Source organism: Rhinolophus sinicus, chromosome 14 (assembly GCF_057876585.1).
Source record: "Rhinolophus sinicus isolate RSI-liver-muscle chromosome 14, RSI-T2T, whole genome shotgun sequence".
NCBI classification, from domain to species: domain Eukaryota; kingdom Metazoa; phylum Chordata; class Mammalia; order Chiroptera; family Rhinolophidae; genus Rhinolophus; species Rhinolophus sinicus.
Window position 1 is genome coordinate 114,729,451 of NC_142514.1, and position 57,842 is coordinate 114,787,292.

Below are 57,842 nucleotides of genomic sequence, written 5' to 3' on the forward strand. Positions count from 1 at the left end.
CTACAGTGTCCCTCAAAACAGAGCGATCTAAAAAGAAAGAGTGTTAGATAAGAAAATATTTGATTCTGGTGAAAAATGTTTCCATTCCTAATAGCAGAACTGCTTCACTGGAACACATACTTCCTGGGACACAGCCCAGAGCTGTGTAATGGGGGCATGTGTCACAGCTGATCAACTTCTCCAAATGTAATAGATCGAATGTCTGTGTTTCTCATATGTGGAACACCTAATGGCCAAGGTAATAGTATTAGAAGGTGGGCCTTTGGGAGTTGAATTGATCATAAGGGTAGGACCCTCATGAATAGGACTGGTGCCCTTATAACAGAGACCCCAGAGAGGTACTTCACCCTTTCCTCCATGAGAGGACATGGTGAGAAGTTGGCAAGCTGTGACCCCGAAAAGGGCCTTCACCACAATGCAACCATACTGGCACCCTGATCTTGACTTCTAGCATGCAGAACTGTGGGAAATAAATGTCTCTTGTTTATAAGCCACTCAGCCTATGTTATTTTGTTATATCGCCCTGTAAAAACTAAGACACCAAAGGTTGAATTACTTTTCCAGATCATACTTCCTAAGGAATGGAAGATTCATTATTGTGTGAATTTAATAGTATACATACTTTCTCATTCCGTTCTTTTTCTCTAAGCCTTACTCCCTTCCTACTCTGACTTGATCCAAGTGCTGAAGAAGTAAATTTCCCAAGGATATACTCCCTGATGCAGTCGAAGATTAAGCAATCTGATCATGTCTTTGGAAATAAACATAAAGGCATGCAAATGCATCAGCAGTGGGTGTTTCTCAATATACATGCCCTGCTGAAAAGGCAGGTGGGACATGCTTTCAGTTTCTTACCACACACGAAGACCAAGAGTGAAAAGCCATGGCCGGTGAGATTTTTTTTATTTTTTTTTTTTTCTTTATTGTAAAAGGGCATTTCTTGGGGAAGAAATTTTGGGTCTGGCTTTTTCAGAACCCATAATTAGGTTCTGTGAGTATTTGGGTGAGCAGAACCCAGGGAGTGAGAAGAGAAGGAGGGAAGAAGTGAAGCGGCCCAGAAGACTTTCGCTGCTTTTAGACAGGATGGCAAGGGCTGGAAAGGAACTGGGGTTTTAGTGGTATTCTGCTGTCATTTTGCAATCTTAACTGAATTCTTAAATGTCACTATGTGACAGAGGGTGCAGAATTGGCATAAGATGGGTATCAGCAACTGTTATTCCCGGAGAAATGGGTTATCTGTTTTGTTATTTTATTATGCAGAGTTGAATAAACATGGGCCACTGCCAGAATCACTCCTGGTTTTCAGACACTTAACGTACCGTAAATCTCAGGCTTCAGACCAGGCAGTGAACATGCACGGGTAATACTGAGGGAAGATAAGAGATGTAGTCCAGGATGACTGAACTGTGTGGAGAGGGACATTTTACGGATTAAGTCTAAAGGAGGCTATTTCCTCTCATGTTGCTGGGAGGGAAATGAGGCTGTTTTCATGACTTGAGGGATCCTTGTGCTTCCAACAGACAAGGTCCTGAAGGAGAAGAGGAAGCAGTTTGTCCATTCAGTGGGCACAGGCACAATAAATGGCTTGCTGGATGAACTATTAGAGAAGAAAGTGCTGAACCAGGAGGAGATGGAGAGAATAAGAGATGGAAATGCTACAGTTATGGATAAAGCTCGAGTTTTGATTGACTCTGTCATTCGGAAAGGGCCCGAGGCAAGCCAAATACTTGTCAGTCAGATTTGTGAAGATGACTGCCACCTTGCAAAGATGCTGGGTCTCTCCTCAGGTAAGGTCAATGATTCAGACTCAATCAAGTTCACGAGGCCCTGTGTCTTTGTGACCATATCTTATATCCTCATTGGTTATTTTAGTTTGCAGACAACTTCCTTGCATCTGGTATCAGGACCCCACTTCTGTGTCAGTGTCTCCATTGCTCGTCTCTTTTCCTCTTTTTATCCTGGTTCTTTGGCCTCAGTAGCCTTCTTTTGATTAAAACTCATCTCCCATCCTGAGTTTGTGGTAGCTCATTTGTTGAAGTTCATGAGAACAATCTGCAAAGCTTCATACTGTATTCTCTAGTCCTCCTGGCAAGGCACATGATTTATGTAGTTAGTTAGTTAGTTAGTTAGTTAGTTAGTTAGTTAAATCAAGGGCTCCCTAGGAACTTATGTAGTTATAGGACATAAAGACTTAAAGTCTATAATCAAAAACTTTTTACAACTTCTCTCTCAAATTTTATTCTCCAGAAGGAATAAAACATATTTCAATGATGGTGAAGCATTCAGAGAATAAATTCAATGCTTACAGAAACGCAAGGAGACTCTTCTATTTTTCCCCTTGCATTTTAGTTTGAGCGAGTGTCCACTAGCATGTAACTATGCTATGGGCCATTCTGTAAGCCCCCTCCCCCCAACTCCTGTCCTCCTGAGGGCCTGATACAGGGCTTAGGAATCTGACCTGTGACTTTTGTGGTCCCTTAGTCCCACCACACAGCAAAGATAGGAGCTCTGGTGAACTCCCAGACACTGTTCTCTTTTATGCTACTAAAAGCCATTAAGGAGAAGTTGTTCTTCAAAAGCAAGAAGCCTTCTTCAAAGGGTTTGGGGGAAGCCTACATCTGTCTGAGTGACATAGGAAATGCTCTCTATGGGTAATGAATTTCTTGTTTTTCTTTGAATACCTCTTTTGCATTTAACACACCCCGCCCCAAAAAATAAAGGTAATCAATAAATAACAATAAGGGTCCAGAATTAATGTGTAGTAGTCAAAGTGTCTTCTTGTTGCTCCATTCCTTTCACTCCATAGTTCTTGAATCCTAGAGGTGCTTGTACAATCTACTATGATAACTCTAACACCTGGAGTGTGCCTCTCGACATGGCATGTGATGCCTCCTCAGTCAGTGTTGTTATGCCTTTGTCTCTCCCTCTTCTACTTGACAATTTCTTTTCAGTGCCACAAAATATGGTAATTAAATGTAATATTTGAATGACTCTCAATGGAGAGATCTTTAGAAAAGTTAGCATGTACACTACTGCCATAACAAGGCCTCCTCCAGAAAATGTTTTTGAATTTACTGATGGTTAATTTAGTCCAGCAGTCCAGATGGGAAGAATGGAACAAGCTGCAGCATGAAGTGTTGGGCTTGATATTTTGTGGGGCAACCTCTGGCTCTCCTTCATTCAGAGCATGGAATAGACCATATTTTGTCTATGGAAATCTTGTCTTCAGCAGGTACTATAGTATGAAGATTCAGAGTATTTCACATTTGTTAGCTCACTCCAATTCTTAAAGTCTCCGGAATAATTATATTTGCATCATATTTCACATAGATTCTGTTTTCTAGTCAACTCCTTTGTTTCTTATTTTGTGTAACAATGTTCACTTGCATGTGCCAGTCCACAGATGGTTCTCTGAGGGCTACCATCTCCACCACCAGTCCGCCTAAGAACACAGTTACAGGTTCTAGTATCTGAGCTGGTCCATTCTTATAACCCTTTGCTCCCTCAACAGTGTGAAGATGGGATCTCAGAAGGACAACCGGTGCTAAAATACTTGCACTTCCCAAAGCCACTTCAGAAGGACAAGATGTTAGTTATTGTGGGAGAAAAAGAATCTGCTGCTGTTGAAGCTGATTAATGTTTCCAGTGGTCATCTATTTTTCTTTTAATTAATGTTTATTGGGGTGACAATTGTTAGTAAAGTAACATAGATTTCAGGTGTTCAATTCTGTAATACATCATCTATAGATATCACATTGTGTGTTCACCACCCAGAGTCAGTTCTCCTTCCATCACCATATATTTGATGCCTTTATTCGTCATCTATTTTTAATAAATCTCTCACTCTGTTACAACACTTATTTCTTATTCTTTCCCTTCCCCATCTCAACCAAGATAATCCATCAATAGCAGTGAAGGCCAGGGATGATTGTAATCTAATCGAGAATGGCCCTCCACCTCCCTTTACTGTTTGTGCAGTTCCCTTGCAATCCTTGTGAAGACATATATACAGCCCACTTTGGTGTTTTTAACACCTGGTTTCTGCTCTGCAGGGAAACAAATGACGCCCACAGTCACAGGTTTCAGTAGCATTGCCTCTTTGTAATGCAGTCTGCTTTCTGCTAGTTTTTCAGAGCCAGATCTATGACAGTTACCCAATGTACGTGTATAAACGAAACTTCCTCACTGGGAGAACACTACAGAAAACCCATGGGCAGATATTCCATTGCCAGAAACCAAGCTTCCTCAAACAATATTCATGAAAGTACTGATAGTAAATATAGCATTTCAAGTCCAAATGGATAAGGGGGAACAAGGCATGGCTTGCTGCCTGAGGAATGAGGATTTGTGGAGTCACCACAGCATGAGGGCACAGCATGGCCCAACAACCTGCAGAGCAAAAAGATAGCTTAATATGTCCCAGAATTAAATATCCTCTCATTCAATCTTCACATAAACCTTAAGAAGTTACTACAATTATTATCCCATTTTGAGAAGAAACTAGCCCAATCCCACAAGGTTAATAAGTGATAAAGTAGAGACTCTAATGCCTGTGTTCTCAAACCCAGCAATACGAATGGTCGGACAATTAAGTTTGTGAACTTTCCACCTCTTAAGCACACATATACAATCTAAATTGTACCATTTACCTCATTATCATAACACTTATTTAGGTTAGATAAAGTTTTTAAAAATTTAATGTGATTATTTGTATATTTCCCTCCTAAACTATACATATACTGTGTTTTCCCGAAAATAAGACCTAGCCATACAATCAGCTCTAATGCGTCTTTTGAAGGAAAAAATTAATATAAGACCTAGTCTTATACTACGTTGTGTTAGATAAGGCCTGATCTTATATTATATAGTAAAATAAGACTGGGTCTTATATTACTTTTTGTTACTCATATTACTCTTTTGTCAAAAGACGCATTAGAGCTGATTGTCCGGCTAGGTCTTATTTTCTGGGAAACATGGTAGTTTAGGGGGAAAATTGGACACTATGTCCACTTGTATTCACTATTTTAACTTCATTGACAAGCACAGTATCTGGCATATCATAGACACCTTAGGAAATAATTACTGAAAAAGATGTTTGAATAATTTTTTACATCTTTGTGGTAAATTTTATTGATTTGCACAAATATTGTGATTCCGGAATGAAAGAGGTATTTCTACTAAACATCTTTGCCCAAAAGCAAAGTAAAAGACTTTTTAGTGTTGCACCATTTCTATAATTCCTGATGTACCTAATTTATAAACAGGTTCCTTTGAGTAAATTCACACATTGATCTCCGTCTTGGTGTTGAGCTTTGTACCCTACAATTGGGTAAAGGCAAGAGGATCACTTAACTAAGTGCTTCTGCAATAAATCTTTGTAAGGCTGGGTTCCCAGTGAAGATGCATTTTATTCATATTTCTTTCCCATAGCCTAATCATCTCTGAGCTGGACAGCTTCATGTTGAAGATAATTGTCATGCATTGGTGGTCATTTCTGGAGCCACCAAGAAATACCCATTTCAAGAGATGCATCTTATTTTAAGATATCAACAAGTTCCATTATTTCCAGATAGTCATACCCTGAAATGTATTATTAGCCAACCTATGAGAAGAATTATCAGCGAGGAATATCCAGTGCATTTGGGAAAATAATCTTCAGAATTGACAAGTGACTATTTAAATGGTTTTCATCTTTCCTCAGAATCCCATTCTGGAGGTGACCATAATATAAAGGGTCTCCAGCACTGGTCCCCCCTTGCCAGCAGTAAATAGTGTTTCCAAAGCAATTACATCTTTTGAAGCCCATCTCCCTTTGTATTAACCATTGATCCATGAAGTTAATCCATGGTGAGAAGACAATGGAGATTTTTCAGGTATTGATTCTAAGCCTTACTCTGAGGTGCTCTCTCTGAACTATCTCATCCATTCCCATGGCTTAAGTTTTCATCAACATACTACCTTTTCCTACATCAAATTTTCAAGCCCAGACCACGTTTCAAATTTCCCAACATGTCTGTTTAACTAGACATCTTTAATCACCTTGAGTTAAACATGCCCAAAGCTAAACTCATTATCTTCCCTCAAAGCTCTTCCTTTTGCAATTTATCCTATCTACAAATGCACCAGCCTTTCAAACAGAAACTTTAGATTCACCCTGATTTTTCTTTCTACTGCATTCCTAGCATTCAAGCAGTGGCAATTTTTTGATTCTTTAATCACATGTATCCCACCTTTTCCATCCTCCTTAACATCACCCTATTTTAGAATCCATGTTCCTACAGTATCATGCATTTCCTCTGGCATAACATTCATTCAGTTTTATTTTTAAATCCATTCGTCTTCACGAGACTCTTAAGTTCTATTGAGGACAATAAACATGTCTGCCTTATTTGCAGCCACAGCCCCATGTAGGTATTTACTGTTATGCACTTCCCTCTTAGTTCTGCTTTTACTGTATCCAATAAGTTTTAGTACGTTGTATGTTCACATCCCTTTGTCTCCAGACATTTTCTAGTAATATGGTGACGACGTATTTAAATGCTCTTTTTTTTTTTCTTGTGTTCTCCTGATATCAGTTAAAAAAATAAAGCAAGGATATTTTCTGTAATGAAAAGGGCGATGTTTGCAAATAGTTATTTATTCATACATACCTATGTGAGAAAACCACACAACACTTTTGTCAATGAGAATTATCAGACCCTGATCATCCCGAGAGAGAGAGAGAGAGAGAGAGAGAGAGAGAGAGAGAGAGAGAGAGAGAGGAGATGGAGGTGGTAGAAACAGAGAAACAGTAGGGTGATGATAATGGAGAAGAAAAGAGACTATGAGAGATACAGGAAAAAAAAAACTGATTCTTTTTAGTGGCTAGTAAGTAATAAAAACAATCTGCTCTGTGAGAAAACATGTGTGGATGAAGAAGTCTCTAGAAAACCTGGGATTACTTTATGGGGTTCAGATGATTTCATTAACAAAGCCCATGGGTGGAAGTTTCTTCTTTCTTTCTTTCTTTTTTTCTTTCTCTTTCTCACTTTCCTTCCTTCCTTCCTTCCTTCCTTCCTTCCTTCCTTCCTTCCTTCCTTCCTTCCTTCCTTCCTTCCTTTTCTTCCCTCTTTCTTTTAGTCTCATGAAAACAATTTTCTAGACAGATATTTATGAGTTGTTATCACCAATACCTGGATTTCAAAAAATCCCAAAATAGAAGGAGCAAGAGGCCATGCAATATGTACACCTAAATAAAGAAGTTTAGATAGCTGAAATGAGTGTCTTAGTTTTTACAGTGATTTTTCCATATTACTTTATGTATTCCACTCTGTGCTATATCAGATTCTATTTATCTACAGAAAACAAGCCTACCATGTACAGTTTATCTGTCATTTAATGATCTCTTCAAGGAGTAGTAGAAGAATCACAGATAAATATATAGAGATCCCTCAGACAAAAACAAGACAAAATGCAAATAACGAAAATCTTATGGTCAGACAAGACAACTACTTTAGGAATTATTTAGCAGGTTGGTTAGCCTAAAGTTAACAAACGAGTATTGTGGAGAGCAATGGGGAATAAGACTGATGAGATCTATTAGGAACGTAGTGTCAGCTTCAAAAACTAAGGTAAAAAGGTTGTACTGCGATACATGGGCTATTAAAAGTAAACGGATTGCCACGGAGACACCGAAGACAGTTTGGGGAATATAATGAATAATGTTGTAAAGATTTTGTAGGGTATGAGATGGACACTTGTTTTATTAGGGAGACCACTTCAGGGACTGTATAGATGCCTGATCACTGCACTGTACCCCTAAAGCTGAAGCTGAATAATAATGAATGTCAACTATAATTTAATATGTATAGTCACAACAAGTGGTGTACAGTATGAGGAATAGAGACAGTGGAAATGTAATGGCTGTATGAGATGTCAGGTGGGTAGTAGATTGGGGGAGAAGGGTTATCACTTTGTGAGGGGTATAAATGTGAGGGGTATCATTGTTTTGTACAGCTGAAACTAATAAAATAAATAAATAAATAAATAAATAAATAAATAAATAAATAAATAAATAAATAAATGAAATGGATCTACTATTCTGTAGTCTAATACTCTAGTATGAGATTTGACTTTGGGAATTAAGCTTATCTGGGTATGTGTTCAGATCAATTTTTACCTCATCCTTTTCATTAGATGCGTGATTATATACGTAATTAATCTTAGCTACAGATTTTTATCTGTTAGGAGAGTCAATACTACCTACCAATCTTATTGTGCAATAAGCATCATATGAGATGATATATGTAGAAAATTAACAGTGCTTTCTACAAACAGAGTGCTCAGAAAAGAGGATGGTGGTGATTATGATGATGATGACATTGATGAGAATGATAATCTCAATGGTCTCAATATAGATGCTCCTGAAAGTAGAGAAAGAGTCTTGGACTTGCACGCAGGTAGCTTATTTGGAAGGTGTCATGTGGAGACCCTGCTTGCTCCGCCATTTGTCATGTGAGGTGGTCTGTGGTGTCTCTGGTCCCACTCCCTGCATAAGAACACAGGATATGGCTAGACCAAAAAGGAACACCCACGGAACCATAGGTAGGGGAGTCATACTACTATAGTCTCACTGGAGGCTGGAATCACATGAGCTGCAACCTGTTGTAACTGCTTCTCTGTCTGCCAACCAACCGACTGACTTGACTCTCCAACCCACGCAGCCACAGCAGTTATATCAGTGGCTCATTGGCTAACTGGTTACAGCTGACAGCTAACTAGCAACAGCCGAGCCAGCAACTTTCCACGTGAGGCCAAGAGCCTGGAAACTGCTCTCTAGGATTCTGTCCCCATAGAAGGGGTTCCCAGGAAGCAGTAGTGAGGGAGTTGGAAAGGGAACTGAAAAGGATGAAATCCCTCTGCAAATTTCATTAATGAATTCATTCCTGTTCTTTGCAACCAGATTTCAATCTTCCTGGGGGAACCTCCAAAATCACATAGAATCTACCTTAGTATGAGATGGGGAAGGAGGGGCATTTATCAACTGACTCCTGCCCTTCATTGGTTAAAGCTTGCCCCCTGGGGCAGGCCCTTACCTGTGCCCAAACTTCTGCATGTGCACGCTCACAGCTGAGCAGCCCTCAGTACCTTGGTGAATATCTCCAGGCAGCAAAGCAGGAAGAACCTGAGACGCTATGGCTTGATGTGGGACACCGGCCACGTGCATCTATCTCTCCACCATGGCAGCATTTAAATCAGGTGAGCTAAAGGGCTGTGGCACGTGATGATAATGATTTCTCAGATTCATAGTGCAAATTATCATCACACAATACATTGCTTATTAAACTCATTTATGCCTTAAATTACTTTTCTTTTTGAATCAGTATATTCTGCATGTCACACCACTCTCCTTCCACCCTTGAAACGGATGCAATTTTTCACTCTTTTAGACTCCTTGAGGAAATATGCTGTTTTTCTCTTATGAAATCTTTCTCTTACGACATGTCTCATATTATCCTAGTATTATAGCTACTTGAATAATTATGTTAAGGTAATTATTAACATTACTGGATGTCGACTGTTTAACAGGCGATACTGGTTTTCAAGCATTAAATTTGATCCAACAACTTCTCCAAGTCAGGTACTTTACAGATAGGGAATTTGACCGTTCAGTCAGGTAACTATCACATCAATAATTACACCAGTGTAAAGTGTTGATATTATTAAGAATGACTGAGTCCAAAGTCTGGCTTTCAATCTCCCCAGCAAAGTTTACAAATGTAAATACCATATAGGATTGGCTAAAAATGTCAATTAAGTTAATCAGGTTATGTGGGAACAGGGAAAATGGGAGAGCATAAGAACGCAGGAACGTTAGTATTATGGACTCAGATAATTATTATCTAATGGAAATTGAGGCAAGAGAGACCTGTCATCAAAAATTTCATTTGAAATCTTACAATTTTTAACTTCTGAAAAACAATCAATGCCAAAAGAAATTATAACTCTGAGGGTCAAAGAAAACACATGATGTAGTCTGCATGTCACCAATTTTTGACTTTTGTTCTAACCCATATGGTTTCTGTCCTACCATTTGATTATAAATCCAGGAGACCGAGAGTGTTCCTCACTCGCTTGACCAAGAAGTTCATCTGTTTGTGACTCTGTTCTAATCTGCAAAATGAAATAAAAAATGCCTATATTCCCTTTCCAGGGCTGCTGTACTAAAATATCACAAACTGGGAAGCTTAAAACTGAAATGCATTCTTTTGCAGTTCTGGAGTTAGAAGTTTGACATCAAGGTGTCAGCAGGGCTATGGTCTCTCTGCCAGCTTCTAGTTTTTCTTGGCATTCCACAACATTCCTCGGTTTACACTTGCATAACTCCAATCTTTGCTTTCATCACCATATTGCTGCCTTCTCTCTCTGTGTATCTATGCTTTCTATGTTTTACTCTCTGTCTCTCTCTGTTCCAGAGCATCTTTTCTTTTTATAAGGACGTCAGTCATAATGGGAGAAGGGTCCACCACTTCCATATAACCGCATCTTAACTAATTACATTTGCAAGGACCTCTTTTCCAAATAAGGGCACATTCTGAGTTATTGTCAGTTAAGACTTCAACATATATATGTTGTGTAACACAATTCAACTCATAACAATGCTTCACTCACAGGGCTGCTTTAAAGCAGTTATTTTTTGGATTTATCTTGTTCGAAGCATTAGGTATTTCTTAATTCAGTGGACTCATATTTTTCTAAGTTTGGGGTAATTTTCTTTAATACTGTTCTCTCCTCTTTTCTCAATTATCTTTCTGGAATTTAAGTCAGGTATATCTTAGAACTTCTCATTTCATGTGAAGGCCAAGGACATTACTGGACACTACTGTAGGCTTTATGCACACTATCAAGCCCTCCCCCTGCTTCCTTTCAACAGGGTCAGAAATAGAACATTGAAGCTGTCAGTGCTGCTCCATGAACAGAAATATGGACTGGATTAATTGGAAATATGGAGGGGAAACTGGCTGGGTAAGGCACAGATCCCCATAACAGTGACTGTCAGGAGGGAGTGAAAGGTGGCCTGAGAATCAGTAGGAATAAGAAATCTAGATGAAGAGATAAAGAAGCATAGGGTTTGTCGTGGCGATGTGGTTTTGGCTATTGCATGTTGGAACAGTGGTTAGATTAAGCAAATTGGTGGTATTCATTAAAAAAAAAAAGAAAAAAGAAAAAAAAAAGATGTTTAACATGGAGAGGGTATAGAAGTGAGGACTCAGTATTTTGACTTTGGAAATTTGATTTGGTTTCACGGACCCTATTTGGCTCAAAGGGCTCTCTCTGGCATTGAGTTGAGGAAAGAAATAAAACCTATCTCTGCTTTACCTCATTACAACCTGAAAATACTTCCAAAGTTCAGGGACAGGCTGGCTCCACACCACCACATAATGCTTTTATTAAAGTGACAGTGACACTTAATTTCTGGAAAGGTAGCTCCTATGGATTTGTGTCCTTGTGCAAGATCTTAGGTCCTTACCGAAGTATTTATAGCAGTGTACATTGAGGACCTGAATGTGTAGTGACTGGGGAAAGGGCGTCTCTGTGCGGAAACAGGTCAGTGACTGACTGACTAGGATGTAATCAGGTGCTGTGAGTGAGAAGGATTCCACTGCCAAATTCCACAGATATAGCTTCTGTCAGAGAAAACCAAGTTCCTCCTGTACCACACAGACTTCCATTTTTTACAGGAAATTCAGCTCCATTAAAATCTTATGGAATCACTGTCCTCTATGTGACCTATCGTTGATGTAAATGTCATTATGTGGCACATGAATGTGGAAGAGAGCTGGCTTCTTGTGTAAGGTCTGCACTGTGTGTTTGCCAAGTCTCTGAATCAACCGTTTACCTGGTATTCTTACTCATAAAATGGGATCAATGTTACTTACCCTGTTTAACTTACATGCTTGTCGTGAGAGGCCGTGAAATACAGCATAATAAAATTTCAGCAGCACTTTACAAAGAAGTATATTTTGACACTGCCTTGCTTCTGGAATACAGCTCATGATAGAAAGTACTGGGGCCTGGTCCTTGCCCACACCATTCCATCCCAGAAAGTAAGACTGATTATGACCCCCCACCCACCCTCCACACACACTGACTGAGGAAAAAAGCTTTGAGACGCTAAACACACTGTCTAAGACGTAGAGATAATGGATGGAATCTTATCCCAGGGCTATTGGAGCTCAAAGTCCATGCTGACAAACTGTAGAGAAGAAAAGTTTTTAGACAAAGGAAAAATAAAATAAATTGCTATATTTGGTTAACGTTCTCACTAAGATATATTATAACCATGTTCTAACAGCCCTAAAATTAGAAAGAAGCCTAAGAGAAAAATAAACTGAGAGGGTAAGTGGCTTTCTAAGAGTTGAAAATAGCACAACCAGAACACAAGCACAGGATCTTCTGCTTTCTGTATAAGAGATTTTCATACTACCTACTGTTATTAAAAATGGGATCATTGCACAGACTGGCTATCACGGGCAATTATGACATGAGGATTTTTAAATGAGTATGCTTCCTTTAAAACACTACTTTGGACGGCTCCATTAATTTATTTTGTGATGATTTTTTCTATGTAATAGTCTATCTATGTGAGATTATTTTCTAGATACATCTGTGAGTTGATAAACTGATCATTTCTATAATTTATTTCCATTTTGTTGACAAATCTCCACCAACTGTAGGTTATTCTATTTCAGTCACTACAGAAAGCTCTTTCTCTTAACCAGGGTTTCAATTGATTTGTTGAGTATGTCCAGAAAAACAAGAAAAGAAAATCCTCTCCAATCCAGTGTATCATTACAACCATTTAATTTAGTTTTTGAAATTCAATGTTATTGTGGTATAATTTACATAGCATAAAGTGCATCCCTGATTATTTCTGAGAAATGTATGATGTAGAATTAACACTATCACGATGCAGAGCATTTCCATCACCCCAGAAAGTTCTCTTATGCCCTTTGCACTCAATTTGTCTCCACCTCCTCCTCAGGCAATTAGTGATCTGATTTCTATCACAACACATTAGTTTTTCCTATTCTAGAACTTCATATAATTGGAATCATATGTATTCTATAATATATGGCTTCTTTCACTTAATATAAGAGTAATGTTTATCAAGATTATTACATATGTTAATAAAAACATAAAGGAATGCATATGCATGAGCAGTGGGTGTTTCTCAACATACATGCCCTGCTGAAAAGGAAGGTGGAACATGCTTTCACTTTCTTATCATACACGAAGACCAAGAGTGAAAAGCCATGGCCGGTAAGCTTTTCTTTAATTCTTTTTTTCCTTTACTGTAAAAGGGCATGTCTTGGGGAAGAAATTTTGGGTCTGGCTTTTTCAGAAGCCATAACTAGGTTCTGTGAGTGTTTGGGTGAGCAGAACCCAGGGAGTGAGAAGAGAAGGAGGGAAGAAGTGAAGCGGCCCAGAAGACTTTCGCTGCTTTTAGACAGGATGGCAAGGGCTGGAAAGGAACTGGGGTTTTAGTGGTATTCTGCTGTTATTTTGCAATCTTAACTGAATTCTTAAATGTCACTATGTGACAGAGAGTGCAGAATTGGCATAAAATGGGTATCAGCAACTGTTATTCCCAGAGAAATGGATTATCTGTTTTGTTATTTTATTATACAGAGTTGAATAAACATGGGCCACTGCCAGAATCACTCCTGGTTTTCAGACACTTAACGTACCGTAAATCTCAGGCTTCAGACCAGGCAGTGAACATGCACGGGTAATACTGAGGGAAGATAAGAGATGTAGTTCAGGATGACTGAACTGTGTGGAGAGGGACATTTTACGGATTAAGACTAAAGGAGGCTATTTCCTCTCATGTTGCTGGGAGGGAAATGAGGCTGTTTTCATGACTTGAGGGATCCTTGTGCTTCCAACAGACAAGGTCCTGAAGGAGAAGAGGAAGCAGTTTGTCCGTTCAGTGGGCACAGGCACAATAAATGGCTTGCTGGATGAACTATTAGAGAAGAAAGTGCTGAACCAGGAGGAGATGGAGAGAATAAGAGATGGAAATGCTACAGTTATGGATAAAGCTCGAGTTTTGATTGACTCTGTCATTCGGAAAGGGCCCGAGGCAAGCCAAATACTTGTCAGTCAGATTTGTGAAGATGACTGCCACCTTGCAAAGATGCTGGGTCTCTCCTCAGGTAAGGTCAATGATTCAGACTCAATCAAGTTCACGAGGCCCTGTGTCTTTGTGACCATATCTTATATCTTCATTGGTTATTTTAGTTTGCAGACAACTTCCTTGCATCTGGTATCAGGACCACACTTCTGTGTCAGTGTCTTCATTGCTCGTCTCTTTTCCTCTTTTTTTCCTGCTTCTTTGGCCTCAGTAGCCTTCTTTTGATTAAAACTCATCTCCCATCCTGAGTATGTGGTAGCTCATTTGTTGAAGTTCATGAGAACAATCTGCAAAGCTTCATACTGTATTCTCTAGTCCACCAGGCAAGGCACATGATTTATGTAGTTAGTTAGTTAGTTAGTTAGTTAGTTAGTTAGTTAGTTAGTTAGTTAAATCTAGGGCTCCCTAGGAACTTATGTAGTTATAGGACATAAAGACTTAAAGTCTGTAATCAAAAACTTTTTAAAACTTCTCTCTCAAATTTTATTCTCCAGAAGGAATAAAATATATTTCAATGATGGTGAAGCATTCAGAGAATAAATTCAATACTTTCAGAAAAGCAAGGAGACTCTTCTATTTTTCCCCTTGCATTTTAGTTCGAGCGAGTGTCCACTAGCATGTAACTATGCTATGGGCCATTCTGTAAGCCCCCTCCCCCCAACTCCTGTCCTCCTGAGGGCCTGATACAGGGCTTAGGAATCTGACCTGTGACTTTTGTGGTCCCTTAGTCCCTCCACACAGCAAAGATGGGAGCTCTGGTGAACTCCCAGACACTGTTCTCTTTTATGCTACTAAAAGCCATTAAGGAGAAGTTGTTCTTCAAAAGCAAGAAGCCTTCTTCAAAGGGTTTGGGGGAAGCCTACATCTGTCTGAGTGACATAGGAAATGCTCTCTATGGGTAATGAATTTCTTGTTTTTCTTTGAATACTTCTTTTGCATTTAACACATCCCGCCCCCAAAAATAAAGGTAATCAATAAATAACAATAAGGGTCCAGAATTAATGTGTAGTAGTCAAAGTGTCTTCTTGTTGCTCCATTCCTTTCACTCCATAGTCCTTGAATCCTAGAGGTGCTTGTACAATCTACTATGATAACTCTAACACCTGGAGTGTGCCTCTCGACATGGCATGTGATGCCTCCTCAGTCAGTGTTGTTATGCCTTTGTCTCTCCCTCTTCTACTTGACAATTTCTTTTCAGTGCCACAAAATATGGTAATTAAATGTAATATTTGAATGACTCTCAATGGAGAGATCTTTAGAAAAGTTAGCATGTACACTACTGCCATAACAAGGCCTCCTCCAGAAAATGTTTTTGAATTTACTGATGGTTAATTTAGTCCAGCAGTCCAGATGGGAAGAATGGAACAAGCTGCAGCATGAAGTGTTGGGCTTGATATTTTGTGGGGCAACCTCTGGTTCTCCTTTATTCAGAGCATGGAATAGACCATATTCTGTCTATGGAAATCTTGTCTTCTATAGTATGAAGAATCAGAGTATTTCACACTTGTTAGCTCACGCCAATTCTTAAAGTCTCCAGAACAAGTTTTTCAGGTTGTTATTGTTATATGAGATCCTTATAAAAACTTCAATAAATTTAAATTCAATTTTTGTCCTTGAAATTGATTATCAGAATGAAAGTGATCTCAGAGTATATGTAATAGGTTTGAGTGATTTTATGCAAACTAGCAGCATAACTGAGACTTTCCAGTGTTTGTTTTTGTTTTTGTTTTTCCATCAGAGTGTGCCAATGAGTAGGGCCAGTGCAGATTGCAGAGATTGTGGCCTGGCTTCTGCCACATGCATAATTGTATAGGATCCTTCATGGGCTGGCAGAGTAGCTTAGTGATTAAGAATTATTCACTTAGTGATTAAGCCCAGAACTAATTGTCAAGATAAATTTGTGTTCATACCTAGATTCACCGCTTTCCTATTCTATGGCACTGAGGAAATTTACTTAACAAACTGGCTAAGGGATTCCAAGGGGTCACCCATCATCATTTTCTGCTGCAATAAATCTTGGTAAGGCTAAGTGCCCAAGCTTAGAAGGCTGTTCCTATTTAGTTTTCTCCAAAGTCCTGGTCAGCTCTGAGTTAGACAACCTCACTCTGCATACACCTGTTATGCAGTAGTGGCCACCTCAGAAACCAAATCAAAACATACATATTAAGACAATTCTTGATTCTATAGCTGATGTTGTCTCAATTCTACTTTCATCATAGAAAGCAGAAATCAAGGCCGTCACTTCCAGACATTCTTGTGTTACGCTTCAACTGTTAAAGTCTAGTAGTAATTCACGTGTAGAGGCTTTTGTTTCCCAGTGATGAGTATGGTTCCAGGTCAATCACATTTTGAACAGGATCAAGGCCTGTGGAAGTTATTTTCAATAGGGAGTGTTTGACATATTGGCATAAGATTCTTCAGAGATGATAAGTGACTATTTAATGTTCTTTATCTTTCTTCAGGTCTACAATCTGAAAATGTTCCAGACACCCAAGCAGTGATTCCTTCCTTCCTAGGTAATGTTTGAACATTTTTGAACCCCATCTTCCTTGACATTAACTACAGATTCATGGGATAAACCTGGGATTAGGAAGCTATGGGTAATTCTTATGGATTGATCCTATGCCTTTTTCTTTTTTAATCTATTCTGCCTTAGGAGGAGCCATTCTTGTAGCTTCACTACCATGTTTATACTAACAAATTCTAATCTGTGTCTCAAATCCTGACTACCAATTTGCATGCCACACTTCACTATTCTAGTGCCTACTAAACATATGCATTCACATCTCCCATAGACATCTTTATATGTATCCAGAGCTGACCTTAACATCCATTCTTCCCCCCTCCTTGCTTTTTCTCCAGTTTTCTCTATCTTGGTTAATGGTACCAACATAACCCAGTTATTCAAACCAGAAAACTGAAATTATCTTTAGCTCTTTCTTCTCCCTCACTTCCAACGTTCAAGCAGTGGCCAAGCTTTATTAATTTATCTCTCAAATCCAGATCTCTCTCTCCACTTCTTTTTTTTTAATTAAAATTTCCTGGGGTGACACTTCTTTTTATTACTATATTTCAGAACTCTTATTCCTACAGTGCTCTATGATGCCTCAGCCCTAACTCTCACTATATTTTTCTTGTATTGTTAAAAATAAATTCCTCATTTTCTGCCACTGGATTTAAGCTTTATGAGGACATAGGACATGTTGGACTTATTCATAGGCATGAACCCATCTAACTGTAGTTGACACATAGTGTGCATGCAATAAACATTTGTTAAAATACTGTTTTACTAAATAATCTCATCAAAATTTCTACTGTTTACTAGGCCATTAGAAACATACTTAGTACATTCCAACTGTGTCACAAACCTTCTATGGATTATTTAGAAAGTAATAAACAAAACAAACAAGGTTCTTGCTTTTATTGATTATATGAATATACAAATTATGCAAGAGTAGGTATTTAAGAATCCCTACCAACAAATTAAAGCTAGCCAAAAATGCAGGGTGGGATATGACGCTATATACACCTATATTAGTTGAGATGATACGGAATGCAGTAACTAAATCAAACATTTTTAATGGCTCTGATATGATAGAAACTTATATTTCATTCATAAATGGACTTTCTTCATCAGCAGACAGCTCTCCTTCAAGTACTAACACAGATACCTAAGCTTCTTCCATTCTACGGCTCTGATAGCTGCACTATACAATGCAGCTAACAAAACAACTGTGGTGATAACCATCCAGTTAACTGCACTGGAAGAAATATGGAGGATCCTTTGTGAGAAATTTTTCTAGGCGTGGTCTGGATGTGTCACACTGTACTTCTGCTTGCATTAAATGGTCTAGAATTCAATTACATGGCCCCATCTAACTGCTCGACCGGTTGGCAACACAGACTGTGTGCCCAGGAAGAAAACAGTATCTTTTGAATAGCTAACCCATTTCTGCCACAAAAATTTTAATGCAAAACTTTTCATTCCATACAGTATTGGAGGTAGCACGGGGAAATTCTAGATCTCAGATGAGAAAGAAGATCTTAAAACTGTTTTTATCCTCTACTCTGAAAAAATGATCTTAGCTTTATTGAGTTTTGACAAGGCCAATGTGTACTAGGTTCCTTTATAGTAAATCTTATTTTTGTATGAGTCTAGCCTCTTGCTCACTACATAACCAGTGTTTTATTTGTCCTGAAATAGTATTTCACCCACAATTCTAGAATTATTTCATTCCAAAGTGATATTTTTCTCTTAAAATAAAAATATTTTACATTTGGAAGAAATTTAGAGGCTATGGAAGCAAATATTTTACCAAGTTCAGAAATTACTACAGTGAATCTATTAAGGGTGGTTATCCTAGTCATGTTTTCTTAGCTATTTCATGGAATAGGACACTCAATATATAACCAAGTTCCTTATTCCTTAACTAAAAAAAATTGCTCTAATGTAATCCAGCTATTTCTCTTTAACTTTTTCTATTGTTCTCCAGATTTCTGTATGAAGAAATAGAATATTTCTTCCACCTAATGATCTCTATAGTTTTCTCGAACATATCCATTCTATTGCTTACTTTACCCACACTAAACATACTGCCTTGGTTTACCTAACTGAATATGCTATAATTTCTTCAACTTTCCCCTCAGAATTAAATATAACTTTCTTGTTTGAATAGTTTAGTTTCTGAAAGCTCTTCCAAATATTGAGAAAAAATTTACATTTTGAAACATAGATTATTTCTCTAGCAAGTAAATCACACTATTGGATGGTGTCAAATTTGTAATCACATAAACTCTAAAGGTTTTACTCACATAAACAACTGTGAAAATTCTTCCTCATATATCTGTGCAATCAATGTTTAGTGCTATGAATCCTTCAAGTTATCATCTTGATTTTAGCATTTATCATTCTATTTCATTTTCATTCTAGTTAATATACTGAATATTCCTCATCCTCTTCCCCATGTGTACACACAGTAGAGAGATCCTGAAGAACAGGAAAAAAGCCTTTCCTTCTTTCCTTTCTCCCTTCCTTCCTTCCATCTCTAGACCTACTATCATGCCTATTAAGTAAATATACATATGTATATATATTTACTTAATATATATATATATATATATATATATATATATATATACAGATATGTATATATATATATATACACACACACACATATATATTTTAAAAATTGAAATAGAGTAATTGCGACCTTCCTCCATTAAATTTTATCCTCGGCTTTAAATCATTTGAAATAAATTTATATCTTAATTATCTTACCTAATATATTGATTGTTTTCTGAGAGTTCCATCATGCATGGCCTTGAAAAATTCTCCTTCTGTTTTTTAAGCTAAAGTATTTGTAAAAATGCTGATCCTAAAAGATAAAGGTGGATCCTTGTATCACACCACTGGAAATCTCCTCTGGTTTGGTATGTGTTCCAATCACAATGATTCACTCAACAGTATTAAGTAGCCCAGGGTTTTTCTCCTAAGGATTCATTTCCTCCTTCACGGCTTCATACACAGATGACACTGTGAGGAACACCAAGTGCGATGACACTCAAGGGTGTCATTCATTATTCATAATGGTTCTTGTCTGTTTCAGCTCTTCAAGCAATGCAAAATAACCCAGCTAAGCCTGAATTCCAAGGACCAGAAGGGATCCTCAAGCTTTGCCCCCTGGAAACAGCCCAGATGATATGGAAAGAAAAGTCAGCAGAGGTGCTGTGCTCAAAACACAAGGATCTGGGTGAAAGATACAATGTAGACCATTCTCAAGTGCACTGGCACTTTCTTATAGCCAATTTCCTTGAGAAGTTTTGGAAAATCATCCTGCTATTTCCCTTACATAAAGAATTCTGATCTGTTAGAATTCCAGCTTATGTATAGAGTTCAAATTTGGTACAATTCCCTGAGTAAATAACTATAATAAAAACAACAATGGCATCCATTGACTGCTTAATATAAATCAGATACTATTCTAAGTATATTGCATATAAGAACACCTTGAACCTTCAAAATAACCAATTTTAGAGATCAGGAAATTGAGGCATGGATTATTTTGTTAAATATTTTGACAAAGTTGAGGATTCAGTTTTAAAATTCTGTCAGTCTGGCTTCAAAGACTGTTCATCTCCCACAATCCTACCTCTCAAAAACAAATCAATCAAGGGTGCAGCTATCATCTAGGTATTTGCAAACTCTATTCCAACTCCCATGGTAAGATGCATTCATCCTCCCTGTTTTTATCTATGGTTCATGAGATTTGGTTTCTGAATAGGATTAAGGGAGGAGAAGGGGTTGTATACTCTCAAGATTAATATTTAATTAAAGAGAACAAGACTGTTTATCCAATCTGCATTTCCTACAGATTTACCCAATAATGGAAAGATCAACTCGCACACGTCTTGCCCTCATTATCTGCAACACAGAATTTGACACTATTTCCAGGAGAGATGGAGCTGATGCTGATATCAGAGGTATGAAGATGCTATTAGAAGATCTCGGATACACAGTGATTGTAAAAGAGAATCTCACTTCTCTGGTAAGGTCTATCACAGTGTAGAGATAACAGTCACGCCCTTCATATTCCTAAAGAATGTTTGGTTGTAGCACCAGAAACTTAATCTGTTGGTAGTCTAAAATTTAAATTTACCCTTGGAGAGTGCTTAATGCTAAAATGATCCCTTCAAACATAGAGTTTTTTAGCAAGAATCTGGTGCAACTTTTTTGGGAAGAGTTCTATTAGCTCAGTAATACCCTTTTCTCCCTTCTAGAAGTCCCTGAATGGCATCCTATTACCCTATATAACCTTTATTTGAATTGAAACTTAAACTTTCTTTTGTACCCACCCAGGGATTCCAAGTGTTTCTTTATTGAATTCCCAAGGTGCCATAATAATGATTCTCATAATCCGAAATCAATGGTATGGTCTCTTCCAGGAAATGGTTGAAGAGCTGAAGGCATTTGCTGCCCACAAGGAGCACAAGACTTCTGACAGTACTTTTGTGGTGTTCATGTCTCATGGTATTCGGGATGCCATTTGTGGGAAGGAATACTCTGGGAATGGCTCAGGTGTATTACATATCAACACCATCTTTCAAACTTTGAACACCATGAACTGTCCAAGTTTGAAGGACAAACCCAAGGTGATCATTATCCAGGCCTGCCGTGGTGGTGAGTGTTAATGTCTGTTAGAACACATGATATATAAGCATTGACCTCATCATTTATATGCATCCAGTATTTTTCATTTTTTATGTGTCTGCTCCTTATTGTCAATGGGCACGTACTGTCACCAAACAAGATTTTAGTTTCCGTGAGCTGCATGAATGATTGGTAGATATTTTCAAGTAAAGGAATACCATTTTTAGTCTTAAGACTTTAATATTTTGATGCTGTTCGAATTCATCTGAAGGTCAGTAGAGTTAAGAGTTGTTAAAAAGATAGTTCCTTGGATGTATGTGTGTATATGCATGTGAATGAAAAATAGCAACCAAAAAATGAGTATCTATGGTTAAACAGAGCTTTAGGGGAGAAAGTAGTTCTCTTGCCTATAGGTAGTAACAAGAAATCAAATCTTGTCTTTTCAGAGAACCAAGGGTTTGTGTGGTTAACAGATTCAGTAGAAGCTTCTGAAGACAGCAGCTCACAGGCTTCAGAAGAAGATTTTGATTATGATGCCATTAAGAAAGCCCATGTAGAGAAGGATTTTATTGCTTTCTGTTCTTCAACACCAGGTAATGAGTGTCTGTGTAGGACAACTCTGTGGGCATCACCAATGCAGAAATTCACACACATCCACTAGAGGATGGATATCTGTTGAACTTTCCATGAGACTTCTGAAGAACAACTCAAGCATTCCTCCCAGTTACACCTTCTATTCTCCTCATCAACAGAGAGCAAATATGCATATATTTTCACTAAATTAGTAATTAGTGAACTTCTGTGGTACAAAATATTTTCCTGTAACTGTAAGGGATAAAGAGAAGTGTATCCATGCTGAAGTAAATTAGAAACTGATTCCACATAGAAAAGGGGTAGAGAGAGGCAGAAAAGCAGACAAAGCATATTGAGTCTCTAAGTTACATTGGTTTCATCCAGAAGTATAGCATGGATAAAAAGGAAGAAACTTTGATGATTTCTAAATCTAGGCTGTGGATTAAGAATACTGCCAATTATATTATGACCCTGGCAATTAGTGCTTTGTAAACTAGTTCCAGTTATTTAGCCTGTCTGGGTCTTCACTAACATACATGAATACAGATATCATTGTTCTTAGAATTAAATAAGATGATATGCATGAAATATTGAGCATGGCACAGAGTAAAGCACACATTAAATAACTGTTATTATTAAACAGGTTTCTAATTGTAATTTAACTCAGGTTTTACCTTAAGTGTCTTTCTTTCTTAAGGTTTAAATAAAAGTCATTTCAATTATTTTATTATGTTTTAAAATTTCTTGGGCATTCACGTTCTTATGATTACTTATGGCCTTAAGGCCTTGCCTCTGCTCAAATAGTTCAATTTACAGATTAGATTACTTTCTATAATGAAGTAGCATCTCAAAGGAGATAGTCTGGTTCTGCATTATGTTGACCATGTCTTAATGTAGAAATCAATGATTTTTTCTCTCTAGGCAATAGAACACACACACACACACACACTTACAGCTTGAAGGTATTTAGTAGACTTTAGTATTAGACATCACTATTCTTTAAAATCCTTGGATCCCAGCATTCCACAAGAGATTTACCTCTGGCTATATAGACCTTTATAGTCCCCTAGCTTCTCAACATCCATCTTGCTGATTTCTTCCTCCTTTTTTTTAACTTTCCTCACCCCTCCTTTTCAGATGACTCAAAAATTCCAATTCAATTATCTTCAGCTAGTTATCTTCCACTAAACCTAGCTCCACATTCTCTAGTATTAATCCTAACTACCTTGTAGTGTTCTCCTGAAAACACATATCCATTCATTCACTTGAATTCACAAAGACCTTTCAGAGATGCCTGCCTCCAGCCTCTCTCCCTTCCCCTTTCTTTAACTAGAACCAGCCTCATAAAACAGCTGTGGTCTTAAATAGAACTTTAATCTATTTTTATTATATATTTTATTACCATTACTACTGGCTAAAAGGTTTGGTTAAAGCATGTGTCTGTGATTATATACATAGTTACACACCACTTTTGTATGTTTCTTTGCATTATTTTAAAATGTCTTCATGATTTCTATGTACCTACTATTTTATATAATTAATATCATTCTTCAATAATTATCTTCCGTAAGACTGTTTTGTCCTCCAGTAGAATATGAGCTTTCTCTCTTAAACCTAAACCTAGGTTTGTATTTTGTTTATATTGGTGCCATTTTCATATTTAGTATTCTTTGTCCAAATGCCTTATGATCAATATTATTTGATTTTAGTTAAATTATTTATAAAGTAGATATTTGAAATGTTATTGACAAGATTACCCTGTGTAGCCTGGGTATTACATAGCCTATATTCTCTCAGACACTTATAATGTTATATCTAGTCTTCAAATATCTTTTTATGGCGGAAATTATTACTCTACCCTTTGTAGTCAAGGCCATTGCATTTCAGAGTGTATAATTAACTTAAATCGCAGTCAGTAAATAGCACTCATGATATTTCTTTCCCAAGGCCCAATCCCTGCCCTCTACTCCACTCTGCCTTACCCTCCCCCTCTATTAGATTTGCAGCTTCTTGGACTCAGAGACAATGCCACCCTAACATCTACACCATATATGTGGTATCCTTCATATGAAATTAACAATTGTCGAGTATCAGTAAAAATATACTCACTGAGTGTTGAATATATTCACTAAATAATGGCATACAGTGTATAGAAAAGAGCATAAACTCAATAGGCTTCCTCAGTCGGAGTGGAAATCCTAGCACTCAATCTCTCTGGACAGGCAAAAGTTTTGCATGAGATTTGAGTATGCTTTATTCACAGATAATGTTTCTTGGAGACATCCCACACAGGGCTCTCTTTTTATTATGAAACTCATCAAATACGTGCGAGAATACGCCTGGTGTTGTGACCTGGAGGACATTTTCCGAAAGGTAGGGCGCTAAATGTTTCTCACACTCTACTTCCCCTGAATATTTGACTATTCCAGTTGGAAACCTAGGGAGCAGCTCTGGCCATGCTTACCTTCTAGAAATGCCCTTCTTTTCAAATGATCTTTGAGGTTCTTTGGTGAGCCAGCAAACCTGACAGCCAGATCCAACCTGCTATAATCTAGAAATCAACCCCGAGAAAATAGCCATTTATTTTAACTCCCCTACATCCCTAAGGAGACAAGCAAGTGGATGTGCTTGTGTCCATAGCTATTAGATCCAGCATCAGATTTAAAAAGTATGGTTATTCCATACTTAGATATGCATTTTGCTATGATTCTTACAGATGCATACTCTTTTTGTGTTCGTGTTATATTTTGCTGTACTTTTTTTTTGGAATTTTCCAGCTTAAGTGAAGATTCTTCCACTCAGAAAAAAAATACAGACTTTCTTTTCCCTTTAGGTCCGACTTTCATTTGACGAACCAGATGGTAAATTACAGATGCCCACCGCTGAAAGAGTGACATTAACAAGATGTTTCTACCTCTTTCCAGGACACTAAAATAAGTAAGTCGTGTGTGTGGGCAAGAATGCTGAAACTTCATCCTGGTCAAGATTTCAAGGTCTAGTATAATAAACAGGGGTACTAAAAGGATGCCTTTGTGCTGGTTCAGTGCAGAGCACGTTGCTCATCTCTCAAAGTTCAGCAGAGTTAGACGGCCCTTTTTTCAGGGTCAGCTGATACAGATTGAGATGTGGCCATAAGATGTTCCTCCCTTTCACTCAGCAGGGTAATATTTAGACATAGGATGGGCTCTTTCTTTTTATGACTATGTCCCCATAAATAGAGTATTTTTTTAACTTGCATTTCTTTTGGCAACACTCTGTTTTATATTTGTTGTATTTCCTTTTCCTGTAGGAAACCAGGAGTTTTGTCATTCTGCACCTGTTTTTGGAATCATGTCTGCAGGACACACATTTCTTGAACCATTCCAATAAATCTGAAATAAAAACGAAAGGTTGTCATAGGTGTTTTTCCACTCTCCGAAGACAGGGAGTGGAATTTGGAGTGGGCAATGGATTTAGAATCTTTAGACTTGATCCATGAAAGCTGAACTGCCTAATAGCACCAGTCTTTCTTTCTAGAAAACTTTTGCTGGGCTTTCTGCTTTAGGGATATAGATGCAAATCACAATAGGTACCTGACTTCAAAGAATTTGAAACTCAGCAGGAGAGATACAGAGAAAGCAGACTGTGATATATGACTTATCCAACATCCCAGAGTTTACTACTAACAAAGCCGTGGCCAGAAATTACATATTTCTATCATTCCTTAACTATTTCAGGGATGCAAAGTCAATTTTGATTTAACCCCAGGCAACTAGTAGTTTATAGTCTTATTGAGAAGATAAGATAGTCAACAAACATGAAACAATTAGCTGATAATACATGACACCCTGTGAATAAGTGCTAGGACTTATTATACACAATGTAATGTCCTGTGTGGTGCAGTGCTAATGAACTTGGGGTGGAATCTTCCACTCAGCAAGGTAAGACTTAGGAAGGACTGCAAGTACTACCTTTCACTTCCCAAGTATAAACACATTCTAATCTTAACCCATTAGAAGTGAAGGTGAATTTCTGACCTTTTGAAGACCTTCAAAGTTGAACATATTACAGTCTCCCCCCCCACACATGCACTAACTGTTCCTGTGGACATATGTCTTTTGTACTACCATGAATTTGTTCTACTATAACCTGAGACTGCTTCTATGATCACTCATTGTTCAGAGAATATCAAGAGAGAGAAGTGAGAAGTCACCCTCTGTAAAAATTAAACATGAAGGCAGGAAAGCAGAAGGGGAGTGGAGATGAGGGTTCCTTCAGAACTTATCTTCTATAAAAGATTAAAATGACAGAGAGACAGGTAGGGGATGATACCAGCACAGTTGAAAGAGGCTCTCACAGGTAATTCTTACTCAGAAATGAAAGGAGACTTACCTGTTAGTTTTAATTCCTTCATAATTTTTAAGGAAGCAGAGAAGAAATACTGAGAGATCAGAAGGAGAAAGACAGAGAGAAGGAGTTGTGGGGGGCAATGAAGTGAGAAAAGGGAAAAGGAGGGGAAAAGCAGTCATGAGTGTCAGCTCATGGGACAATGTTTTAGCATTTCCACTTTTTTTCTTGCCAAAGGAAAAAACTTTTCTTCTCAAAACTGGGAAATCCATTTATTGACTACAGGGGATTTCCCGACAGTGAACCCAGAAGTTCCAAGTTCTAAGCAGCAGTTTCCCAATCTATGATTACATGTCCCACCCTCTGCACTAAGGAAATGCAGTTACTTTCATTTTCAAGCCAGTGACTCTCTTCAAGGCAGCAGGAAGGGACTGAGGCTGTTACCTATGGCTGGTGAGTAGGGGTCCTTTTCTGACTAGGGGTCAGGGACTTGGGTTTTAGGAAACCCTTTATTCATTGCTCTGTGACAAGCAGAAATAAAACAGAAACAAGCCAACAATGTGCAAACTCAAGTCTTCCTCTTATTAGCTCTGTGTAAGTTGAATCAGGGGACACTGCCTTCCAGCGGCTGCAGGATAGTATGGTCTCCAGATATCTTAGACCCAGGAAAAGTTAACTCCTTTCTGTCAGCTTCTGGTGATGAAAGAGAGGGTAAAGACAAATAGAGTAAGCTATTTGTGTGTGAGAAAACTCTCGGTTCCAAAGTGCACTCTGAAATCTTCTCAGTTTCCTGTTCATTCGATATTAGTCATCTGACTCCTAAGCTTTGTTCCCAGAATCACATAAGGGAGCCTGTGAATTCCTGCCCCCTTTGCCGTCCTCTATATTGAATTATACTGTTGGTCTTTTTAAGGTGACTCCATTTTTTCCCCTTTTCTCTCTAGTCTCGGTGCTAAGGACTCCAGAGTAGTTTTCCTTGGATTGCTGTCACAGTTTTTTAACTGGTCTCCCTCTCTCCAGGATTTAACCCTCCAATCCATCCTTCACTCTACTTTCAGGTCATGTTTCTTACACTCAGAAGCTGAAAAAGCTTAAGAGATTCGCTATTTATACAGCTAGTATATCACTTTTTTGGTTTCATTCTCATTTGAAAGGGAAGTGTTTTAAGAAGATCAGTAGTTTCTAAACTTTATAACAAATCTTAATAATCTTAGTCATTTTTCAAAATTCAGATTATTCAGTTATCTTGATTCTGATTAGATCAAACTTTTTTTTTTTTTTTTATTAATGTTATGTACTGCACCAGGATGGCTGGGTTGGGAGAGGGTCTCGGGGTAGGTGCGGGCACCAGAGTCCAATTACCTGGAAAGCTTCCAGCCTACAGGGCTGGGTGGAGCTGGGGTTCATCCTGAGTGCCACCGCTTTCAGCAGCAGCCTGCACAGAGCGTTCAGTCGTCATTGCCCTGGCTCCTGCCCTGCACCATGGCTGTCCTGAGAGCGCACAGGACCCATGGCTCCCTTGTTGGGATAACACACTATACCCAGCCATGCAGGCTGGGGGGATGGGGAGAGGGAGGAGGAGCCCCAGAGGCAGAGGCTACAGCTGGGAAGGAACTGGCCTGAATTGCTCAATCTTAAATAGACAGTAAGAATTTATAATTTTTAAAAGACTTACAGATAATCCTTATATAGCTGACCTGGCATAGGTTTGTCTGCAGATTAGAATCATTAGGAAAAATGATCAGTTAGTTATCTTTCAGTTCTCACATTCTAGGTATCTATTAATGTAATTTTGTTACTCAGGAACATACAGTGGCTCCCTATTGCCTTTTTAAAACTGTCTGAACTTTTCAGATAGGTTTTCCTACCTTTCAAAATATATTTACCCATTTTTTCCATTAATTATTCTAAAATACGACCTCATTCTCATTCCCCCAAAATTTATTTACGGTATTCGCCCTACTCATACTTCCTTGTTTTTGGGATGTTTTATTTCTTTGATTCTCTCTGTGGTGTAATTCTTTCCAGAATTTATCTTTTCTCATGATATTTAACTTAAGTTCCTAAAATGCAAAAATTGATTGTTTTCTTATCTTTTTCATGACACTAATACAGCGTTTGGCTAGGGAGTAGTAAGTTAAATTCACACTCATGGCTGCGTCTGTGGCCAGGTAGAATGGGCTCATTGGCTGGATTGGAATCAAGGCGTCATTAGATAATAGATGTGAGAAACTGAAAGGCACTAGCTAAAAAAAAAAAAAAAAAGAGAGAGAGAGAGAGAGAAAAGAAAAGTTGCCCAATAAATACAAAGAACCAAGTTTGGTTGGCCATTGTTAACTAAGTAACAACTACAGGGAAAGAAATTGCTAGCTAGGGAGAAAAAAGGAATCCTAAGAGCTTATGCATCTGACACTTGGTCTGGTCTGGGAGGATCAGAGAGAAGTCCCTGAAGGAAGTGACATCTAATCTGAGATTTAAAGGATAAACATAGCAGAGGGAGAACAGGAAAAAATGGGGTAGGAAACTGCCCACATAGAGATTCCTAAGTAAGGGCTTTCTAGAAACCTCAAGGAGGTCAGAGTGTTTAAAATGTAATGAACACAGTGGGCAGAACAGCGGAGGATGAGGATGAATGAGAAGGCCTAGATTAAATTAAGCTGAGAGGTTCCATTATCAAATCTAGATTTTAGAACCCTTACTCTGCTTCGTAGTGAAGAACAGATTGGAAGGGGTGAGAGTAGATTTATTGGAGTAATTAAAATTAGAAGGATGTTGGCCTGAAATGGAGTAATGAACAATTAGAAATGAGAGAAGTAGTCAGATTCTTGCAAATATTTAGCAGATAAAATCAATACAACTTTATGTGAGATGGAAAATAAGTTATTACGAAGGCAGAAAAGATTCTCTATCACCATATTTTACTGGGTGAGTGTACTTGGTGGTTAGATATCATTTACTAATATAGGGAACAAAGCAGGTGAATAAAAATGAGCAGATCAGCTTTATAAAGATGAGTTTAATGAATCTGTGAGATATTGAAAAGAGATGGAATATGAGTCTCAATTTTGGTATATATATCTGGGCTGAATCTATAAGTTTGGGAGTAATTTATTTATTATTTAATGCTAATTATAAAGCCATGAGTGAGTATGTGTAGATGATGAGAAGGGGACCTAAGGCCAAACTTCTTGGTTGTATTGTTTACCATATTTCTCCCATACCATTCATTCAGTCAACACTATACCACCTTGATGAGGGCACAGGTAAATGAAATAGAAACCCAGAATTCAGGCTCACTCTGTATTCCATATACTAACCTGTATGCTGCTTGCAATTTCTTAAAACTCTCAGTTCTAACATTAGTATATTATGTTGCATGCCAGTGTTCCTGCTATCTCTTCTAAGAAGCCTTTATGACCTCACCTGCAGAAATGAACCCAGTCTTCTTTGAGTCCCTGCAATACTTTGTATTATTTTAAGTAACTCTTTACCAAGTATCATGTGATGTACTTTGATGACTTAAGAGGGGGGCTCTGAACCCCTGTAGTTGAATCCCTTCTCCCAACTTACTACACACATTGTGTACTATACATACTATTTGGGTCAATTACTTAACTCTGTGTGTCTGCTTGCTTTTTGTTATTAATATATCTGTTATATGGAATTTGGGTGAAATTTAAATGAGAAGATTCATGTATACCACTTGGCACTGGTGGGGGATCAGTGAATATTAACTATTATTACTGAAGCCGTGTTGTAAGAACAGAATTTGAATCCTAATTTGTATGAGTTGGGGCAAAGTATGTATAAAATAGAGAAAATGATGACTATCTCATTGGATTATTGTGAGTATGGAATATTAATATTTATATTAGAACACAGACTTGTAAATAATAAAAATAAAGTAATGATAATGATGACTTACATTGTTCTATATGTATTTTTTTTTCAATCATAATAAGTGGGCAAGAGATGTTAGCTGTTATTAAGTTAATCGATATAGGTCACTTTTAATGCATGTCTGTAATTTCCATGTTTCTTTTTCATAATCATTGCCCAATAAACATTTATTGAAAGAGTAATTAAAAATAACATGGAAAATGAGGCTGGTGCTTCTGGGCCAAAATTCTTGTTCAATGTCCTGGCACATTTTCTTTTTCTTGTTCAATGTCCTGGCACATTTTCTTTAGAAAGTGTCATTTTGTGTCAAGGCTATCCTTATATCTAGATGGACTGGATAATTACCTTAGAATTAATTCAGAATTGATGAGATATCCTGTCTTCCCATATATATGTCCAAACTATATCTGTGCTATTAAAATAAAAGATTTATTACTTTGACTTCTATATTGCCTTATAAAATTTCAAATTATCCCAGACAGTAATAAATTAACCTGGTATCAAATTAATCTACCACAGTGAAAGATTAGTCATCAGATTGTTTTCGACTCTGAATTTTGATTGAGTCAAGATATTAATGCATTAGGACTCTGGATGCATTCATTCACTTATTCATTAATTCATGTATTCCGCAAGCATATACATACTTTTAAGATTTTAAGCACAAAGATGTGGGTAGGGGATGTGAGTATGAAAAATGTGGATTAAAAGCACAGTGCTTTCATCAAGGAAACTAAATGCAGAGGAGACAAAAGATCCTATGGTCTAGTGGGAGGAATTTACAGTCCAGACAAGAACATGGACTTTCCCTGGAGCATATGAGGTCTGACAATTAAGTTCTAGAACTTGTTGTGACAATTTGCTAACATTTTTTTTATATGAGAGGCATTATTTATTATGATTTTTGTACCAACTGGGCAAACAGTTAAACAAGTTTACTATTTGGAAGTGCTGAGAAGGTTCCATTGAAAAGTTAGATGACCTGAACTTTTCGCCAACAATTCATGGCTCTTGCATCACGACAATGCACCAGCTCATACAGCACTGTCTGTGAGGGAGTTTTTAGCCAGTAAATAAACAACTGTATTGGAACACCCTCCCTACTCACCTGATCTGACCCCCGATGACTTCTTTCTTTACCTGAAGATAAAGGAAATATTGAAAGGAAGACATTTTGATGACATTCAGAACATCAAGGGTAATACAATGACAGCTCTGATGGCCATTCCAGAAAAAGAGTTCCAAAATGCTATCAAAGGGGGACTAGGCCTGGCCTCGATGCATAGATTCCCAAGGGGAGGATTTCAAAGGTGACTGTATTGATATTGAGCAATGAGGTATGTAGCACGTTTTTTAGGATGAGTTCGTGAACTTAATTGTCTGACCTCACACATTCCAGGTGGATCATCATGAATATGAGAAGGAGAAAAATAGAAAGGGCCATATAAGAACAGTGGAAGGCATTAGGCCCAATGGCTAGAAGGGAGATGAGGAGCTATCAAAACAATCTTAAGTAGCATTGAATCATTAAACACAGCGTAGTATGAATTTGATGCGCTGAGCGAACTCCACAGGCATAATGAAAGAGGTACGTACTTTATTGCAGACGTGGTGAAATAGAAGGCATTAGAATAGTATTTCACATGATAGGGAGCTCTCTAAAGACAGAGCAAAGCTCTTTATGTTGTGCCCTTAGTTGAAGGAGTCTTTGTATTTTCTGACAGAAGATAAGCGCAACAAAAACCCACTTAAGGTTTTGGAATCTGTTGGTAAAGAACTCTTGACTGGCATTTTGGATGACTTGGTGGAAAAAAATGTTCTGAAACTGGAAGAAACTGACAAGAAAAAATTTCATGATGCCAAACCTGAAGACAAGGCCCGGATCTTGGTGGACTCTGTACGGCAGAAACGCCATGAGGCAGGTCAAGTCCTTGTGAAAACCTTCCTTAACATGGACAAAAATTCCATGGAAGGTAAGAGTGGAATCATTTACAATAAATATCTCAAAATTTTCAGTATCTGTTTATCTCCAAAGCGCTTCCAGTGTCCTCTATAATGCCCTCCATTCTTAAAGTACTAACATAGCATTTTTCACTAAACCTATCATTCATTGTCCTTTTAGGGGCCACCTTATCTTTGGTGACAGGTGATTTGATTTCTAATTAGCTAAGAGGCTGATTCTTTGGGTTTAGGTTACTCATAGAAATAGCCAATGCAGAGACTTTGCAGCTAGGGATATCTGATCCTGACCAGGGTCTTTCACTTTGGCCACTATCTGACTTTATTCAGTTTTCTCAACCTTCTTAGGCATCAGTCTCAGCATCTGTGAAATGGGGACAATTTCAGTAACATCATAGTCTTTGTAAAACTAGGAACATAATGGCAGGCAGATGCGGACAACTCCTAAGATTTTAGCTCTCACCTAGCACGCTCCTTTGAGCTCCAGATATATTTAGCTCTACCTACATAGTCAGCATTTCACTTGAATATTCCAAGGCTTCACAAAACTAAAATACCTAAAATTAAACACCTGATTCTCTTTACCGAATCTATTCCACTTCTCTCCCCCTTCTATCTCATTAGACAAAGCTATAATTCACCAAGCTGCTCAAGCCAGAGTACAACTGGATTTTTCACCAATGAGCAATAGCTTTTAGCAGAGTGCCAGGCACAAAGCAGGCACAGAATAAACATAGGATGAAAAGACAAATGAAGAACATGTATGCAAAAAATATCAGTTATCATAATTATTATTTGGCTTGCAACATTTAGAACTTTCCAGTGCTTACTCATTTCTGTAAGTTAGAAAATATGATCAGAACACCTTTAAAGTATCTAATATATTAAAATCTTTCAAAACTTTTGACCTAGATTGAATTTTCAATATTACTAAAGCCTAAATTTTCGTAAGCCCAAGTTCATCAGTGGCAGGCTCTATTTGCTGAGTTTAACCTGAAATCCCAGCCCTGAGTACTTAGAGTTTATCAAAATAATAAGCAATAATAAACAAAAGGCAACATAAATTGTGTAGCCCTCACTATAAAAATATACTTTTTCCATAAGCCCTTCTCTAGGGAGAAGGCACATTCCCACCAGCAGGAAGCATATGCTCATCACATAGATGGCCAAAATTGTGGCCTAGGCTATGTTCTCATTAATATTTAAACTGGTCCTGTGCAGATTTATCATGTTCTCGTAAGGTTGGGATGGGGCAGGAACAATTTGGATTTTTTTTTTTTTTTTTTAAATCAGAGATAAGTCAGCAAAGGAGAATCAAAACTGAAGTAATGGGAGTTTCAAAATAATTTTAGCAAACCAGGAATCACAGTGAGCATTAAACTAAATTGAGATAACCTATTGCATCAGCAGAGGCTGACAGTCAGGAGGCAGGTACAGAACCCGTCATGATGTGTTCAGTGGTTCCCTGGGTTCTATCTGCACATGGAGCCTCCAGCATCATTCTAGGACACCTACAATACGTTGGTCCAGCAGGCCAGGAAGCTGGGTAAGCTGGGCTGTTAGAGGATGTAAAGGCCCTGGCCAGGCCTTTTGGACATGGATGTAATTCTTAAGGTGCCTAGCATAGCACTGAAGGAATGGAATGCGGGGATGGGAAGAATCCAAGCTATTTGTTAGTTTATTTTATTTAACAAACTCTCTCTCTCTCTCTCTCTCTCTCTATATATATATATATATATATATATATATATATATATATATATATATATATATATATATTGCCAAGCACTGTTATTTAGCCAGAGAGACAAGTACTCAAAATTCCTACCCATCAAAAGAGATGACTTTGTTTTATCTTCTACCAGTCTCTTCCTTTTAGTATCAATTGAAGATGTTTTCTGAGTATTTCATTAGGTAACAAATAAGACTCAGATATTAAAAGTTTTATCTAAGCCCCTCATTTTTTTTTTTTTTTTTTCCTGCTGCACTGCCAGGCTAACAGAAACTTCTTTGGGGCAGCAAGCTGCACTCTAATATTTATTATGTTGTAATGAAAGGATTTGTTTTCATGCTAACTTCATTATTAGATGTCAGATAGAAACACTGTCTAATTCCCAATTCTATCTGTGAACAGTGTATCTATATATAGACACATAATGGTCATTAGGAGATAACTTTTCTTAAATTAGAGAGTTCACCAAACCTGTAAGTAAACTGGAAACAGAGGAGACTTTTGATGAGAAACATGCCCTCTGACAAGGGAGTATCCCAGGGCCCTGAGTGTCTTTACCTTGCCAGAATCTTCAAGAATGGAAAGGGAGAGTATGAGTCACTATTTAATCTATAAAAATAAATATTCAGAAAGTTTAGTTTCCTTAAAGACTTACAATTTGCTGCATCTCCAGAGCTTAGGGTTTTAGTAGATTTATTAGAAAGACGTTTATCAAAAAATATTATGTAAGAACCAATGGAAATAAATAAGTGAAATAGAAAAAATATATAAAATATAAGAAAATTTTGTACAGGATGATATTGCTTTTTTCATTTAAGTTAAATAAAATCAGAGAGTGTCTTGGTTCATGTATGAAAATAAAGGTTTATTCCTGTTATGGATAAAAACCTTGCTACATTAGATCTTGCTTGGGAAACCTCTCTTCTAATTTCTGTTTATGAATTCTTCTTCCTTCCCCCTCCAGGAGGCCTTTGGACTTTTCCAGACTCTTGCACAATCTCAGTCAAATAGACCAAGTGGTGTGGGATAATATTACATTTCTGTAGGGATTAAGTAAGGGTGAGTCAGAAATAAACTTCCCAACAGGGAGGAGTTGTTTCCTCACATTTTAAAACATGGGTTGAAAATTTAGTGCTAGTTTTTCAGCACTTTGGAGGCAAGGACATTCAGAATATATTAGAATCTCTGACCAAAAAATTGTCCCTTTGACCCTGGATACAGCACTCTCATTACTAGATACCGGTTCTCCTTTAAATAGCTGACTTTGAAACTTGGTGAGGAAGCACTAAAGCTCATCCCCTCTGGAAAAGTTCAGAATTCAGACTGAGGTTGCTGAATAAATAATACCTGGATAGTACAGGATTCAGGATTCTATTAAGTGTTTGGTGTGTGAATGTGTCTGTGTGTTGTGTGAATTAGGAGTGGACTTGGGATGTTACACCACACAATATGAGAGCTACCAGCCACGTGTGACTATTAAGTGCTTGAATTGTGGCTAATAACAAATGTGAAATGATAATATATTGGATATATTATGTTAAATAAAATACATTATTAAAATTAATTCTGTCCATTTAGTTTACCTTTTTAATGTGGATATTAGGAAATTTTAAATTGCATATGTGATCTCCATAATATTTCTAATGAACAGCACTCTAATAAATATTTACTCAATATGCTCTTGCTCAGAGAAAAGAGAAATGCACACAGATGAATAAGTACCCCAGAGTAAAAACTTTGCAAACGTCAAACTGTTTTTGCTAAATATAAAAAGGCTAAATTTGACCCCAAATCATGGACGTGTTTTCCTCGACTAATCAGAATCTATTTTGGGGCATATCTTCTTTTTGTACCAAGGGTTTCTCCCTTCTTTCCCAGTCATAATACATCTCTTTATACTAGAAGTTAGATACAATTATAATTCTTAAATTAACTAATGTTAAAAAACCTTCTCAGAATTTCCCTTTTCTGTCAGTATTCTCAGGTTATAATTGGGTTATAGAGGCAGATATCACAATTTATATCATATGATGTCATGTCATGTATTCTGCAGATCTTTCGAAAATTGCAGCTGGACCAGCTGAGTCTGCAGAATCTACAGATACCCTCAAGCTTTGTCCTCGTGAAGAATTCCTGACAATGAGTAAAGAAAGGGCTGGAGAGGTACTTTACTGTGCTTTATACATGAAATGGAGAAAGAGAGAGAAACCATTGCTTCCACTAAATATACAATTTTTTAAAGTACTAATTGCAGAGTAGTGAGGTGGGGACAGTGGTAATCTTTTACATAGATGCTTTGAGCAAGGAGAAAATCATGCAGACTCAAACACATTCCAATTTTCTTTCAACTCCATGATAAAATATAAATCTCTCACTTTAGTCATATAGTTGTTCTCATGTCTGTTTGAGACTTATTATAATTTTAGTTGCAGTCATAGAATCAAAATATGCATAAGATATTTATGCAATAACAGCTGAATATTAACTGTTTGCATACTAGTTGAAAAGCTTAGACATAAAGCACATTTTAAAATTTATAATGCCTGACACACATTATAAATTGATATGTTAAAAATTGTACCAAAATAATGATATTACTAAAGGCAAGGATCTTTCTTTTTGACTGGAGCCAGTAGCAAATGTCTCTTGGTTTTTATCAAATTTGACCTGAGCCTTGACTACTTGGAAAGATTTCTAGGTGGAGAAGAGAGAAGGGTGGCATATGAATTGTTCTAGTTTCCTCAAGATGTTTGAGTAGCTATCCCAAATATGCTCTGGGTCCCATTCTGGGCTCTTGAAAAATGAATCACTCAATTCTTTCTATTGCCAACTCAATCCATTACAAAAGAGAATGAAGGAAGGCAGTGTTTTCTGGTACCAGAGAGGGGAGACGGCAGCTCTATGAGCCCTTAACAAAGTAACAATGAATAATATATGAGGGTTTAAAAGAGGTTTAGGTAAGTCAAAGTCACTGCATATCCATTTCCTGCAGATCTATCCAATCAAAGAAAAAAACGACCGTACTCGTCTGGCTCTCATCATATGCAATACAGAGTTCGATCATCTTCCTCTCAGGACAGGAGCTGAGTTTGACATCGCAGGGATGAAGGGACTGCTTGAGGCCCTTGGCTACAGTGTGGACGTGAGAGAGAAACTCACCGCCCGGGTAAGGGCCCCTCACCCATCCCAAACACGTATGTATTCAACACCCATCCTCCTACCAACAAGATAACTTTATAATGTTAGCCAAATACTGTAACAACCTTGGACTGCATACTTGTGTGTATGTGTGTTTATAAAATGAAAGTATTAGATATATCATTACATTTATCTCTGTCTCTTTTGAGCTCTAAATATCCTCAATTCCAAAAAAACTGGACAAAAAATGATTGGCATGTGTACCCACACTATTCTTCATTCCAAAGTGGGATGAATGGGATTCAGACCCAATATTCCCAGAAAATTCTAAAGTAATGAAAGTTTAGCTGGAGTTTATTCACCATATAAATTGTGAGTCCCAACTTTGTCCCAGGGCCTATTCCCGCACTGGGGTAGGTCTGTGAAGGAGCTAGGAAGTTCCCAGCTGGAATTGATTTTGGTTCACTTATTGGGGGGCAATCAAACTAAAAGCAAAACAGATTTCAGAGATTTGGTGTATGTATGTATCTCTATAAGAGTGGAAATAAAGTTAAAAGTAAATGAAATGGAAAAAGAAAACATAAAAGCAAATTGGTAAGTGGGGAGTAATAGTTTTGATGGACTAGTCAAGAAAAGCCTCAGTTAGGAGACAATAAAGAAGGTGACAGAGGGCTACTAGGAACAAGACAACTCTGCAAAGATGTGAATGAAATATATTCCTAGAGGGATGACTACAAATGAAAAGTCTGAACTGAGTATGAAACTGGCACATGAGAAGGACAGGTGAGCAGGACAGAAGGACCAGTATGACTAGAGCCTAGAGGAGAAGGAAGCATGGCAGGAGGCAGTATGTGTATGTCACAAGTTTGATTTTATTCTAAGTACAGTAAGAAGAGTTTTAGAAGGGAAGTGGTATGATACCTTTATGACACAAGGCTCTTATTAAGTAATAAGAAAAAAGACAGAGATAGGAAGAAAAAAGTATATAAGTGACAACAAGCAAATATAAAATGGGTCAAGAGGACAGTTTATATAATGTCAGTAAGAACAGGAAGTTGAACCAACTCTTTCATTATAGAAAGAAAAATCAAACTATCACTGAGCAACCACTGTGTGACTGGAACATTAGTTTCTTCTACTGCTCATGATAAATAGGAGGTCAGATTAATTTTAATGCTTGTCCTATGAAAGTAAGACTTTGTGGTCTTTTTTAGGATATGGAGTCAGTGCTATGGGCATTTGCCGCCCGCCCAGAGCACAGGTCTTCAGACAGCATATTCTTAGTGTTCATGTCTCATGGCATCCTGGATGGAATCTGTGGGACTCTGCACAGTAATGAAACACCAGATGTGCTCCCTTATGACACCATCTTCCGGATATTCAACAACCGCAACTGCCTCAGTCTAAAGGACAAACCTAAGGTCATCATTATCCAGGCCTGCAGAGGTGGTAAGTTCTGAGTGGGAAAATCGAAAGGTCATGAGGTGTTCGTCAAGGATTGTGATGTATGTTTTGTTTTTCGGGGAAACAATCTTAGACCCCATTCAGTGCAAACAAATTAAATTGAATTATTAGGAAATGCTAGTTAGGGGGATGGTATGTTGAGAATTTGTCTTGTCAGCTGAGAAATATCTATTCAATTTAATCCAAGGTAAGTGGTGAAGGAGATTGCCAGAATCCCTAAATCAAGTTAAACAAAAATATTTAAACCTTGGAATGAAATCATTTAATGACAGCTTTACTTGTAAATGTTTTCCAGGCATTTTGACATTCTCTGGCATGAGAAGAGTTTCATTTGAAAGTGGGGCTATGGAATAGCAGCACCCTCCCCCCCCCCATACATTATTGAAAGGGAAATGAGTAGGGAGATGAGGTTATATGGGATTGCAGTCAAAATTTTCTTTCTTTCTTTTCTAACTTCCAATTGCCTCTTAGCTTTTTGGAGCAGTGTTTGTGGGGAAAGCAGAAATAACAGCTAAAAAAGGGTAACTATGCTCTGAAATTATGCAGACAAAGCTTTAACTCCTTTGCTCTTCTTAACAAATGGCTTCTTCTAGTTTTACCATAACTGTCACTATTTACTAACAAGATGCTGTCACTTAATTGGCAAATTGCTTAAACACACTAAAGAGAGGCAAAGTGTTGTGCGTGTGGGTGGGGAGGAGTTGAGTGTGTGCGGGCGTGCATAGTCACACGTATGAAACCGGTGAGAATAACCATTTAAAAAGAAAAAAGGGCAGTTGTGATAGTCATGCTGACGAGGTACACAGTGTGTAGAAAGTTGATGTCTCTACAGCAAATCGTGGGGACTTGTGGGTCAGTGACTCTCCAGAGGCCACAGCAGACAGCTCTTCACAGCCATCCGTGAACCTGGAGGAGGATGCCGTTTACAAGACACACGTGGAGAAGGACTTCATTGCTTTCTGCTCCTCAACCCCACGTATGTGTCTTTCAGTTGCGGATAAAGATTTGTGGACCTCAAGCCACCTCTGAATGATTCCAGAAAATTAAGATAGGCCTTATGCAGCAGTGATCTGAAACACATTTTGAAAGCTATCAAAATATTTTACATTTGTCTCATCTATTCTATGGAGACAGATTCTTTAGTTTTTCCACTTTTTAAAATTTTAATTACATGATAAGTGCTGCACTTTTTAGTCAAAGTTATACCAAACTTGAAAACAACCTACTACAAGGAACCCCCTTCACCATACACCCTTTATAAACAAATGATTTACTTTCCTATTAAACCGATTTAACATTTTAAATAGAGTTTTTATGGATCCTGGTACTGGCTGCCTTTTCTCAAATTATCAGCTCCAAGCTCCATTCTCCATATTCCCATCTGATGTTATGTGGAGTGGTGCCATCGCATCCCATAGCTCAGCAGGAATGTGGATGCCCTTTTAAAAGGGGTAGAAAATGATACTATGGGGCTTATTAGGCCTAATAGTAGGGGAAAAGTGTTTAGCCCTTAATCTCTAGGTAATCATCTTAAGAAGTCTTATATTTGAGTGTTTCTAATTTGCAAATTTTTGTTTTAAGCCTTTTTTAAAGCACTTCATGGAGGTATACTTGACGTACAAAAAGCTGTATATATTTAATGTATATAACATGAGTTTGGATATAAGTATACCCTTGTGAAATGGTTGCCACAATCTATGCCATAAACCTGTTCCTCTCCTCAAAAAGTTTCCTTTGGGTCTGTTCATCTCTTTTATTACATCGTGAAAGACAGTATGATATATAATCTGTAAACAAACTTGGAACCGGGTGGCCATTTTTGTTGCTTACTGTGTGAACATGGGGAAATCCTTTAATCTTTCTAACTTTTTGTTCTTTTTTTCTGTAAAATGGGATAATTCCAGTTATCTCTTCAGCCTCTTTCCAAAACCAAGTGGATGAACATGAGACACATAGTAGAAAGTCAGTCCCAAGAATACAATACAATCATTATACAATCTCTGTCAATTCTAGTGAGCTACCCACTTAGTTCAACCTCTGCTAGTTTTTTTTGTTTGTTTGTTTCCTCTTTGTGGAAAATTAGTTAGTGTAAGGATATAAGTGCTTCCCCTAAACATGTCAAGCTAATGTCCAAGTGATGCATAAATAACAACAATAACAAAAAAGTAAACAAAAAAATACCTAAGGCCACAGCCCAAGACTTACCACTGTCTATCTTCATAGATAATATGTCCTGGAGAGATATCACAAAGGGTTCTCTTTTCATTACACAACTCATCGCATGCTTCCAAAAATATTCTTGGCGCTATCACCTAGAGGAAGTATTTCGGATGGTAAGCTTCTTTTTTCCTTTTTTAATCATTTAATTGTTCAAGAAGGCTTTATTATTATTCTTCTTTCAAGTGACAGTGACAAACTTTGTCAGGAAAACAGAAGTAGAGCTGTACCTAGTTTCTGTTATCCTGCGGTTTAAAATTTGTTTTAGAAAAAGATGTCGATGCACCACAGCAGGAGATTAAAATAGAACAAAATAATATAAACTATAAGCTTGCATGTTATTGACTATAAGGTCTTACAATTCAAAGAGTGAAAAGTATTTTAACTTAATTTCCATTGCTTAATTTATTAAATAAATATATATTGGGTGGTCTACTTGGTAATGGTTTCTATCTTGGGTAGAAGACACATGTGGCATAGGCTACCTAGGATCTACATTTTTGTGAAAGAGATGGATACTAAACAAGTAAGCTAACAAACAAATGTGTGATTACAGATAGTGATAGGATCCATAAAGAAAAAGATCTAAGACACGTGAAAGAAAATACAGGAGAAGACATTCTTTGAATGGAGTGGTCCAGAAGGGAACAGTCGATATTCCTTCCCCAATTCAGGATATTTCTCATTCTGCCCTCCTTCCTAATTTGTTTTCCTCCATAGTTCCTATCTCTAATCACTCATTATATATTTTGTTTGCTTTTTACCTGTATTTAACTCACTCAAATGCCAACTTCATAAAGGCAAGGATTTGCTCAACACCTCAACATGCTGGCACATTGGAATTAATATTCATTCAATAAATAAATGCATGAGTGAATGAAAAATACTCCTCTTGTCCCATTGTTTAGGGAGAAAGGGATTGGTATTAAAAACATGGGGAAGTGTGTGTGTGTATGTGTGTGTGTGTGTGTGTAATTCAAAACTGTAGAGAATAGTAGCACTCCTGTGGGAAAAGAGGGATACACACTTAGTAAGTTGGAGAAGATTGCATTGTAAGGTGAATTAGAATGTCTGTGAATGGAACTTAGAAAGTTAAGTCCTGCCTCTAGCTGTCATTTTGTGTCCCCGTGTGTGCGTTTATTCTCAGCTGGTCTGCCCAAGAGTGCCAGAGCTCCAACTCTAGTCCCCCGTGCGGCCCCTTTTCTTCTCCAACAAGATGAAAGAAATTATCATGAACCAGGAGAAACTTGCCAAACTGCAGGCATAGTGCATATTGGTGGGAAAGGAACTGCTTGTAGAAAGAAGAAGGTAGATCACAGAACAGCTACAGCAGATAATAATAATAATAATAATAATAATAATAATAATAATAATAAATCAGTTATCCTTAAAGAAGTTAGGGGTAAACAATATCTCTGGTATTGAAGAGATGACTATTTTCACAAACCAAGGAACAGTGACCCACTTTAACAACCCTGAAGTTCAGGCCTCTCTGGCAACGGACACTTTCACCATCACAGGCCACGCGGAGACCAAGCAGCTGACAGAAATGTCACCCGGCATCGTAAATCAGCGTGGTACACATACACAGTCTGACTAGTTCAAGGAGACTGGCTGAAGCTCTGCCCAAAGCATCGGGGGATGGAAAAGCACCACTTGCTACCAGAGAGGATGATGATATTGAACTTCCAGATCTAGTGGAGAATGTTGATGAGACTTCCAAGGATGAAGCAAACTGAATGGAGTCAGCTTCTGAAGAAGATAAAACTTGAAGAAGTTACTGGAAGCCACTATTTTATTTTATGAGTGCTTTTTAAAAAATTTTTGTTCATGAATCTAATAAAATCTCGATCTCTAATATTTTTAAGCTCAAGCCCCTTGGACACTGCAGCTCTTTTCAGTTTTTGCTTATACACAAATCATTCTTTGCAACTAATTAAGTGAAGAATCCAGGGAATAAAGTCTGAAACAGAGGTTAATAAAGTTATTTGCCTAGTTAAAAAAGAAAGAAAGAAAGAAAAAGGAAAGAAAGTTAAGTCTTGTTGGATTAATAGGAATTAGATACTATACTTTCAAGGGCATTGCTAGGAAAAAGTCTAGAAATAGGATTTCATTGATCAGTCCATGGCAAAAAACTTCAGAGGTCAGCTTGGGGTTGGGATGTGAAAGTTGTTCAGTGTTCAGGTCTTAAGGACAAAACCCTGGCTTGGGGCCTTAATTGATGTAAGGGCTCACTCAGTGGAGGCTGAAGGTGGAGGGTCTTTGAGATCCAGTTCTCATGAACAGACCCAAGGGAAAATTCATCATCAGATCTGTAGATCAGATTTGGAAAATAGAGGAAATGCAGTTTGAAAGGCTTTGGATTATGCATGAGGTGTTTATTTTGAGATAAAAAGTATATTTTGATATGGGGTGTTACTTCTAAGAGATAGGGTGACAGTGGCAGGGAATTAGAATATCTGTGAGCTTGGTCCCATGAACTCTGGGAGCAGAACCTTTCAATCCCAGAATTTTCTGACTCATTGTACATAATGTTTTTGAGAGTGCATAACAGTTATGTCTCACTTAGAGCCTCTTTTTGTTTTTAGGTACAACGATCCTTTGATAAACCAGATGTTAAAGCCCAGATGCCCACCATTGAACGACAATCCATGACAAGATATTTCTACCTCTTTCCTGGCAATTGAAAATAGTATCAAGAATTGATGGCAGGTGAAATAAATAGCAGAGTAATATTAGTGGTGAAGGCCAATGACCAATGATAGCGATTGTTTTGGTGGTCAGATTGTGTTCCTTGTTGATGTAGTTTGGTGCTTAGATGCTATTTTTCACTCTATTTATATGCATCTCAATCCCCCTCCATCTCCACAGTAAATCAACCAACAATCAATCAATCAATCAATCAATTAATCAAGGAGATAAACCAGACCAAGACTGAAAGTAATAAACAATGAAGGGTAACAATTAATAAAATAGAAATGTGCTCCTCATGCTTCCTTTGTTAGTTATCCTTCCCCCCCACACACACACACAATGAGTTACCAAACATTGCCTCAGATCCTAAAATAAAACAGAAAACATAGGAGCTGACTATGGGGAAAACAGGGCATTGGCCCTTTGAGTGTAGGTATCACATTACTACCATTGAGCTCCCTTACCAGACAGTATAAAACACATCCAGGACTGTAATCTTTGTGTGGATTCAGACTCTGGTTCCCTGACTATTCTCATAGTGTAGATCACAGAATGCTCAAAGTCTGCTCTCAGATCCTTAATTACTGCTCAGAACCACCTTCCAGCACTCATATTAACACTTACACAAATTTTTAGTCAAAATATTTTAGAATGGGCCCTTCAAGTTTACACCCAATAATTACTTTACTCACAACAGCTATATATCACACTGTATTATATCATTAATCTCCCTCTCAAAAGCCTAAGTAAAATTATATTTTAGACTAAAATTTATGTCTATACTTTAAATATACACTTACCATCTCCCACCCCTGGTTTCTGACTCCCTGGTTGCATAATTGCATAAATACTTCATCAGAATAGCTTTTATTATCTTACTGGTCCAATAGAACCACATTTGAGGATTGAGCTATTTATTTGACTAATATTTATGAAGCACTTACTATGTTCCAAGTTCTGTTCTAGAATCTTGGAATATATCAGTGAACAAAATAAATGGAGCCCTTGGTCTCCCCGAAAGTTCAAACTCTAGTGAATGGAGACAGACTAAATACACAAACAAGAAAATGTATATAAGAGAGTGATGAGGGCTAAGAAGAAAAATAAAGGAGGCTAAAGAGACTCAAGGAGATGGGTGTTGAGCTGTTATAGATTATTTAGGAAAGGCTTCATAGAATTGATGGAATCAGAATGGAGAATGGAAAGAGTGGGGCAATGAACCTTGTGATTCTATGCAGTAAGTGTCCCAGCACAAGGACTAGCAAGTACAAATGTCCGGAGGCAGAAATATGCTTAACGAGTTTAAAGCACTTTAGGAAGGCGGTAGATTGGAGAATGAGAGTGGGGAAAATATCAGGGACAAATTCAGAAAAGTGGTGAGAAGCCTCATCACATGGGCCTTGGTGATCACATAGTAAATGCTTTAAAAGTTTTGTCCTGACTGAGATAGGAAATCCTTCTAGTGCTTTTCAACAGAGAAATGAGATAATCTAATCATAGTTCACAAAGATGACCCTAAGTACTTTTTGATGAATAAACTACAAGGGTCACAGTGAGAAGCCATGGCAAAAGCACATGGAAGAGAATGAAAAAATAATCATGATAAGGGATAGATTGAAGGCTTCTAGGAATTACTATTTTGACTTTCTGTTCTTTTTTTCTCTTTCAGGAAATTACAGGCATCCAGCCCTTCTTTATCAACTTCCAAAAGCACCTTTACCAGTACAGCATGTATATTTAACCTTTTATATCTGAATACAAATAAAAACAAACAAAGTGTCTTTTGGGTCCCCTAATAAAGAATAGAATTTGAATTCAAACAGTGGGTGAATGGAAATGAAGGGAGGAAGCTAACTGAATGTTCCTGTTTTATGACTCATATAATATCTACACTTCACTGAATGATGAAAACTGGCCATGACTTGCCCTCAGCAATAGGATGAAAGAAGATGGTTCCTATCTGGAAGACAAGAACTGTAAAATGGTCAGCTCCTCATTTGTATACTCATCAAACCCAGCATCTGGAATAGTCCAGAGATGTTTTCTAATTTATTTATTTATAAACTTTTTTTTTTTTTTCAATTCTAGTTGGCATACAATATTATATTAGTTTCAGGTGTACAACATAGTGATTCGACATTTATATAACTTACAAAGTAATGACCCCGATGAGACTAGTACCCAACTGACACCTTACATAGTTATTACAATATTATTGACTGCATTCCTGTACTGTATTTTACATCCCTGTGACTGTTTTTTATAACTGACAATTTCTACTTCTTAATCCCTTCCCCTTTTCACCCATTCCCCAATGCCCCTCCCATATGGCAACAATCAAGATGTTCTCTGTATCTATGAATATGTTTCTGTTTTGTTTGTTCATTTATTTTGCTTTTGAAATTCTACATGTAAGTGAAATAATATGGTGTTTGTCTTGCCCTGTCTTGCTTATTTCACTTAGCACAGTACTCTCTAGATCCATCTATAATGTCACAAGTGGCAAGATTTCATTCTTTTTTATGTTTGACTAATATTCTGTTATGTATTATATATGCACCACCTCTTCTTTATCCATTGGTCTATCTATGGGCACTTAGGTTGCCTCCATATCTTGGCTGTTGTAAATAATCCTGCAATGAACACATGGATGCATGTATTTTTTCAAATGAGCATTTTGGATTTCTTTGAATAAATACTCAGATGTGCAATTGCTAACTCCTTCTTTGTCTCTCATTATAGTCTTTGTTTTAAAGTCTATTCTGTCTGGTATAACTATTGTTACTCCAGCTTCTTTTTTCATTTTCATTTTTGTGAAATATCCTTTTCCCATCATCTTATATTCAGTGTGTGTGTGTCTTTTGAACTGAAATGTAGGCAACACATGTAAGGGTCTTGTTTTCTTATCAACTCAGCCACTCTATGTCTTTTGATCGGAACATTTAATCCATTTGCATTTAAATTATTGATAGGTATGTAGTTATTATCATTTTATTATTCATAGTTTTGATTTTTTTTTTCATATTCTTCTTAAAAATGTCCCTTTAACATTTAATACTGGTTTGGTGGTGACGAACTCCTTTAGCTTCTTCTTGTCTGGGAACCTCTTTACTCTCCTTCAATTCTAAATGACAGCTTTAGTAGGTAGAGTTATCTTGGGTATACGTCCTTTCTTTTCATCACTGAATATTTTCTGCCAATCCTTTCTGCCCTGCAAAGTTTCTGTTGAGAAATCAACTAGTAGTCTTACGGGGGCTCCCTTAAAGGTAAGTAACTGCTTTTCCTTAATGCTTTTAAGATTCTCTTTTTGTCTCCAACAAAGAGGAATGGCCATGACTACAGTGGAGGAGCTGTTGTGCAAGGGCTGACCCATGGTGCAGGATTAGCTTTAGCAGAGTTCTGGTGCCTGCCAAATCCATCCTTTGGTGTGTTGTTTGTGGAGGTGAGGTGGTTGGGTGGTACTCTGTTGTGGTCTGTAGTTGGCCACTAGGTGTGTTGGTTCCGGAGCCATTTAGGAGGGGCTGTGGTGCAGGCCAAGATCAGCTGCTGCCTGTGCCTAGCTTAGGAACACCTGGTAGGAGCTACAAAGTGATTTGCACATGGTTGCCACTTGCTTGGACACACCTGGAAGATACTAAGCTGCAAACTGAAGCTGGCTGCACTAGTGCCAGGCTTGGGGCTGCTTAACAAGAGGTATGGAGCACGTTAAGGCCTACCACTGCTTGTTTGAGGCTTGTGAACCTTTGAGAGATTTTAGGAAAGTCTGCAGCATGAGCCAAAACAAGCCATTTGTATGAAAAATCTGCTGAAAGTGGCTAGAGCGTGCCCAAAAGTTGGGTGGGGTGGGGTCTCAGGGAATCATGTGGTGGATCAAACAGTTTTAGGCAGGTAGATGGAGACTCAGACTTGGTGCCCTCCTGTGCCTGTGTGTGCAGGCTGAGTGGGGGCAGGGCTTAACAAAGGAACAAAGTGGCATCTGCCCAGGCAGAGCCGCCCTTCCAGTCTATGCCCTCAAGCCAGACTATTCAGCTACTCCAAGTTTCTAATTTGTTTCTTAACCAACTTTATAGGTTCAGATATTTTTTTTTCTTCAGTAAACCATTATTTTAGCAAATTATTCCCATGGATTTTTCTTTATTCCTACTATAAGTTAATTCATTTTCTTATTGGTTATTTTCTTTACAGATGTGTGTATATTTCCAAACTTTGGGAAAATTTTATTCTTTAACAAGTACTTGGATCTTGTCTAAAATAAATGAAGCTTTTGGTTCAAGATAGTATAACCTTAGTGTATTTGTATCAAAATAGAAATATCAACAAATCAAGGACAGCAAAGAGAATGGGGAGTGTCAGCAATGGAAGAATGTTAACATTTCTGGAAGGGTGAATATTGGTAGAGGAATTTTGGCAACATGGCCATCTGAGATACTTAGTAAGATGTATCACTTCTGTTACATACATATAGAGTGCCAAATAAATATTTTGGTACATAACTGAACTGTATTAAATAAAATAAAAAGGATGCTCTAGGTGTCAAATATAACCATAATTGTTAATAGTTATGTATATTAATTGTATGTAATGATTATTATAAGTATTTTGATCATTAAGGAATTTTTATATATAAGTAACTAAAATTCATAGGAGTTCTGTAAAGTACTTATTACCAATATCCCCATTTCATAGGTAATAAACAAAAGAACATAGAGCTTAAACAACTTGCTCAAAATCATACAGTTAGTAGGTGGACACACGAGGATTTGAATGCAATTTGATTTAATCTAGAATCTGAGTTATTAACCACTGTACTGCATTGCCTCTCCAAAGTAATGAGAGACTGAAACTGTAAGGGTTCCGAATTGTAAGGTTTAACTGAATTGTGAATTGTAAGTGTTAACTAACACTACAAAAATTCATGATGTTTATATTTCTGGACTTAGCTTGTCCAAGTGTTAACATGAGACACATCACAAAGATCCAAAAATACATATTATAGAGACCTCATTTAATAGAATGAGGTCTATAGAGACCTCTATAGAGACCTCATTCTATTAAATATCATATAATTGTTGTGATATTATAAATCCAATGATATAAAGACTGTCGCACATCACCACGTAGATGGAAATACACACATACACATACACACATATTGCACATATATATACAAACATGTAAGCATACACATACTCATAGGTAAAAACAAGAAAGAAATAAAAGTATCAACTAAGCATTCATTCTGAGCAGTTGGAAAAATTACTAAATCAATAAGAAAACAGAAGAAAGCAAGTAATAAATATTAAAAGAAAAACTTAGTGAGATGGTAATAAAAAAATAAGTAGATCATTAAAAGCAAAAACTGGTCCTTTAAAAAGACTAATCGATTGAATGCAGGAGCAGCTGTTGGGATCTCTCTTCTTCGCAAGCTATGCCTACACTTAAGCAACCATATCTAAGGGACCTGCAGTTGGCATTGATCTTGGCACCACCTATTTGTGTGTGGGTATCTTCCAGCATGGAAGAGTGGAAATAATTGCCAATGATCAGGGAAATTGAACCATGCCAAATTATGTCACCTTTACTGATACCGAACGATTAATGGATGATGCCACAAAGAATCAATTTTCAGTAAACCCCACTAACACAGTTTTTGATGTCAAATGCCTCATTGGACATAGATTTGATGATGCTGTTGTTTAATCTGATATGAAGCCTTGCCCCTTCAGGTGGTGAATGATGCTGACAGGCCCAAAGTCCAAGTAGAATACAAAGGAGAGTCAAAAAATTTGTATCCAGAAGAAGTGTCACCTATAGTTTTGACAAAGATGAAGGAAATTGAAGAAGCTTGCTGTGGCAAGACTGTTACCAATGTTGTCGTCACAGTACCTGCTTACTTCAGTGAGTCTCAGCGTCAGGCTGCCAAAGATCCTGGAACTACTGCTTGTCTCAATGTGCTTAAAATCATCAATGAGCCAACTGCTGCTGCTACTGCTTGTGGCTTAGACAAAAAGGTTGGAGCTGATCTTTGACTTGGGAGGTGACATTTTTGATGTGTCAATTCTCACAATTGAAGATGATATCCCTGAGGTCAAATCTACAGCTAGAGACACCCACTTATGTGGAGAAGATTTTGACAACCGAATGGTCAACCATTGTGTTGCAGAATTCAAGTGCAAGCGTAAGAAGGACATCAGTGAGAGCAAGAGGGCTGTCTATGGTCTCTGTACTGCTTGTGAACATGCTAAGCATACTCTCTCTTCCAGCACCCAGGCCAGTATTAAGATTGATTCACTCTATGAAGGAATCAACTTCTATAGTTCTAGCACCCATGCCTGATTCAAAGAACTGAATGATGACCTTTTCCGTGGCACCCTAGACACTGTAGAGAAAGCCCTTCAGGATGCCAAGTCCCAGATCCATGATATCATCCTGGTGGGTGGTCCCACCCATATCCTCAAGATTTAGAAACTCCTACAGGACTTCTTCAATGGAAAAGAGTTGAATGAAAGCATCAACCTTGATGAAGCTGTTGCTTATGGTGCTGCTGTCCAGGCAGCCATCCTATCTGGAGACAAATTTGAAAATGTTCAAGATTTGTTGCTGTTGGATGTCAGTCTTCTTTCCCTTGCCAATGAAACTGCTGGTGGAGCCATGACATCCTCATCAAGCTCAATACTACCATTCTTACCAAGCAGACACAGACCTTCACTACCTACTCTGACCACCAGTCTGGTGTGCTCATTCAGGTGAGCAGGCTGTGACCAAAGATAACAATTTGCTTGGTAAGTTTGAAGTCACAGGCACCTCGTGGTATTCCTCAGATTAAATTCACTCCTGATATTGATGCCAATGACATCCTCAATGTCTCTACTGTGGGTAAGAGTGCAGGAAAAGAGAACAAGATTACCATCACTAATGACAAGAGTGGTCCCAATAAGGAAGACATTGAGGTCCAGGAAGCTGAGAGGTACAAAGCTGAAGACGAGAAGCAGAGAGACAAGGTGTCTCCCAAGAATTCTCTTGAACCCTACGCATTCAACATGAAAGCAACTGTTGAAGATGAAAAACTCCAAGGCAAGATCAATGATGAGGACAAACAGAAGATTCTTGATAAGTATAATGAAATCATCATCTGGCTTGATAAGAATCAGACTGCAGAGAAGGAAGAATTTGAACATTAGCAGAAAGAGCTGGAAAAATGTCTGCAATCCCATCAGTACCAAGCTGTACCAGAGTGCAGGAGGCATGCCAGGATGAACACCTGGAGGCTAGCCCTGGTTGTAGAGCCCATCCTTCTGGTGGTGCATCTTCTGCACCCATCATCAAAGAGGTTGATCGAGCCAAACTTGAGTAGAAATTTAGCCTTCTTCCACACAAAATGTGGAAGAACCCAAATTTGTAGCAATTCCATGGCAGTTTTAAAGTTGAGCTGCTAGATAGTAAAGACCTGGGCATTCTGGATAGTTGAATATGAAATATGTGCACAGGGAAAAGTAATAACAATGCACTTTATAAGCACTATATTGTTAAGTGCACAGTACAATGTCTTAAATGAAATTATTTAAAATAGGCACCAAAAAAAGACTAATCAAATGGCAGACGTTTAATAAAATGAGTATGAAAAATTAGAATAAGCACAAAGACATTCTGAAGATAAAAATGTACCATAAATAAAAACAAATGTAAATACAGAAAAAAGAAAGATACGCTATCATACATGAAATAGATGGAATTCTAGAAAAGTAGAATAACAAAATTAATACATGAAGAAATAAAAAGCTAAATGTATTAATAAGCATTAAACAGATTAATTTTCTTTATCATACCTACCTGAAAAAAAAGTCAACAGACACAAATGGTTGTAAAGAGATGTCTTACAAAACTTTTACAAAATTGATGAGTTCAACTTTATTTAAACTCTTTCAGATAATAAGAGAAACAAACTCCTAAAATTCTTTCATAAGCCTAGACAAAACTGATACAAAACTAGAGTAGAGGCAAAGTTAGAAAATACAGACTGATTTCTCGGGAACATTGATATAAACATTCTAAATAAGATGTTAGCAAAGCAAATCCAACCACATATGATATAATATTAATATTTTTCAGCCAGCTGATATTTACTCTGGGAATACAGTCAGAGTTTTAATAATAGAAATATTTATGGTAGCGTTTCTCAAAATAAGAGATTAAAGAACAAACTTATATTTTAAAGAGATTTAGAAAGGCATTTAATAATTATCAGAATTCATTCGTGATTAGAAAAAAACAGAAAGAAACAATCACTAAATCCAACAACGTGTATCTAATAAAAGTCTACCAGCAAAATAGAAATAGAGTAAAAACACTTAATATGAGAAAATCTATAGCTTTTTTATGCAGAAATATTAAAGTGTTATCTTCAAATAAAATACAAGTCAAAAATATTTCTATCAAATTTTGCACTGAATTCCAAGAAAATGAAACAAATTGTAAAAAAGTTTGAAGCACGAGAAACAAAATTATCACTTATTCTGGAAAATATGATTTTATTCATTGAAAATCTCTTAGAATTAATACTAAAATCCCCGGGCCGACCCGAGGGCTCAGGCGGTTGGAGCTCTGTGTTCCTAACTCTGGGGGCTGCCGGTTCGATTCCTGCATGGGCCAGTGCGCTCTCAACCACTAGGTTGCCAGTTCCAACTACTCCAGTCCCAGGAGGGATGGTGGGCTCCGCCCCCTGCAACTAAGATTGAACATGGCACCTTGAGCTGAGCTGCCTCCCGAATGGCTCAGTTGGTTGGAGTGCGAGCTCTCAACCACAAGGTTGCCAGTTCTATTCCTTGACTCCCACAAGGGATCATGGGCAGCTCCCCCACTGTAACTAAAATTGAACATGGCACCTAGAGCTGAGCTGCCACTGAGCTCCCGGATGGCTCAGTTGGTTGGAGTGTGTCCTCTCAACCACAAGGTTGCCAGTTCGACTCCCGCAAGGGATGGTGGGTTGTGCCCCCTGCAACTGGAAAACGGCAACTGGACCTGGAGCTGAGCTGCGCCCTCCACAACTAAGACTGAAAGGACAACAACTTGACTTGAAAAAAAGGCACTGTTCCCCAATAAAGTCCTGTTCCCCTTCCCCAATAAAAAAAAAATCTTTAAAAAAATAATAAAATAAAGTAATAAAATCCCCACATTTGCAAGAATTCAGATAAATATAAGAAATTTAATAGAATTTTCTGTTCAAAAGACAACCAAGTCGGAAATGTTTTTGCTTTATTAATCCTCTCTTTGCAATAGCAACAAACATTATAACATATTTAAAGAAAATTCTAAACAAATATTTGCAGTACATACATGAAAAACTTTTTTTTAGTAATTAATGAGTGACATAGAAGATTTAATTAGCATGAGGGATATGCCACCATCATTGATGAGAAGACAAATAAATGTAAATATTTTAATTTTCTATGCAAATTAATCTATAAACACAGCAGAATATCAAAGAAAACCTAACAGTGTATTTTCTTGAACTTGACAGGTTGTTTATACTCTTTGTTTGGAAGGTAAAGTAGTAAAAATAGCTAAGAAAAAAAAATTAAAAGGGATTTGGAGATTACCTAAATACAAATCATGAAATCCTGACATAAAATAAAGCTCCATCAGTTGATACATAGGTAGACAAATAGACACACAGAAAAGCATACACAAGTTAGAAATGAACAATATAGAACACGGCAAGTTGCAGAGGTAAAATAATAAGTGATTCAAGAAATTATTTAAAAAAACACACACACTTTTTTCACCACACACATACACACACGCACTTTTCTACCTCAAGCCATACACAAAAGAATATAACAGATGTAGTGAAGTTATTAGAGGAAAAAAAATAGGAAAATATCTTTATGGGATTCAGATTGGAGGATTTTTCAACACTATTCAGAAAGCATATTTCATAGAGAAAAATATTAATAAATTTAACAGAATTTAAGAGTGCTGTATACTATGTAGACCTTGATTATGCTTATGAGATTGTGGGGACAGAGTCCCAGAGAGCAGTTTCCAGGCTCTCAGCCTTGAGTGGTAGGGTGCTGGCTCAGGTGGTGGTTGGCTGTTGGCTGTAGCCAGTTGGCCAATTGGCTGCTTATGTACCTGCCGTGACTGCACTGGTTGGTTGGCTGGTTGACAGGCAGGAAAAGTGAACGGCGGATTGCAAATCATGTGGACCCTACTTCATGTATCTCACCGGGCTGCCAGAGAGAATATAGTGGTATGTCTCCCCTATCTATGGTTCCGTTGGTGTTCCTTTTTGGCCTCACCATGTCCTGCGTTCTTATGTGGGGAGAGGGAGCTGAGACCCCCATGACACCCTGCATGACACATGTCACAGTGAGCAGGGTTTTTTGTCGGCCAAAAATCTCCGTAAGGTTATGGAGCAGTTTATAAGTATGAAAGCTCAGTTAGAAGGCCTGTGAGGAGCTGCACCGGGAACGAGAACGGTGGTCTGCCTGGGAAACTCAGGCTCCAGATGGCACACCACCTTCTTGGCTATAGAAGCCTTTGCCTTCCTTTTGGGAATCTGCTGCTGCTGTAGGCTCCGAGGGTTGCAGACATCTTGCACTGAGACGTCCACCCAATCAGATGCCTGGCACTGTGAGCAGGATTCCAGCCAGGTAGAAATGGTGTCTGACTCTGGGCAGGAGGACATATGGCCCCTACACAGTGTGTGGTACCTGGTAGTCACTGTTCTCAGAAGGAGAGGAGGGAGGACATGGATGGCTCTCTGGCCAGTGTGGAGAGGGCCTGCAGGTTCTCGCTGAGTGGTTGCGGAGGAGGCAAAAGGTACAGCCAGCCGTATGGGATGGATGTTCCTCACCATGATGTGTCATAACATGGAAGACGCGCTTAATGAAATAGCTCAGGTGCAGGACCAGCAGTCCCAGGGAGAGGCGCTGGAAGCTCGGGACCATCGGTTGGAGGAGGTTCTCACCGCAGTGCATCATAACTAGGAGGAAGTGCTTGCTGGAATAACCCAGGTGCAGGACCAGGTGTCCCAGTGGGAGACACTGGAAGCTCGGGTCCGCTTGTTAGAGGAGGAGCCCCACAGTGGAGACTCTGAGGCAGAGGCGGACAACGCGAGTGGAGACAATGTAGCTCCCAACCCCCGGGCACGGCCAATCTTGAAGCAAAGGGTAAAATGTGAGCAACCTTTTTGCCCCAGTGGTGTTGCTGCCGGCAACCCAGCTGTGACTGAGTTCACGACCTACACCCCTTACACTCCCACTGAGTTGCAGGAGCTGGGAGGTGGTACAGACAGAGCCCTGGAGAGGCAGTCTCAGCTTGGCTACTACATTTATGGGATGAGGGAGCAGATTACATTCTCTGCTCCCCAGGTGAGATGGAAAAGCTAGCCTTCGTGACAGTGCATCCGTCCCTGTGACAAAGGTTACAGAACTGCCGTAGGTTGGCCCACGACCAGGGCAACCACTCTCTAATGGAATGGCTCACTGTTGTGGTACGCACAGTATGGAGACAGGCTGGCAACCTGCCAGACACTGTAAGTCAATGGCAATCGTGCACTGAACTTACTCAAATCATCCATGAAATGGGTATGAAACATGCTATGTTCAACCCTAATATGTGGGGTTCAGATGACGGGTGTTTTACAACCAGCATGAGAGATCTGGTTTTGAATACTGCCCCTGCAAGTGTTTTTGGATCCTTGGTTGTCATTCTTACACCTTATGTGGGGTGATGGATCTGTGAACTTACCATTGCCATGACTACCCTAGGTGATGTTGAAAGCTGGTGGGAAAGGAAGTTAAGGCAGGAGGTCCGAGAAGTTAAGACCTGGAAGCTCACGTCAAAAATAAGGTGGCAAGGTTGTAGGCCTCAGAGAGTAACACACACACAGATGTGGCATGATCTTGTGGCAGCAGGGGTTGATTGGGGAAAAAATAGACTAACAACCCAATGCACTCTTGTTGGAACTCTGGAAACAATTGCATCCAGAATAGCAATTACAGCGAAACTTAAAGGATAAGTCCAGGAAAACGTGACCTGTGTCCTTCCAGGACTTCATGCAGCCACTTGAGGCCAACTCCTTTCAGCTTGATTAGGGGTGGGGGTCAGAAGAGACAATCGGGGACCTGTCCATACATTGGTCCCCTTCTAATATGCAGAGGGTTTTAGCCCCAGTTGACACCGGCGCAGACTGCAGTCTTGTTTATGGGAACCCAGAACTGTTCCCCGGACCAGCAATCTGCACTGATGGCTATGAGGGAAAGACTGTGACTATAAAAGCTGTTTCCTTACCACTGGGTGTAGGAAGGTTTCCCCCATACCTACAAGGTGTATGTCTCCCCCGTTTCGGAATATATTCTAGGAGTGGACGTGCTACATGGCCTCAGTTTACAGACTTCAGTTGGAGAGTTCTGTCTCCGGACCTGGAAGGTGAAAGCGGTGACACATGGGCATGCTCACCACCCTCCTCAAGTGTTGCCGCACCAGCCCCGGTGTGTGGTTACAGTGCAACAGTACCACCTGCCAGGAGGACAGGAGGAGATTGGTCATGCAATTTTGGAATTGGAGAAGGCACATATTGAGGTAGACGCATAGTCCCTTTAATTCCCCAGTATGGCCTGTCAAGAAGCCAGATGGGACCTGGCAAATGACTGTGGACTATAGGGAGTTAAATAAGGTGATACCACCTTTGCATGCTGCAGTGACTTCTATTCACAATTTGATGGATGGTCTGACTATGGGAACCCTGGCTGTGCCCAGGAAGTCTGACTGTTCCCAGAAATACTGGTGGTACCCTGAGAACCCTGGATGTGCCCAGGAAATCTGGCTGTAACCAAAAAGGAGGTGGACATCGAGAGACACGCCCTGGGACATTACTTGAACTGGGCTGAAACTTTTTCTCGTGACCTGGGTTCCTGACACAGGGCCCCTCACAGAAGACGCTTGTCGCATAGATTGTGAGGCGAGACCCTGGAGGGGACAGAGTCCCAGAGAGCAGTCTCCAGGCTCTCAGCCTCGCTTTGGGGGGTGCTGGCTCAGGTAGTGGTTGGACGTTGGCTATAGCCGGTTGGCCAATTGGCTGCTGATGTAAGTGTCGTGGCTGTGTTGGTTGGTTGGCTGGTTGGCAGACAGGAAAAGTGAACGGGGGATTGCAGATCGTGTGGATCTTACTTTGTGTGTTTTGCTTGGCTTCCAGAGATAATGTAATGGTATGACTCCCCTATCTGTGGCTCCGTGGGTGTTCCTTTTTTGCCTCACCATGTCCTGTGTTCTTATGTGGGGAGCAGGAGCTGAGACCCCACAGGACACCCTGCATGACAGAGATCATGAGTGTATACATATGTCCAAACTCATCAAAAGGTATACATTAAATAAATACAATGCTTTCTATATGACTTTTACCTCAATAAAACTTAAAAAGATATATAAAAATAAAAGTGAATTTATAGGTAGTGGGGAAAAAATACAAGCTGCAGAAACCAGGGAAAAGATTTTTTACAATGCACATAATCAACAAAAGATCCACTCATTGATGCAACCTTAAATATTGAAAACTAACTCTACATCAGGCATTGGCCATCAAGTAGAAAACAAAGTCCTTGCCCTCAAAAAAGTGTGAAGTCAAATGGGAACAGAAAGATAACAAACAAAATAAACACAAATTTATCAGCAGAAGGAGCCTGAAGAAAGATAGAGAGTCAGCCATAAGATATGTTAAGGAAGAACATTCCAGACAGAGGAAAAGCAAGTAGAAATTGCCTGAGATGGGAATGTTCTTTCTGTGTTTGAGGAGTAGCAAGGAAATTAGTGTGGCTAAAATCTGGACCAAAAGGCATAGGGGAAATTTAGGATATGAGATCAGACAGCTGACCAATGTGCAGGTCATACAAGGTACGATTACTATGAAAGACCTTACAGTAAGGTCTTTTACTCTATGGTAGAAAGTTAGGAACGTTTTGAGCAAAAGAATGAATTAAATTATCAGAGTTATATTTTATCAGGATTACTCTGGCCACGGGATTAAGATGAGAACGACAATGACAGGGCCAATGGAGAAGCAGAAAGAGAACTTAGAAGCCTATTTCAAAACTTCAGATTTGGTGGTAGCCCAGATCTGGATTATAGAATTGAGGGGAAAAAAAAAAAAAAAAAAAAACCTTCACATTTTGTGTTGTTTTTTAAAAAAAAGCATAGGAAAAAAATTCACAAATATGCAAACTAAACATATAATTGTGGCTACTTTGTAGTTTGAAATTACTCCATTTAAAATTTTTTTCTACCAGTTAATTTAATGGAAATGTATTTTTTTTTAAATTAAATAAACAAGTCCATTTTGCATTCAGCAAATAAAAAAATAAACACATGCATTCGTAAATAAACAATACTCAGAATTGACAATAAGCAGGTAATGAAAAGAGGTTGCTCATTTTGGTTATTAAAACAGTGGCACTACTATCACTTAAGCAGTTCTGAGTCAGTTTCTCACTCCCTTCAAGCATTCTATAATACATTAA

The 57,842-nt window shown here is 38.3% G+C and overlaps 3 protein-coding genes and 2 pseudogenes across 5 annotated transcripts; all 5 read left to right on the forward strand.

The window, feature by feature from the left end:
* Positions 1-815: 815 nt before the first annotated feature.
* On the forward strand, positions 816-3,836 carry CARD16 (caspase recruitment domain family member 16). Its single transcript, XM_074337120.1, has 3 exons — positions 816-890; positions 1,521-1,787; positions 3,512-3,836. Exons 1-3 carry the CDS (start codon positions 884-886, stop codon positions 3,514-3,516), a joined length of 279 nt encoding a protein of 92 aa, XP_074193221.1. The 5' UTR covers positions 816-883; the 3' UTR covers positions 3,517-3,836.
* A 9,394-nt stretch (positions 3,837-13,230) lies between these two features.
* On the forward strand, positions 13,231-25,284 carry LOC109435077 (caspase-1). The gene is made up of 10 exons (XM_074335551.2): positions 13,231-13,302; positions 13,932-14,198; positions 16,639-16,692; positions 19,783-19,898; positions 20,548-20,721; positions 21,119-21,353; positions 21,770-21,916; positions 24,160-24,269; positions 24,730-24,833; positions 25,186-25,284. The coding sequence occupies exons 1-9, from the start codon at positions 13,296-13,298 to the stop codon at positions 24,826-24,828; spliced, it is 1,209 nt and encodes a 402-aa protein (XP_074191652.1). The 5' UTR covers positions 13,231-13,295; the 3' UTR covers positions 24,829-24,833; positions 25,186-25,284.
* Positions 25,285-26,510: 1,226 nt separating this feature from the next.
* LOC109435083 (caspase-13-like) lies at positions 26,511-45,107 on the forward strand. 3 transcript variants are annotated; one of them, XM_019712661.3, is made up of 9 exons: positions 26,516-26,675; positions 31,850-32,095; positions 35,867-35,976; positions 36,806-36,979; positions 38,166-38,400; positions 39,248-39,391; positions 40,639-40,748; positions 43,221-43,344; positions 44,996-45,107. In XM_019712661.3, the coding sequence occupies exons 1-8, from the start codon at positions 26,669-26,671 to the stop codon at positions 43,317-43,319; spliced, it is 1,125 nt and encodes a 374-aa protein (XP_019568220.3). In that variant the 5' UTR covers positions 26,516-26,668; the 3' UTR covers positions 43,320-43,344; positions 44,996-45,107. The 3 variants fall into 3 exon arrangements, with proteins under 3 accessions (XP_019568221.3, XP_019568220.3, XP_019568219.3); XM_019712660.3 differs by having other exon boundaries at positions 26,519-26,675; positions 31,847-32,095; XM_019712662.3 differs by lacking the exons at positions 43,221-43,344; positions 44,996-45,107 and adding an exon at positions 41,189-41,516 and having other exon boundaries at positions 26,511-26,675; positions 31,847-32,095.
* LOC109435084 (transcription factor BTF3 pseudogene) lies at positions 41,655-43,212 on the forward strand (annotated as a pseudogene).
* On the forward strand, positions 44,518-50,680 carry LOC109435078 (heat shock cognate 71 kDa protein-like; annotated as a pseudogene).
* Positions 50,681-57,842: the final 7,162 nt, after the last annotated feature.

What these genes read in the sequence shown, in the direction of transcription:
- LOC109435077 (XM_074335551.2), top strand. An exon ending in TATCCAGGCCTGCCGTGGTG is followed by an intron (nt 21,354 to 21,769) that starts GTGAGTGTTAAT and finishes TTGTCTTTTCAG; the next exon opens with AGAACCAAGGGTTTGTGTGG. An exon ending in TTTCTGTTCTTCAACACCAG is followed by an intron (nt 21,917 to 24,159) that starts GTAATGAGTGTC and finishes CTTTATTCACAG; the next exon opens with ATAATGTTTCTTGGAGACAT.
- LOC109435083 (XM_019712660.3), top strand. An exon ending in GTAAAGAAAGGGCTGGAGAG is followed by an intron (nt 35,977 to 36,805) that starts GTACTTTACTGT and finishes CATTTCCTGCAG; the next exon opens with ATCTATCCAATCAAAGAAAA. An exon ending in GAGAGAAACTCACCGCCCGG is followed by an intron (nt 36,980 to 38,165) that starts GTAAGGGCCCCT and finishes GGTCTTTTTTAG; the next exon opens with GATATGGAGTCAGTGCTATG.